We start from the raw sequence: 58,567 nt of genomic DNA, 5'->3' as shown, positions 1-58,567 counted from the left end.
ATGTATATACTAATCACATTCCTTGTTAATAAAACCGTTAGGCCAATTTATTTTATTATATGTTTGAAAAAAACAAATTTTTGGTTAAACTATGGTTGAAACTAATTACATATTTGGATGAATTTGGAATATTCAAAAGTTTGATGACCGATTTAGAAAGAGAGTCATGATTTAGGGATGAAATTAGAATGTTCAAAAGTTTAAGGACTAATTTAGAATGGGAGCCATAGTTTGAGGATGAAATTGAAAAATTCAAAAGTTTAGGGACTGATTTAAAATGAGGGTCATATCTTGAGAACATATGATGTAATTAACTCATCACAATTTGATTGTTTTAAATTTGTTTGAATCATGATTAAAATTTAAAAATTAGAGTTTAGATACTAATTCTATAAGGACATTATGTCGGTCGGCTTAAGAACGGGCTTATCCAATTAATAATTATTCATTCTGGGCATGGGCTATCATCAAAATCCATTTTCAGCTTCAACGCTAACCAAGCCCCAGTTCACAAGCGACCACACAGGAAATTAGAAAATAAATAAGGGTAAATTATGTGTTTAGTACTTATACTATCGGTTTTAGTCAGTTTTAGACCTAAACTTTTTATTTTTTACAAAATTATGCCTAACGTTTAGTATTTGTTTCATTTTAGTATCCCACCGTTAAAAACTTAGTGGGCGGGCTTGCCGATCGTCGCGACTACAGTCGTCAGCTGTCGCATCTGTTAATCGATGAAGCTCAAACTTTCCAGCCCGTACCTTTTCGACCCCTGAACGTGACTTCGACCTCTGTTTCATCGGAAAATGCATCAATCTTCTCGAATTGATGATAGAATCTTCGAATTCTTCATCCTTCGATCTTCGTCGTCAACAGTTCGATGGGCCTAAAATTGGACTATGTTGGTCGACTCGTCATTCTCTCATGTTATACCGTTCGGATTGGTCGTCCGTCCACCAGAGCTGTGCATCGTCATCTCGTCCGATAAGTTTTTAAAGGCATGTACTAAAATGAAACAAAGACTAAACATTAGGTATGTTTTGAAAAAAATTTGAAAGTTTAGATACTAAAACAGACTATAACTGATAGCTTAAGTACTAAATGCGTAGTTTACCCAAATAAATAAATAAAAGGCTTACTTGGAGCAGAAAAAATAAAATCTTAACAAACAGTGGGATCGTTCACTCTCGGTTTCCATTCTCTCTTTCCCACCTGACACTGCGTTTCTGTTTTTCCACTACTTACGCGCGCTGCTGATTAATTGAACTCCAAAAACCGAACAAAACAAAGGAGATTGAACATTCCGTTGACCGATCCCGGCGTGCTTGCTCCTCACCGGAAAGTTAATAGAATCTTAACCAATGGGAGACTCTCGTGGTGGATGCTGTCCCCCGATGGATCTGTTTCGTTCCGAGCCAATGCAATTGGTTCAGCTTATCATTCCAATGGAGTCCGCTCGCCTTACCGTCTCTTATCTCGGCGACCTCGGCCTCCTCCAATTCAAAGACGTCCGTACTCTGCTTATTATTATTATTATTATTATTGACTTGTGATCACTTGTGTTGATAATAATGCTGATATTCGATGCTTAATTTTTGTCGGAAACTTGTAATCTCACTTTGTTCTGCAATGTAATAGAACTTGAACTTCGGTGATTGAGTCTTGATCGTAGTTTATTAAAATCCTAGACTGGAATTAAGTGCCCGACGTTGTTAGTAGTAAGGATCGATATCTCGTTTTTGTTCATTTCTTCTTGATGAGAAGCTATTTTGTTAAAAAAATGTACTTGATATGATGGATCAAATTCAATTAATGGAGATTTGAGTTTGATGTTTTTTGTTTTGTTTTGTTTTGGTGTGTGTATGCGTGTGTGATTTCTTACAGTTGAATTCAGAGAAAAGTCCATTTCAACGAACCTATGCTGGTCAGGTATTTTCTTTTCTTTTTTATTTTGGATTGATCACCTGTATCATCGGCTAATCCAGATTGGATATCGTAGAGTTCCATTATAGAGACAACCCTACATAATTTAAGTTTACATTAACAATTTTATTGATGTTAAGGTTCATTGCCATAATTTAAGTTTACATTAACAATTTCAACGAAATTATGCTGGTCAGATTTTGCATTTGTTTCTGTCTGTTAACATCTCTTTCTCATGAAGATTGAAAAATGTGGAGAGATGGCACGTACTTTGGGTTTTTTCAAGGAGCAAATGCTAAAAGCAGGCCTATCCCCTTCAGCGAAATCTGTGCCAGAAACTGACATTGATGTGGATGACTTAGAGGTACATCATCTGTTGCTAAGATATGGTTTATATTATTCTTGAACTCAACTCAACTCAACTCAACTCAACTCTTTTCTTTCTTTCTTTTATTTATCACTTGCAAGGTGAAACTAGGAGAACTTGAGGCAGAGCTGATTGAAATAAATGCAAATGGTGAAAAATTGCAACGTAGTTATAATGAGCTGGTCGAGTATAACAGTGTTTTGAAGAAGGTATGGCTTCTTTCTTTTTTCCTGCCATAATGAAGCTTGACATGGTTGTCTTACTAGTTCCTATGCATATTTTTGCATCATGAGAAACAGTAATATAAAGTATTTCTGGTGCAGTTGCTAATTCTTCCAGTGAAAGATTACACTTTTTTAGAGCAATAAAATATTCAGAGTTGAAACACTGAGTTGCCAATTGGATAGGAGTCAATAGACATTGCTATTGCGTGTTTGATCAGATAAAGACTTAAGTCAGTATTTGTTCTTGTTTCTAAAATTATATTTTAGTGGACTTAAATTCAAATATAAAATTATCTTGTTTGTATATCATTTTATCTCTCTACAGTTAGGTTGGTATCTCTTTAATTTCCTTCCAGCTTGGAATGCTTTTAGTAATTGCATAAAATGATAATTTATTTTTCTGTTTAGGCTGGTGACTTTTTTCCTTCAGCCCAACAAAATGCTACAGCTCAGCGGAGGGAAATGGGATCAAGTCAAATTAGTGAAGAATCCATAGAAACTCCTTTGTTACAGGAGCAAGTATAGCAGGATCTTTCTTTTAACATACTGTACTGATTAGTTATGATGGATGCTTTTACTCAAAACTTCCTCACTGTTTATGTAGGAAACCTCAGCAGATTTGTCAAACCTAGTGAAGTTGGGGTTTATTACTGGCCTTGTTCCTAGGGGAAAGTCTATGGCATTTGAGAGGATTTTATTTCGTGCAACTAGGGGAAATGTGTTCCTCAAGCAGGTTCCTATAGAGGCACCTTTCATTGATCCTATTTCTGCAGAGAAGGTGATTCTTTTTGCCAGTTTTGTTCCTATTCTTTTGATATTTTAGAAGGGAGACAGGAAATTAATTAATTATTGTACACGATAAATTAATAGTGGTGTTTACTGCATAGTACTTGCATCACAGAATACGGGTAGATATACACGCACATGCACATGAAAGAATGTCTCTTGTGTTCCTTCAAGTTACTCAGACTTGCATTGTCTTTATTATGTGCCTATGGTCATGGATGTGAATGTACACAAAAATAGCAAACCCTTCATGGCACTGGAATGTTAAAATTGATCTAGTTTTAAGTTTCTGAGAAAAATAAGACTTTTGGTATAAGGTTTTTTGTGGTATTGATCATGCTTATGTTTGTTGTTAGCTGGTATTGTTTTGAAGCTTGGGCTTATGAAGAGTAGATCCTTGTCTAATCTTGAAACAAGTTTTGTTTGTCTTTGATTAGTGAATATCAATGTGCAGATGGAGAAAAATGTATTTATGGTTTTCTTCTCCGGAGAAAGAGCAAAGAAAAAAATTCTGAAGATCTGTGATGCTTTTGGAGCTAACCGTTATCCCTTTTCTGAGGACCATGGCAAACAGGCTCTGATGATTTCTGAGGTATGGATCATTACTTTTTCTTCTTTAAATTATCATTTCTGTATGCTTTTCTGAATGGTTTGGTAGACTGGTTCTTCATTGTTTCTTAACATAATATGTTTGTTTGTGTGACATTTCAGGCTTTCCAATTCTCTATTAGTTAGATTGTCTGAGTATGCATGCGTATCTCTCTTCTTCTTTCTCACAGATATCTCCCTCGATTTTACTTCTTGATGAGGAACACCCCCTGCTCTTGTTGCGATTATTTTAATGCCTCTCTTAGCAAAACTTGAATCTTTCTGCTTTTAAGAATTTTTTATCTGACTGATCTCTGCATTCACTATAAATTTTAGATTTCGGGAAAAATTTTGGACCTAAAATCTACCATAGATGCTGGATCGCTTCACCGGTACCATTTGTTGCAGACTATTGGTGTTCAGTTTGAGCAATGGAACCTTAAGGTCTGAAATTTAAATTATATTACTTGTTGATCATCTTTTGCATTGCATGTGATACGTGCTTATGTGTTCCTCTTGCGCATGAGATGCTAATGCATTGTTGCAGTCATAAGTTGGTGTTCTATATCATATGGATCAAGTTCAGTGAGTAAACTACATTTCTTTCGCTCCTGTAGGTCAAGAAGGAGAAATCAATCCATCATACTCTGAATATGCTTAGTCTTGATGTAACAAAGAAATGTCTTGTGGCTGAGGCATGGAGTCCTGTTTTTGCCACAAAACATGTATTAATTTTCTGTCCTTTGTGCTTTACATATCTCTTTGTCCTTGTTTGAAAGTTTTTAATTCATCGTGACCTTTCTTGAATTGTTTTTTGTTTTTGGTAGAACCTTAAAGAGAACATTTTATTTAGTAGATAATGATGTATGAGTTTGAGCCTTTTTTATTCAGATTCAGGAGGCATTGCAGCGGGCTTCAGTTGACTCCAACTCTCAAGTTGGAGCCATTTTACAGGTCATGCATACAAGAGAGTTACCACCTACCTACTTTTGCACAAATAAATTTACTGCTGCTTTTCAGGAAATTGTCGATGCATATGGGTAAGTTCACAAAAACATTTTGTAAAATATCCTAATTGATATATCTAATTTGTAACATACACGTGCATTTCAAGCATTTTCTGCATATTGATGGACTTATCTTCTTCTATAAACATATTCTGTCCAAATTAAATAAACGCGTTGACCTCATTTGGACCCAGGAATTAGGTGTACACATTCTATATGTTCCGTTCCACTGTAATTTAATGAAAAATTGAAGGGTTGATATCTACAATACAACCTATATGAGAGATAATTGTAATGACTAGATTGAAAAATTATTGTCTGCCAGGGTGCATAGAGTTAGAAAATGGAGAATTATGGGGCAAGATTCCTAATTCATACTTAAAGATCCTGAAAAGTTATTTTGGATTACTATTGAATTCAAAGAAGAGATTATTCAGTATTCATCTTTTTGTCATGTTGACGTATTCAAATTCTTATTTCCTATTGCATTTTTATTTGGTAAATTTGCCATTTTACCTTATTATTAGCTTGTTGGTTTGGTATCCTTTTTTGGTGTCCATCTTTTCTTTGTATGTTCTATATCTTTGTTCATGCATTAATTTTCCTGTGACAAGCAGAAATAAAATGATCTTTGTCCCATTTAACTGCAGAGTGGCAAAGTATCAGGAAGCAAATCCAGGTGTTTTCACAATTGTTACATTTCCTTTCCTTTTTGCTGTTATGTTTGGTGATTGGGGGCATGGAATATGCTTGTTACTTGCAACATTAATTTTGATTGTCCGGGAAAAGAAACTTTCTAGTCAGGTAAGCCTGTGATGATATTATCAACGTTCCAGTTTCTAGAACTTTACCGCTTGTATGCTGGTATGGAAAACTATTTGAGGACATATCTATTCTTCCATTGTTCTTTTTAACCTTTTTCTGTTTATTTTCTACTTTGTCGGTCTCATTGACGATTAATTAAACTGCTGAAAGAACAATATTCTCTTGTGTTTTAATTTTTCTAACACTATAAATACATGTGTGACAATGGATTATATTAAAAAGAGATTTTTGGTTTATTTCTGTGAACAGAAAAGTTCAATAAGGATCACATTAACCTTAATATATGCTGTGAATGATTCCATGTAATGGGGTTTGTGGAAATATGAGCTTGCCATGTTTGTGGTTTTGGTTCGATGGGTTTGCTTACAAAGTAGAGATACCTTTTTGTTTTCCGCGTTTGTAATCTTATCTGCTTTCCTTCTTGGTTTGTTGTTTCTATGGATGGAAACTAAGTAAATTATATTTCTTGGAAACTGCAGAAGCTTGGAGATATAACAGAAATGACATTCGGTGGCCGTTATGTTATTTTGATGATGTCACTCTTCTCAATTTATGCCGGGTTTATCTATAATGAGTGTTTCTCTGTAGCTCTTGATTTATTTGGTCCCTCAGCTTATGCTTGTCGTGACCTCTCTTGCCGGTATTCCAATCGCGAAGTTGTCAATGTTGTATACTCTTCCTACTTTAGAAGAATCCCTTCCTCATTGCTTTTTGGCTGCATTTTTGCAGTGATGCATATTCTATTGGTTTAATTAAGGTGCGTGACACTTACCCATTTGGGGTGGATTCTGCATGGCATGGTACCCGTAGTGAGCTGCCATTTCTAAACTCTCTAAAGATGAAAATGTCAATCCTTCTTGGGGTGGCTCAGATGAACCTCGGAATTATTTTGAGTTATTGCAATGCAACATTCTTTGGTAATAGCGTGAATATATGGTAAGTTTGATATGTCAGTCAAGTTCTTTGCTTTGCTTAGATATTCCAGGTCTTTAGCTGACCGCTGACTGAGGTTGCCTTCGCTCACGCATTTTTCAGGTTTCAATTCATTCCCCAGATGATATTTCTGAACAGCCTATTCGGCTATCTATCACTCCTTATCATTTTGAAATGGTACACTGGTTCACAAGCTGATTTGTACCACATCATGATATACATGTTCCTGAGCCCTACTGATGAATTGGGGGATAATCAGCTTTTTCCGGGCCAAAAAAGAGCCCAGGTTATTTCTCTTGCTTTTTATGTTCATTTTTAATTTTATACCATTCACTGGCGGAATGTTCATCCCACTTCATATTTTTACGCATTTCTTTCCAGCTTGTGCTATTATTACTTGCCCTGGTGTCCGTACCATGGATGCTATTACCAAAGCCATTTCTTCTAAAGAGACAACATGAAAACGTAATGTTATGCTCTTTCTCAAATTCTTACCAAAACATCCTCTTTCGATCACTTATTATCTGTGCTGTGCCTTTTCTTTAGAGGCATCGAGGCCAATCATACTCGCCAGTTGAAACAACGGATGTCACTCTCCATTCAGAAGCGAGTCATGTTTCCCATGGCCACGGTCATGGGGATTTTGAGTTTAGTGAAGTCTTTGTGCATCAACTCATACATACCATAGAGTTTGTGCTCGGTGCAGTTTCAAACACAGCCTCATACCTCCGACTATGGGCCCTCAGGTATATTGTTAGTAATTTAAATTTATGCTAACTTTAGCTGAAATAACACCAATTTCAAATCTAAATTTTAAAAGATGGTGAGCTCATTTGTGCATGCTCATCCCATCTGATTGTATAAATTAATTGAAAATACCATACAGATAAGCTTTCTTTTCTGCATATTGTTAGGTGAATGGTTCTTTGACACATATACCTGATTTCCATAGAGAAATTGCTTCGTGCTTTCCAGTATAAGTTCCCCAAGAATAGGCTACAATTATTTTCGCCTTTTTTACTGTTTTTGTTCTTTTATACGAATGTCGTTGGATTTTATGAAAGCCTAGCCTGCAAATTCATGATGTTTGTTCTTCCCTTTTTGCAGTCTTGCTCACTCACAGTTGTCAATTGTGTTCTATGAGAAGGTTCTTCTCCTTGCTTGGGGGTACGTCTTTCGCATTATGTTATGCTTATAATTCCTCAACGAGCAGAACTAACAAATCTTGGCAGTTTATATCTTATGATATTGCTCCTAAGACTTATTTATCTGAACTTAGGACGAGAATTAGATAAGAGTATAAGCCAAACATGTTTAAACCCAACCCCCCCCCCAACACACAAAAAAAATAATATTTCTCATATATTTCAAGGATAGCTTAGCTCTAAGGACGGACGCAAGATTTCATGTAGGAGGAGAGAACTTATAAAATTTCAAGTATGGGGAGAACTTATAAAATTTTAGGGGGTTGAAAACATATTTTTAATAGAAAATACAAAGAAAATATCTAAAACATATAGGAATTTGAAACTCTTAGGAGTGACCGTCCCTGCCCGCACCCCTCTAGGTCCATCCCTGCCTGGCTTGATGATCCTTTCATTTCATATTCTATTCCGTTCAATGAGTTCATCATAGATGGAAAGTCTAAACTTTGGGTGCATTTGGTATGCATGTGATGATGGCTACAGATACGACAACATGGTTATCCTGGTTGTTGGCATCATCATCTTTATTTTTGCAACCGTGGGTGTATTGCTAATCATGGAGACCTTGAGTGCTTTCCTACATGCTCTGAGACTTCATTGGGTAGAATTCCAGAACAAATTCTACGAGGGAGACGGTTACAAGTTCTATCCATTTTCCTTCGTGGCGATCGACGATGAAGACGATTGAAGCATTCGAAGAATCGAATAAAGAAACTATGACGATTGAGTCGAATTTTGATAGGTACGTAACAAGTTTTGTTGATTAGAACAATCATTAGGAAATCGGATTTAAATGCAGCAGGAAAGCCTTTCAACAGCCTCAACACTGCTTCCTGCTTTTTTTGCCTTCTCGTTGGTGACTTTTTATTTGCTAGCATTTTATTTAATAAAGTTTTAATATATTTTATGTTTCTATTTTAAATAAAAGGAGCCATTTGTTTAGTTGCTGTTGAGTAGGGACGGTAAACGGGTGTGGTGGGTATAGCTACTTTTTTTACATCCTCATACTCACTTAATATTTTTTATTCATTACCTATTCACTATCTACTATGAGTAAATTTTTTAAATCCACATCCAATTAAATATCCATTACCCAATTCGTACCCATTTGTACTTGTCCATTAAAAAGCATAATAAAATAAATCAAAGATTAACTGAGTTAAGGATTAACATAGATTTTAAAATAAACTAAGGTCTTAATACATAAAATCTTAAAATATAACGGCGTTTTTTAATTTTAAAAATATTTATATCCTAACATTTAGTTAAATTATAAGTTAAATACTATAAAATCTCAAGATTAACAGAGTAGTTTATGAAATTATATATAAATTTATAATGATCCAAAATTTATATGGTAGATTGTTAGAGGGAGCGAGTGAAGGGCGGGCGGATACAGGACGGTTAAAGTCTTAAATCCATCGCCTACTCACTACTCACGACATGTATGACTTTTAACATCCACATCCGCCTACTACCCACTAAATTTATATGCATCCCCGCTCTAATTATAATAAATATAGTGTAAAATTCACGAAATTGTACTTATTTACCATTCTTACTGCTGAGGCAAATTTGTATACCAAAAATCTTCATACTACACACAAAAAATTGACGAGGAAGGTTGATTATACGCGTATATCACAAAATCAACATTCACAAAATTTGAATATTAAATAGATTTGTGGAACGAATTAAGTTTGGTTTCTTTTGATAATTTCATTATATTTTATTTAAATAAAGTTTACATACAACTAACAAAATATTTTAAAAAAAGGGGTAAAGTACATAAATAGTCCCCCGACCATTGGGTAATTCTTTGTTGAGTCTCGTGACCATTGGGTAACATTTTGTTGAGTCCCCTACTATTTAGTATGTTCTAAACTTCTCATTTTTCGTTAAAAATTTGACAACAATATGAGTTGAATGTTAATCAGTTGAACGAGATATGATAATTTTTTGAGACTCTGAGATAATATTTTATCATATCTCAGTTAGCATATTAATATCCGGCTTAGAATGTCATCAAAACGAAAAAGGACGGGTTTTAAGCATACTAATTAGTCAAGTGACCATTTTATATTTTTTAATAGTATGAGACTCAACAAAGCAACACTCTATAGTCATAATATCATTTTATAACTTTTAATAGTTAAATGATTCAACACAATATTACCCTATAATCAAAGTACTATTTGTGTACTTTACGCTAAAAAAAGGGAGCGAAGTAGGTAGATCTTTAACGAGGGCGGATATATAAAGAGCAAACAAGGAAAACTAAAGGCTTAATTATACAAAAGATGTCCAATCTATGCTTATTTTTCAGTTTAGTGTCTAATGTTTATTTCGTTTCAGTTTGGTGCCTAACGTTTCATTCTGTTACTCAAAATGTTTCAAGCCGTCAACGGGCATCAATTTCCTCCGTTAAGTGACACTTGTCATATATGATAATTTTAAAAATTTTATATAAAATTTAAAAAATAAAATTATATATTTTTAAAAAAGAAACCACATAAATTTTAAAATTACCCCAATACTTTGAAAACCTTCATTTCAACCCCTAAACCCACGCCAACCGTCACCCTTTGTCATCGACGAAGCTCCACCCAACCTCACCTCCCCTCGGCGACCAAAACTCCTATGAAATCGTGACTAATCAACGGTCGATCAACGACGAATCGACATTTTATACCCCTAGAGCCCTAGGATGAAAATCACAATCCTAAGCGATTTCGACGGCCAATCGACGACAACTACGGCGAATTATAACTAGGATGATGATAAGGACTACTCGGCGACGGTGGTCATGGCCGGAAAGGGCGGCCACATGTTAGTGTTAGGATTTGGGGATTTTAGGGATTTTGAGGCTTTTTGTAATTTAAAAAAAAATAAGCAGAAATTCCCTCTTTCTTTAGGTTTGTTCAGAAAATTATACCTTCTACTTCTGGTTTTTATCTCACGTAATTGACAACCCATAATATTTGACTTACAGTTTGGGATGGACCGAGGGAGGTATTGAGGGTGCTAGAAATTTTAAATTTCTTTACATTTTAAGTTTTTTATTTATATTTTCTATTGATTATCTAATTTCACACCCCTAAAATTTTTAATATAATTTCTTAAGTTCACACTCCTAATAAAAATTCTTGCATCCGTTCCTACTTACAGTGTCGCTTTGGAAGTACAAGCTTATCTGACCACTTCCAAGTATTCAACCATCCTTCTGCCTTCTGCTTTCCCTTGACAAGGGACAATGTATCTGCCACTTACTTGCCACTGTTCAACTTCATTTTCGAATCACAATACCTGTCGGCTATTATCGTTATATATTGAGTGATGATTCAAATGTCTACTTCCTTGACCGAAACATGCATGTGTAAATAAGTTACAGGTTAAACTCCATTGAGTACTAGCGGATCACTCATTTGTAGCTTTTTTATTTAACACTTGAGATCATTGTTGTCTGCATGGGTCCGGTTATATAGTAGTAGCTCGGAACCACGGGGAGAACTCGTTGGCTTCGGCGGACCTCTACGGTGTTGTTATAGTATGGAAGAGATCAACAAGTTAAAGCCAATATATAACATTATACAGCGATACAAGGCAAAAGCTCTAAAACGCACACATCAGGTACTAGTAGATGCATTGGACTCATCTTTGTTTATTTTGTTCAAATCTGTCGGTGTCTGCTATAGATGGGTAAAACACCCATTTGGTTGACTTGAATTTTTCAGTTTTATTACATGTTGAGGAAATTTAGGGATATTTTGATACAACTACGGGTAAGCCAGATGGGGGATGAAAGGCATATGGATTTAGTTTATACTCTGCTTCTTTGTGAAACTTAGCCATTGCACCACAAATTGTAGAATTACGTTGTGATGAATTTGTTTTCCTTTTGTTCGTCTGTGATCGATCTTGTCTTATAATTTGCCAAGTGTTTAGCGTAGAGCAAATGATAAATCCCAGGAATCTAAAGCTAAAAACAGCTTTTGGTTTATATACAATACGACCTTAATTTACAAACCAGACACGGTACAACCAAATCACATAGTTGAGTTCCACTGACTGACCCCAAACCCTATAAACACAAACTAAGGGTTTGGAACCAGTTAAGTCAGTTAGTATCAACTCAACCATCATTTAACAATGAAAACCACTCGTCTCTTGACTAAATAACGCTGGGTTTATGTACCTTTTTCACCTCTGTCGTTTCCGTTTTGTATCCATCTGAAACATGATGTCGATGTTAGGGTTAAATGTCAGTTACACACAAGCTGAAGAATCTAGTAAACACAGTTCGATTTAAAACTTAATCCGTATCATTAAACTATCACTGGGATATCATTAAGGTATGAACTCTAGATTCGTATGTAAATTTTAATCAACAATGTTCAACAACATGATGCATACTCTTTATACTCTTTTCTCTTACAAAAATGATTTCTCGAACTCCTAATGTTTGGTATGTATACTTCAAGAAAATGATTAGATGAAGCAACATAGAGTAAAATACTACCAAAAAGAAACATAAGGAGAGGGAATTGGGAATACCTTTGTATCTGAGTGTTTGGAAGTGGCATGGGAAATCCGCAGCTTCTTTTGACCTTCAGGTAAACAAGTTTCACAAAAGAAGTGATCAAGTCTTTTCGCTTCCTCTGCTGTCATTTCTATACAAGCAGGGTGAAACCTGAATCAAAAGTATATGCTGAAGTTGAACACCATACTACATAAATTCACTGCATATTATCCACAGAAGCTAATAAAATAAGTGTCTTCAAATCAAAGTATAATCTCAGAGACGAGTTCGAAACTAAGGCGTCATGGAGAGAACACTTGGTAGTTGGTTTATATTTTGAACACCAACGACTACAAAAGTAATTAAGTGTTTATCGTCAAATGGTTAAGAGAACTTAGAACATATACTGCTTTGTAATCACCTTTAGCTTAATCGAAAAAAAGGAAAACTAAGTCAGCTAAAATAACCCCAAGCATCCTCACCAGTCACTGCAGCCTTCGCACTGAACCATTAGATCGTCGGGATTGTAAGGCATCTCACATTTGCAATAGCTGCCACATCGAGTAGAACTTTAACAACCCTAATCTATAATATGCTAAACAAAACCCTACAAATTTGAACTTAAGCAAGTAGTTGTATGCATAGAATGAATGGCAATGAACAAATATCAATTGGGGGTGATGAAAAGTGAAAATCACTAGCCACACAGAAATTAAAGCATACATAAAAGGTACAAATTACTGAGGAACTCACACGGCAACGCGATCGGGATTGAAAGCAGCTGTGCAGGAATTGTACTCAAAACGACAGAAGTAGTCTTCGTTTCCAACAGCATCAAGCTTGGTATAGCTTTTGAAGCTATGAACCGTACACTTTCCTTCGATGGTATCGACGCTTTGCACGTCGTAATGATCGGACAAGAAAACCTCCTTAGAACCGTGGAACTGTCTCCTCCCTCCGACCGATTCCTCCGGCCGATAATACCACCTCACGTGCACCTTCACGTTTCCCCCACGTACGTCCGCCTCGATCCGCTCGATTCTCGCCACGTATCGAGGTTTCGATCGCTCCGCTGGTCGCATCAACACGCTATCCCCCGCTATCGATCACCACCACCACTTTTATAAACACCAAAGCAAAAGAGGAGGAAAATAGAAAAGAAGTCGAAGTTTATTGCTAGGCTTACCTTTAATTGTTGTATTGATTTGCCGGAGTGTATAAGACTCGATAGTTCTCCTCGGCGCTTTGCCTCTGGCCATGGCAGAGCAATTTTCTTTGGGAAAACAGATATAGCGAATTCGACGAAAAAGAAAAATTTTGAAATAATAATTATTAAAAAAACTTTATTTAATTATTAATATATTTGAATTTAGATTCAGTGTTTTACGGGGGTAGGCTGATGGGTTTAAAGTGGGGGAGAAGCTTGGAGTGAAGAAGAAAGTTGGAGGGGTTTTAGGGCAGGTGGAAAAGGAAGGATAAGTGAGTAGGCGTGTTAGATTTTCATTAGCGTTTAAATTCGAGTATATGTATTTTTTAAGTACCTGATTCTTTTAGTTTTATATTTGTCGACCCGTGTTTCAATCTATTAAGTCTGGATACTTGATAATTAGGTACTCATAAAATTTGGGTATCCGTATTTATGATGGATATTCGATTATATATATATATACACACACATAAGAAATGTAAAAGAGAAATAAAAAAAAGTAAAAAAAAAGTTTTTAAAAAAATAAAGAAACTGATACTAGATAAAATAATCTAAATTAGGACTAAAATAATTGAAATCTAAATCTAAGGATTCAATTTAAAATTAAAGTTCTAGGACCAAAATGAATTGTATGCATAATATAGTGCCAAACTTAAAGGAAAAATAAAACTAACATAATTCATCAAATATCAAAAGACCAAATAAGTAATTTTCCCAATATATGTGCTCCACTTGCTATGTCAGATTAAAGCCACATTTACGTTTAAAACAAAAAAAAGGGAACAAAACTCATTTGTTATATATATATATATATATATATATATATATATATTTGAAAATGTTTAAAATTACAATAATAATTTACAATTATCATCATAAACTACACGTTTTAAATATTTCCTATAACATTAAAACTAATCATTTTATATCATACAAGGATCATACGGGAAAAAGTTAAAAAATCAACCAAAATATTCAAACAAAAAATAGATACAAATATTTTCGGATGACGTATATTCGATTATATATATATATATTTAAAAATATTTAAAATTACAATAATGATTTACAACTATCATCATAAACTCCATAATATGAACATTTTCTTATAACATTGAAACTAATCATTTTAGATCATATAAGAACCATACATAGAAAAAGTTAAAAACTCAACCAAAAGACTCGAACAAAAAATAGATACAGATAAATCTGACTACATCAACAAATGAACCACAAAAAATGATTAAACTATTAAAAGATCACCGAGAACTGTAAATCAAAGCCGAGCATCGTGAGAAACTATCCACGAACGTAAAATCGTGTATCCAAATTCAATCTAATGGTTCATTTAATGGAAAATCAACATGATTACAAATAAAAATTATCATATTTAGTCGTGGTGTCGTCAAACCTAATCCTAAGAAAACATAAAACTAAAAAAGCCAAACGATCGAGAAAAAAGATAAAAAATGTATCTCAAAGGTAAAAAATATTCTTATTAAAAAACTAAAGAAAAATAAAAAGATAAGAGAACTGACAACACAAAAATTGATTTTGTCACCAACTAAAAGTTAATCTAATATATAGAAAATGATATAAACTCTAAAGAAAAGAAAGGAATAAAGAGGGAGAGCGACTAAGATTCCTCCTTCAGTACTTATTAATTTCATATTATTTATTTAAAAAACCACATAGAAATTGCATACAATTTAAAAGTTTATAATACAAACAATTTAAAAGTAGTAATTTAAAGTTAATTTTAAAGATAAATATTTGAATATATATATATATATATATATTAAAGTTTATTTCTAAAATAAAACATTAAAAATATTAATATCGATCATTATTTTTCCTTCGAATCTCATAAATTAATAATTTTTAAAAAAAATTAAAACTTAAAATGTAAAAAATACAAACTTAAAAAGAATTTAAAATTTAGTTTTAAAATAAAAATATTAAGAACCTAAAATAAAAATATAATTTAAACTAATATATATATATATATATAAAATTTAAACTAATATATATAATTAAATAAATTAAAGAGAAAATAACCTCATTGACCAAAAATGCCTTATACTATACGATTTTAACCAACTTTTTTTGGATTTGCCAAAATGACCAACTAAATCACAATGCGATCGATAATTCACAACGCGATCTCCGGTATCGCAAATCAGTTTCCAGATTCGCAGCGCGAACTTCGACTATCACAATGCTAACTTGGACTATCGCAATGCGAATATGTAAATCGCAATGCGATAGTCGACTATCGCAATGCGAACTTGGACTATCGCAATGCGAATATGTAAATCGCAATGCGATAGTCGAAGTTCGTGTTGCGATAGTCCAAGTTCGCATTGCGATAGTCGAAGTTCGCGTTGCGATTTTCCAAATTCGTTGCGATAGTAGAAGTTCGCGTTGCGATTTATTTCAAATTCGTTGCGATAGTCCAAAATCGCAACGACTGGTGGTATTGCATTTGTTTCTTAAGAATTTTCTCTAAAAATATAGTATTCGCGCGGACGTGTCGAAGACACGTATTACCACGACCACGGCCACGACCCGAGATGAGACGAGACGAGACGGACGTCGAAGGCGGCGGCGCACGAGAGTCCCCCTTGTTCTCTATCACTCAATAAGGAAGTGGGAAAGCCGAGCCTTAAATATCATTCCCAATAGTATTTCCAATACTATGTGGGATTTGAGCATTACCAACACTTGTTCCCAATACTATGTGGGATTGAGCCTTAAATAGTGATATTATTTTTGAATGTTTTGCTTAAAATTGCAATAATTGCGATTGATTTTAGATTGACTTTTAATTATGACATATTTAATCGTATAATACTAATGCAATTGGTTGCTGATTCAGTTGTTTTAAGGTGCATGATTGTTAATTGTTTCCTCAATAATCACATTGTATTGGAAACAAGTGTTGGTAATGCTCAATCCCACATAGTATTGGAAACACTATTGGGAATGATATTTAAGACTTGGCTTTTCCACTTCCTTATTGAGTGATAGAGAACAAGGGGGACTCTCGCGCGCCGCCGCTGTCGCCGTCCGTCTCGTCTCGGGTCGGGTCGGGTCGGGTCGGGTCCGGTCGCGGTCGTGATAATACGTGTCTTCGACACGTACGCGCGAATACTATTTTTTTAGAGAAAATTCTTAAGAAACAAATGCAATACCACCAGTCGTTGCGATTTTGGACTATCACAACGAATTTGGAATAAATCGCAACGCAAACTTCGACTATCGCAACGAATTTGGAAAATCGCAACGCGAACTTCGACTATCACAATGCGAATATGTAAATCGCAATGCGAACTTCGACTATCGCATTGCGATTTACATATTCGCATTGCGATAGTCCAAGTTCGCATTGCGATAGTCGACTATCGCATTGCGATAGTCCAAGTTCGCATTGCGATAGTCGAAGTTCGCGTTGCGATAGTCCAAGTTCGCATTGCGATTTACATATTCGCATTGTGATAGTCCAAGTTCGCATTGCGATAGTCGAAGTTCGCGTTGCGAATCTGGAAACTGATTTGCGATACCGGAGATCGCGTTGTGAATTATCGATCGCATTGCGATTTAGTTGGTCATTTTGGCAAATCCAAAAAAAGTTGGTTAAATTCATATATTATAAGGTATTTTTGGTCAATGAGGTTATTTTCTCCAAATTAAAACCCGAACCCAAACCCTAGTCTCTCTAAATCCCATCCCTATCACCGTACCCAAAACCAAAAGCGCCTCATCTCTTCCCCTTCCTTCTTCACTTTCACCACATCCCAATGGTTTTTTCATCTGTCACTCTTCGTTTTTCAAAGCAATCCCGTTTGAGATTTGTAACAATCTCGATTTTGTTGTTGCATATTTTGGTTTGTTTTTTCAGGCCCCAAAGAAAGACAAAGCCCCTCCTCCATCATCCAAGCCTGCAAAGTCTGGTGGCGGCAAGCAGAAGAAGAAGGTCAATTCCTTTTCGCTACCATCAAACAAACGTGTTTGATTTTATGCGCTTTCAGAGTTAGATATGATGTAGGTTTCTTTTTCGTTTTCCCTTTTTGGGTATTAACAGAAGTGGAGCAAGGGAAAACAAAAGGAGAAGGTGAACAATATGGTGCTGTTCGACCAAGCTACTTATGACAAGCTTCTCGCCGAAGCTCCTAAATACAAGCTCATCACTCCCTCCATTCTCTTTGATCGTTTGAGGGTACTTCTGATTTTTTTAACCTCTTATGTTTATAATTTTTATACGTAAATCGTTCTGTTGTATGACCTTTTCCATTACTCTTGCATTTGTGAATTGTGATACTATTGGATTTTTCATCTGAATGTGGAGATCTAATTTGTTTGTTTGGTTACATGATTTGTTGCTGTTCAATGATTATACCAGGGCTTATTAGTGTTGAATCGTGGCTATTTGGGTTTTAATTATTGATGATAAATGAGCTTTGATGATGTGTTCTTTTCTTATATATGGATGCTTCTAAATGCATGTATGAATTGTATTACACGAACCTGCATTTGGCCATGTAAGTCAAATATTGTTTTGTTTGTGCCTCGCTTGGATTTGAATAAAGAAATTCGCAGGTATTTATCCAGGTCAGGTTTTATTAATATAGCTAGTAATGTAGCTTATAAAAGTTGAACTGCATCTTAATGGAATCAAAAGGGCATTGAAATGTCAAAGTACCTTTGGGGTGAGCTCTTGTTGTTTGATTAATATGACTGTAAAGCATTTGTTCTTTCGAATCGTCTGTTTCTTTAATTAAGGTTTTCAACATACACTTGTGCTATTGTGCCGTAGAGTAAGATGTTGGTTCTTGCTCGGGTTCTTTTTTATGTGTGCTTCTTGATGCATGTGTGAATTCATGTTACATGAATCTGCATTCAGCCATTTAAGTCCCGACATTGTTTTATTCCTGTCTTGCAGATTAATGGATCACTTGCGAGGAAGGCTATAAGGGAATTGATGGCAAGAGGGTCGATCAGGTTGGTTTCCGCCCATTCGAGCCAGCAGATTTACACTAGGGCAACAAACACCTAGATCTTTTTGCTTAATTAGTTATACACGGTATTGCCTTTCAAGACTTGCCATAACTCTAAAGTGTTTTTTGCTATGGTCTCTTCTTATTGCTTCGCTTTAGAGGATGGTTTTCGAGATTTTGTTAGCATGCTTTTGCTGCTCAGTTTTCCCAAATGAGACTGGGTTTAAATCCTACATGTTTGCATTGCGTATGGGAATTAGGAAAATTTATGCCAATAAATGGCTTGTTGCGTTGGTTTTAGCGTTAAGGACTTAAATGTTATTGAATAATCTAGAGTAAGTACAAGACAATATCTGTTCAAAGATAAGTCTCAGTCATTTGACATTGAATTCTCACATCCTTGACGTTCATGATGCTCGAACCCGGGACCTTAAAGAATAACAACAATTTTTTAATTACCAAGTTTGTTTAGTTCGTGCATAAACACACCATTGTTCAGTATTGAACATCAACATAATTTTCAACCAAAAGGTCTTATCCCCCTATAACCAATTTCTCCCATTACCGACCCTCATTAGGCTCTGTTAAGCATATTCCCATACCATGCAATTCCCTTTCCAAAGACGCCACATATTGTTACACTTTAAGCTATTACTTTCCAATTTTTATTAGGGTAAATTGCTCATTTAGTAATTAAATTATCACTTTTGATTCGTTTTAGTATTTAATTTTTTTTTCAAAACTATATCTAACATTTAATTTTTGTTTTATTTTAATATTTTCTTGTTAAAAGCTTAATGTGTTTAATACCTAAGTAATCAGTTTTGATCCATCTTAGTATCTAAACTTTAAAAAAAAAAAAACTTAACGTTAAGTTTTTAATTGGTATTAAATGGAACAAAAACTAAGTGTTAGACATGGTTATTAAAAAATAAAAGTTTGGTACTAAAACATATTAAAATTTATAATTCAGCTACTAAATGCGTAGTTTACCTTTTTATTAGTATCTCATATTTTATTTATACTATTACTCTAATTCGTTTTTATAACTAGTATTATTATATTTAAAATTGAATTTGAATTAGAAAATTAGTTTTTCATAAAGTCGACGATACCATTAGTATTATCATATTTATAGCTATATTGGACTAGAAAATGACAGAGAAAGAAAAGGCGTAAGGGTAAACTACATATTTAATCACCTAACTTTTAATATATTTTTATTTTGGCCACTTAACTCACTAAACTTTTAAATTTCGTTTGTTTAGGTCACTTGGCCATTAATTTTCTTTACAACCCTAAATTTTGTGATAATTTATGTAAACAATTCTAAATATTTTATCTCCAACTCAAATTTCTAGTCTTCATATGATTCATCCGCCCGATTATTTTCTTTTAAATTTGAATGGTGAGAGATTGAGGTTTAAATTTGAATGGTGAGAGATTGAGAAGGAAAAGAAAAGTAAATATCTCAATTCCATATTGATTAAATGGTGAAGAATATAAATCAAATTAAGATAAGGTTGAAGTTTTGATTTTGAATTTTATTTAGGCTTAAATATACAAAAGGTGTGCAATCTATGCTTGTTTTTTTTAGTTTAGTGTTTAATGTTTATTTCGTTTCAGTTTGGTGTCTAACGTTTCATTTCGTTACTCAAAATAGGTCAAGTCATAACGGATCGTTCTTGACCGTTAACTCATGGTCGTTCTTGGCCTTGCCGTCGTCGGGATTTGTGTGGGGTTGGTCACAACGACTGGTTAGGGCAGTACTCTGACTCCGTTGGTCGTGGGGACTTCGACAACCCCTTTTCCATCCGTTTTTCGACAGAGAGGGAGGGAGGGTTTGGTTCGGTTAAAGGCTACCGGTGAAATCAAATAAGATGACATCGAAATCGAAACCCAGAGACAATTCGATAAAAACATGTTTGTGAAAATGCGAAAACCAAATTATTCATACATTCTTTGAAGTTTTCTTCTCCCTCACTTGATACCTCTCCCGATACATGTCTGATAGCCATGTCCCTGGGCTCACAAACTACACAAGATCAAACCCAATAAATAAGAAAACAAAAGAGATGAAAACCCAACAAAAGATTAAAAGGGTAGATTTGAACTCACGAGAATGCTTCTTTGGATTAACTTAGCCCTTTTCTTAGATCTTTGAGGAAGCTTACATCCCTTCATTGCCATGAATTTTTTTTTTCTTTTTCTTTGTTAGATAATGTGGTAAACAATCTGGGCAACACAATCCTTTTATCTTCCTTAACTTGTTGATCCATCAAAGCCTTTGTGTTATTATTGTGATTATCATCCAACATCAAGGAACCTGATCCCCTTGTTGCATAGTACCTATCTTCCTTCTCCAGTGATGTCAATGCCGCTCTTGGTTTATTCGTTCCTAAATCCGAATTTCTGTCACAAAAACCCAAATCACAAATCTATTCATTACACTTGTAAACTCATTTACTAGTTCTGGGTAATCAATAAACAAAACATTATAAACAAAAAGTGAAGAAATTGTCTTTCTTTTTCTTTGTCTTACATTTTGAGATGATTGACAACAGGCGAAGAGAATATTTTCTTGTTGGGCAAAGGTAAAGATTGTGGCGTCGTGGAAGTGCCGCCGCCTCCGCTGCTGCTGGTAGTGTTGCCAAAGTGGTGCTGTTTTTTTAGTTTGTTGGGACATCTTAGCTTCTTTCTGTTTCCCCATTGAAACAGGAAATCTTTCTCCATTTTCCCTTCCTGCATTTCCATTTACTTTCCTCTCAAAGATCTGCCAGCGAATGTAGAACTTAACAATGGCTACGGAACTTACCGACAACAGTCACAAGGGCTGGCGACTCTCACGGTCACCTAGCTGTGACTTGAAGCAGTCGAAAAACGGATGGAAAAGGGGCTGTCGAAGTCCCCTACGACCAACGGAGTCATAGTACGACCCTAACCGGCCCTTGTGACCACCCCCATACAAATCCCGACGACGTCAAGGCCAATAACGGCCATGGGTTAACAGCCAAATCCCATATTTCCCCCAAATCATTTTTTAACATTAAAAAAATATGTCAGGTTATATTTTTAATGAGTTAACGGTAAAATTTAACGGCCGTCACGATTTGATTTATTTTGGGTAATGAAATAAAACGTTAGATATTAAACTTAAACGAATTAAATGTTAGACATTATACTAAAAAAACATACAAAGGTTGGATACATTTTATATATTTAATCTTTTTTATTTATTTTGAGAAAAAAAACTAAAAGAAAGGAATATTTTAATAGCAGTTATATTACAAACAACGGTCGACAATAGTTGAACGAGAATAAAAGATGTCGATCACGGAAAAAGGTTTAAAAATCTAGGTTAATTCTAAAAATAAAATCCCCAAAACATAGCATTTTGATGCTGGCATTAAAGATTTAATGTGTGAGTGAATTAATTGAGCAAAATTTAAAACTGGATAAACTATTTGATTGATCAATTTCATTTAAGTTTTGTACATTTTCTTTAATTGAATTAAAAAAATATATATAATATTTTGTCATATCCATTTTTAATTAATTAAGATGGTCCTTCAAGATTAGATGTCATTAGACCTTTAACAGATTACAGACGTGACACAATGAATATATAAACTTGAAATGGTAAACTACACAAATGATATTTGAGTAAGTTTTTGTTTTGCTCATTAAAGTTTCAAAAGTAACAAATTGATTACTAAAACATCAAATAAATCCTTAGACAATAATTTTATATCTAATCTACTAAAAAAACTTTCTAGTTTAGTTTTCCTCATGGGAACACGACCACTTCCCTGGATTTCGGAAGTGGGCTTCACCGCCTTGCCAGCGAATGAAGGGGAAAGAAAGGAAGGAGTTTGATTTTTCGGGCGATGGGTGTTTGTTGTTTGTATTTGAGAGTGATTGAAATGGAAAAAAAAAATTAAAATTTATATAGAGAGTTCCGAGTAATAAATTGGTCACTAAAACATCAAGTAAATCCTTAAACACGAAGTTGATGAAATTAACCAAGCTTTCCATTATGTAATTGCCTTGATAGTTTTTAAAATATTATATATGTTACTGTAAACGAGATTAAAGAAATCAGATCACAAACAAAAATATATAATTACGTTAAAAAAATTAAATTGAAAATTATTGAAAATTTCCATTATATCAGTGAAAAATACAAAAAGATTTCATGCAATGCCAGTGGTTTTGAACCTGAACGTCCGAAAAACTGTGAGTGTTCCAAGCAAATACGGTGGCTTATCCTATATGATCACAAGTGGCATTATGTCGCACGAATCAAGCGACTTCAGTAGTAAAATAATTGTTATTATTTCTCGAATTAGAGCTTCATGAATATCAAGAGTGTGAACATACAATATTAAATAGTTACGAGCTATCTTTGAATGGATTTTGGATACTACTTTTTACCTATTTCAAATTAATAAAAGAAAAACTAAGTGGCATCATGTCGTTCAAGGAGCAACAATACATTGGAAAATCGAGGGTTTGACTATGGAGTCGAGAGTTTGAGGGTTGTTATTGTCAGATTGGGAGGGGGCTAAGTTGAGACAACTGCGTTTGGGTTTGGGAGTTGACGAGGTGAGAGAGGGAAGGAATACGGTGGTGGTGGGTATTTTAAAAAAATGGGAATTAGAAAGTTTTTAGGGATAAATTAGTTATGAAATCATTGTTTAAGGACTTATTTGATGTTTAAGGACTTATTTGATGTTTTAAATGTATTTTTAGGAGTAACACTAAAATTAACCTCTTTGCTATAATTGCCACATCATCAATTTAACGGGATGACGGTAGAGTGATCATTTTGTGACAAATTGATAACGTTAATTACCAATATGTTACTTTTGAAATTTCAATTGGGAAAATTAAAAACTTACTCAAACATTAGTTGCTATTTGTGTAATTTACTCTTTTGTATATTCACTTTGCCATATCAACGAACTATTAAAGGTCTAACGACAATTAACATTCATTGACATATCTTAATTAAATAAAAACAAAAGTGACCAAATTTTATGTTTCTTAAAATCAGTGAGAAAAAGTGTATAAAACATAAATGAAAGTGAGTAATCCTATAATTTATCCTTTAAAATTTTATGGATAAAAATGATTTTTTATGATTAAATGGCCAAAACAAAGTTATGTTGAAAGTTGGGTGGCTAAACAAAGTAGTTTATCCGAGGGCATATTCTTTAGAGTGCGTTTAGTTTAAGGAATGTAAGATTATCAGCAGAAATATGATTACCAGAATGTAACATTACCTAACACATTACTGGAAATGTTGCATTGTTGTGTTTGGTTCGTTTAGCAAGAATGTAAGATTACATTGTTTGGTTAAAGGAATAAAATATTATTAAAATGTATATTTTACCAAATTGTCCTTATTATATATTTGGTTTTTTAACAAGTTGAATTCTACTATAATTCTACTATAATAATATATATATATATATATATATTTTAAATTTTTAAATTCATAAAATTTATATAATTTTTTAAAAAATTGAAAAGATAAATGGGTTTGATGAAAAGGTAAAATTTTTATTTTAACCCCTGAACTTCATATAAAATTCTAATTATAGATTTTTTTTGTAAATCTAAAATAGTTTAAGGATAAATTTGCAATTTAACCTTCATAGAATTTTTTATTCAACGACATAAGAATGATATTTTTGAAAAAAAAATAAGGGCGTTTTAGTCCAAAACTCCGGGAATGTAACAATACCTAAGGGAATGAGGAATTACATTCCCGGTAATAAGCCCCCAAAATACCACTGTTGGGAATAACTTATTACCGGGGGTTGAGAATCTTTGCAATCCAAACGTGGGAATCACATTCCATTTCCCCCCGGTAATCTCACATAACCTGATCCAAACACCCCTTTAGGGTGCGTTTAGTTCACGGAATGTAAGAATATCACTGGAAATGTAAGATTACCAAGGAATAAGATTACTGGGAATGTTGTATTTTGTGTTTGGTTGGTTTAGCAGGAATGTAAAATTATCGTGTTTGGTTAAAGGAATAAAAAATTATTAGAATGTATATTTGACTAAATTGTTCTTATTATATATTTGTTTTTTTAACAAGTTGGAAAAATTTATATATTTTCTTTAAAAAAATTAAATTCATAATATATATATATATATATATTTTACAAAATTGAAAATATAAAAAGGTTTAATGAAAGGGTAAAATTTTATTTTAACCCCTAAACTTCTTATAAAATTTTAATTATAGATTTTTTTTTGTAAATCTAAAATAGTTTAAGGATAAATTTGTAATTTAACCTTCGTTGAATTTTTATTATTCAATGACAGAAGAATGATACTTCTGGAAAAAAAAATTAAGGGCATTTTAGTATAAAACGTCGGTAATCCAACAATACCTAAGGAAAGGGAGGTAATGACATTCCCGGTAATATATCCCAAAAAATCTAATATTTGTAATAAAACATTATCGAGAATGAGACTCCCAACCAACCAAACATGGGAATGTGGATTCCATTCCCATGGGAATCCTACATTCATTGAACCAATCAGCCCCTTAGAGGGTGTTTGGTTCAAGTAATCTGAGATTACTGGGGGAATGAAATCTCATTCTCCCGTTTGGTTGGCCAACATTCCAAGCCCCCAGTAATCTTTTATTACTAACGGTGGAATTTTTGGGGTATATTATCAGGAATGTCATTACCTCCCTTCCCTTAAGCATTGTTGGATTATCGGTGTTTTGGATTAAAATGCCCTTAAAATTTATTTTTTTCAAAAATATCATTCTTATGTCATTGAATAATAAAAGTTCTACGAAGGTTTAATTACAAATTTATCCTTAAACTATTTAATATTTACAAAAAAGTCTATAATTAGAATTTTATATGAAGTTCAGGGGTTAAAATAAAATTTTACCATTTCATTAAACCTATTTATCTTTCAATTTTGTAAAAAAATTATATTAATTATATTAATTTAAAATTTTTAAAGAAAATATATAAATTAATTATAATAATATTATAGTAGAATTCAACTTGTTAAAAAACAATATATAATAATGACAATTAGGTAAAATATATATTCTAATAATTTTTTATTTCTTTAACCAAGCACGGTAATCTTACATTCATTCTAAACCAACCAAACACAAAATACAATATTCCCAGTAATTCTATTCCCTAATAATCTTTTATTCCTATTGGTAATCTTATATTCCGTGAACCAAACGTACCCTTAGGGTAAATTACATCATTCATCTATGAACTTTACTCTCTCTCTCTGCGTATTCTTTAGGGTAAATTACATCATTCTTCTCTGAACTTTACTCTCTCTTATTTTATTTAGTGTACTTTCAATTTTTTCAATTTAATCATTGAACTTTAGAATCACTCTTGTTTGGTCACTAGAAATTATTATTATTATTTTGTTATGACATGATATTTTTATTATTATTTAATATAAAAAAATTTAAATATAAAATTAAATCCTTATGGGGTTCGTCCACTATTCATCATTGTTGGAGGCCATCGTCGATGGTCCTAGATGGTGGTCGTTCAGTCTCAGATTTCATCAGTCGTTTCGTCTCGACCCATTGAGTTTGAATCCGATCAAAGTAAGGAAACCGAAACACCGACGACCGTAGATGGTGGTCGTTCGATCCCAGATTTCATCGGTCGATTCGCCTCGACCCACTAAGTTCGAATGCAACCTCTATTTTGTTAGAACATGCTCCGAAGTCAATGAATAGGAGATCGAAAGTGAGGAAACTGAAAAGTTTCAGTCGAGATTCATGTGTTTGTGGACATTTTATGGTGAAACAACCACTATATCCGAAATCATCATGTCAAAGCGAGTCTCTCGATACGATTTTGGATCAAACAGTTGTCGATTTCGAAGGCTAACGATAGTCAACAGTAACGAAAAGGGACGATAATTATTTTAAATCTTTATATGCCATAGGAGGAGTTTATGATGTCTTCTATGACGAGACAATATTGTCCAGGGACGGAGCCAGAACATAATCTTAAAATAGTTCGGATCTTTTTAATGGCTTTAAATTTATATATAATTTTGTTTTTATTATTGATTTATTTTTTAAAAAAAATATAAATGATAACATTAAATATGTATGTTAATTATATAATTTCTATAAAATAACAAGTATATTATTAGTAATTAAATTAAATTAAACAATAAAATAAATGTACGATTTTAGAAGGTTTCAAAGACATAACTATCACATAATCATAATAAAACATGTCGTTCCTTCAAATCTAGAAATGCATCCACAAGTGATATTGTACTAAATATACTAAAACTAAATATAAGATCAAACAACTTCAATTAATATAATATTGCTCAAGTGCTTACCTTTAAAAATTTACACTCAATTGAATTTAGATCACTTCAGTAAATCTCTGACAATATAAATAAAAGGAGCTTACTTTTGTTGTGGAGCTTATAGTTCTATCGTAATATTTTATAACTTATTATATTCTGTTTTGAGAAAGACAAAATCTTTTGTAGTTTTTTAGGATAAACTACAAGTTTATTATTTTTGTTCTGTTTAGGTATTCAATTTTTTCCAAAACCATATGTAACGTTTAATTTAAGTTTCATTTTGGTACCTAATCGTTAAAAACTTAATAGTAATATTAACGTGTCATTAATTATTTTAATGATGGGTACCAAAATAGCATGTCAAGATGATGTTGAAAGTAAAATTAAAGCCTTGATATTCAACCAAAAAGTGACATTGTAAGCTCTCAAGTGACCTACACTAGAATATTTAAGGAGCCATTAAGTTTAAAGGAACAACAAAGTTGAAGCACTAAGAAAATAAACATGGAATTTTGAATGATTACAGCGTAAGCTTCACTGGATACCTATGAATGCAACCTTCCCATGGATTACCAGCTGAGGGTTTAACATTCTTTAGGGCCAACCACACTGCGCTGTTACATTTGAAACCACTTCCGAAAGCGATCTGCCAAAGGCGGTCCCCCTTACGCATCCGACCCTTCGCCTCCGTATAGGCCAGCTCGTACCAGATCGAACTCGACGATGTGTTACCGAACCGGTGCAGTGTCATACGAGAGGCCTCAACATGTATAGGGAGAAGCTGCAAATTCTTCTCTAGCTCATCGATCACAGCCCGACCACCGGCGTGAATGCAGAAATGGTCGAATGCGAGCTTGAAATCCGGGATATAAGGCTTGATTTTGGCATTGAACAACCTCTTGGCAACTAATGTCACAAAGAACAGAAGTTGCTCACTTATAGGAAGCACAAGGGGACCCAATGTGGTGATGTTAGTCTTGAGTGCATGACCAGCAATTGACATCAACTCTTTAGACAAAGAAACCCCAGTTTTCCCATCATCATCTTGCTCCTGTCGAACACAATTAAACGCCTTATCATCTGCTCCGATATGTGTCCTCACCGCATGAACGAGCTTATACTTGCTCCGACTTTGGTCCGCGGATTTATTCGACAACAGAATCGCGGCACCCCCGACTCGAAACAAGCAATTCGGTATCAGCATCGATTTCTTGTTACCAAAATACCAGTTCTGTGTAATGTTCTCAGTGCTAACAACAATGGCATAACTGTTCCTAAGAACTTGCAACATATCCTTAGCAAGATCAATGGCTATAACACCAGCACTACACCCCATACCCCCTAGATTAAAGCTCTTAACATTACTCCTCATCTTATACTTATTGATAATCATTGCAGACAAGGAAGGAGTTGGGTTGAACAAACTGCAATTAACGACAAGGATTCCGACATCTCTTGGCTTAACATTAGTGTTGGCAAAAAGGGTATCTAAAGCACCGAAAATCACCTGTTCTGCTTCTTGTCTTGCAGCGGCCGTTGTCGGTCTCGGCGGAAGGCAATGCATCGCTTCAGGGGCACATGTTTCTTCTCCGAGACCCGATCTTTCCAATATCTTGCCTAGAAACTCCAAACTGGAACCATCGAACGCACCCATCAGCTTGCAATGTTCCATGAACCGGTGGTGCTCGACTTTGAGATGTGGAGGAGGGAGATAACAAGAGTAGTCCACCAAATAAACGGATCGTGTTCGGGACATGATGTAAATGGTTGACCCGACCACGATGAGAGCAAAGAACACGGTGACAGTGACGGGTTTTTGTTCAAGATGAAGCCACAATCGGTGGACGTCGTCGAGGCTCAACGTCGATGCTTGGACGATGATAAAAGCCATTAAAGGGATCAAACAAAGTGTGAAAAGAGGAGTTATTAAGTAATGGTAACCGAGTTTGACATACTTCAAGTTGACACTTGGTAAGAAATCTCTTGACATAATTTAAAAGCTTAGGTTTCTTTCAGAACAAGAAAAGAAAACTTGGATTTTTCTTGAATCAAGTAAAGGGTTGATGAAATGAGTTGGGTTTTGCTTGTGAACAAGAGTGGTATATATAGAAGAATAATTTATGAATATCTACTAACATGGATCGATTTCGGTACTAATTTTTTTTAATTAAAGATTAATAGATTAGATATCAAACTTGAATTTAACTATCGAATTATGTTTTAGAAATGAACGAGAGGTGGGAGTTGGAAAAATTCTTATTAAGCCTCTTAAATTTTTAAATTTTTTTAAATTAGACTCCACTTTTTATGAAAAAAATATAAATTAAACTCTTTAAAAATTTTAAAAAATTTTCATTTTAATTTCTATATTTTTTAAAGTTTTATGTTGATTCCCCAAACTCTATCACAAAGTCCCCTCACTGATCATGGATGAAAATTGGGAGTTGGGCGTTGGTAGTTGGGAATTTCGGGATACATTCAAAGTCATTCTACTCTCTTCTTCTTCTCCTTAGCCAATCATCTTTGACTATATCCATTTATGGAGTTTGATTAATGGAAGAGAGAAACTGATAAACGACAGAAAGACATGGATTTTCCATTTGTCTTTGGGGCAAAAGAGTACAATTTCAATCTTATCTTATAAATATATCAACTTGTTCATTTTTTTCTGGTTGGTGAAGTACTTAAATAGAAATGTAATTTAATAAGATCTTTCAATTTTATATTATACATTAATTGCCCCATGTTTTTCGTTAAGTAAGACGTCATATATATATCTATATATATATCACCGTTGCCTCATTTGTACCGAGTTATTTCTTAAAGTATTTTTTAAGACGTTTTGTCTCTTGAAGTTTAAATTGTTACTTCGTTTGCCCGAAATCGTTAACTCCGTTAAAAACACAAAGGGTAAATTATATACTTAGTCACTCAACTATCCCTATAGTTCCATTTTGTTACCCAATTTATATTTTTTTCTTTCAAAATCATCACTAAACATATTTGGCTTCTTTACAAGTTCCAACTTTCTTGTATCTTCTTCTTCAAAGCAAATAGATGCATTTATGTCCGTTCCAAAGCTTTCTTCGATCATGCTTTCACCTCCTAAACTGCAACCCAAGATATTATCTAAAGAATCGAAAACTAGAGATGGATTCATCAACATGATCCCAACCGAAAAAGGTTAACGAGACACCACTGTTTCAGGTAAACTCGTATGTTTCAATGGCTACCTTACAACTTTATGTTATTTTAGAGGTGGTAGCCGATAGAGTATAGATGATAAAAACGTCGAAGAACAACTAGATAACTGGAACATCATTCTCCTTAACTCCATCAACATAGTGTCGATTCTCGCTACAATAACCATGGCTGGTGTTGTTGCTGCAACTGGTGACGGTGGGAACGTTATTATTATCTTTCACAGTTTCACTATAATTAAATTTGATAGTAAAACTTTTGGTTGCGTTGTTGTGGTACCTTTGCTGGTTTTAGAAAACCATGAACACGAAACATAGAACCTAAAGCATGGTAAGCCAATTCATTCCTTTTTCTTACTATTTCACCTCGTATAATAGCTTGAAACATTATGACAAATTTTAAATTCTACGAGCTAATCTTGCTTGCAAATAAGTCACTAGTAAGTAACTGTTTCATTTAACAAACTATTAAAACGTTTCTACATGATGATGGTAATATTAAATTTTTTTGGGTAACCACGAAAGGCTGCTTGAATACGAGTTGATGTTTGTTCAAAAATATCTCTACGAAGAGCTATTATTAACAAGTCGGACTAAAAAACATGTTACTTAGAAAATAAAAGGAATAACTTACACCGATGTAAGTTTTTCCCTTTTGTTGAATTCCCCTTGACATATGATGCTCTCAAACTTGAGATTTCTAAATATAACAATCATCTATTTAATTACTGAGTTAGTTTAATTTGTATTATATGTAAATTATATTTAAATTTATTTCAAACATATATGAATATATTTTGATTATTAGTTTAATTAAATATTATAATATTTGTTATCTAAACATATGCTCATAATTTATTTAATTGCTTAAAAATTTAGAATATTTGATTAAAAAAATTATATATTGATAATTCTTAAAATTGAAGAAAAAATTATACTTCGAGTTTTTTATAATAAAAATCTTTTTTCTAAATGATAATATACTAAATAACATGGTAAAGTACACAAATTGTAACACTCCAACCCGTATCCGACCCGAATACGAGTCTGAGATGTCACATTGACTTTTTAAAACAATTTCCTTACAAAATAACTGAACATTTGAACTTATAATAAGAAAATACAATAAAATACAATTAAATTATGTTTCATTATAAAAATCTAAGAAAAAAAATATGTATTTGTGAACAGTACTATACGTATGAACAGTGAAATATTTCAAATATTAATTGTGTATCGATGCATTGCTACAGTAACTTCGATAAAATACATATAAATTCATAAAAATCCAAGTTTTCGTTTGTATAAAATTACCATGTACATATACACATTTAAAAACATTACAAAACTATATCATATGATTTTAACAAAACCGATTAAAACATATCGTATTCAAACCTTTATTTACATGCCAACCACTATCCTTATTACAAAATACATACTATTTAATTTTTTTCTGATATGATCTTTGGAAAGGAGAACTGACCTGTATTGCTTAGCTTTGATCATTTTTCATCTTCTCGGAACCTACGTGTGAAACAATCACACGCTAAGTCGTTGACTTAGTGAGGCATATAAAACATATAATAAAAATAATGCATTTCATATCCATATGAACATGTATTCTAATCATTCAATCATGTCACATATGATTCTATGTAAATAATAATAGCATGATAACATGTAATAATGCAAGCTCTTTTATACCTTTTCGTAAGCCCATGTACATTACTGAGAACTCAAGGTATTCGAGTTTATTGAGGTTGTGCACTATGCTGTCACCACAGCTCGTATGAGGTCCCACTAGGGGCTATGAAATTTTTCCCGAAGGACCTATGTATTGTATTTGTCTCGAAGGACCACTCTTTAAGAACCATATATATATTCCAATGAATCAAATATGTCTCAAAAGACCCTGTAAATGTTCCAAAGGATACATATACATCCCGAAGGACCACGTAGAACCCTCGACTCTTGGCATGCCAACTATACCTATAGCTATCGTATTATATACCATGGGCATTATTCTTGCGTTTCATATATTCATATACTCATGTCATTTCTCTTGATATCACATGTACCTTTTCTTCTGTCACATACCACATGTATGTGTAAACATCTATGTCGTTTCATACAACATGTAATACATATTGCATATTCATGAAAGCATGTAGATCATGTAACATTTTCATATAGTCACATAACTTATCTCATTTCACATTGGTCATGTCTCATAGCATATATCACTTATGCATATAATCATGTAACATATACAATAACCTATATCCATTTCATGTATTCATGCACATATAAGAATCACAAATCAAATAACATTTTAGGAGTCGCTTCTTACCATAGTAACTCCATCACTGGCTCATCGCAAGCCAATGTTCGCTCAATAACATAAGTACAATTAAAATTGCACTCACCTTAGCCTTGCTTTGATTCGATCATAATTCTTTGATTGTTCTGGAACTTGTTTAGGCTCAATATCTACATAAACATAATTTCCGAGACAATTATCAAAAGCTTAAACCTTATAACTTGATATTATTAACTTAGGCTAATTTAATGAACCAAAAATTCACTTTTCCTTTAGGAGTGTATCGGTACACAAAATAGCTTCGACATATCCATGCATCGATGCACCCCTTGATGCATCGATGCACCTTCAAAATTTATCTTAGTGCATCAGTACATACTCATAGTGCATCAATGCACCTGCCCATAATAGACTATTTCATCCAAAAATCATCAACACTTCACCCAAATTTTCATGTATAAAATCCTTATTATGCTACTAAATTCATCTATAACAATTTTAACTAATTCCTATCATTCCAACACCTTCTAATCTTCCATATTTCATCCAAATTCTTAAGGCTAAGAATCATACCAATTTTTCCATGTTATCCAAACTTTGATTTAACACTTATAACTTCTTATTCACACCTATGACAAGTCAAATTTAGTTTCAAATCCAACTTATCAACTCTATTTCAAAAACTCACTTAGAAACCCATTTTCTTTAAATCTTTCATAACTTCTTCATCTTTTGATTATAAGATAACTTAAGCTTTCCTTAAGCTTAGTTATCATCTAATGATCAAAACCCATGCTTAAAATCAACAAACAACCAAGAAATCAGAAAACTCACCTTTGCTTTGATGTCTCAAGTTGGAGAAGAATAAGAATGAAAAGCGAAGAGTGAAGAGATTTGTGGAGAAATCTCTCAACCTTATCCTCATATATATATAATTACTTTATTCATTTCTAAGTCAAATGACCATTTTGCCTTTTAATTCATTTAATAATTACTAACAACTTTTAGGATTTATTTCCACATAAATCATTAAACTATTAAACTATTCTACTTTTATTACCAAATTCTGAAATCTTACAATTTAGCCACTAACCTGGTATTGATGATGTTACACAAATGGTCTCCTGATTATAGGGTGTTGCTTTGTTGAGTCATCTGACTATCAAAAGTTACAAAATGATCTCCCAATTATAGAATGTTACTTTGTTGAGTCCCCCTAATTATTAAAAGTTACAAAATGATCACCCGACTATTCATTATGTTCCCAATACGTCATTTTACATTAAAAAAATAACAATAGTCTGAGTTGGATGTTAATCTTGTGTCTGAGATATGATAAAATATGATTTCAGAATCTTAAACGACTATTATATAACAGATTTGCATCCAGCTCAAATTGTTGTTAATTTTTTAACGGAAAATGATGAGTTTAGAACATAATGAATAGTCGGGTGACCATTTTGTAACTTTTAATAGCTGAGGGACTCAACAAAACATCATCCTATAGTCGATGAACCATTTTGTAACTATTAATAGTCGGGAACTCAACAAAATATTGTCTTATTGTCGGGACCATTTATATATATTAATTGATTTTCCTCATTGCAGCAATAGTCCCAAATACTAATATATGTAATGGCATGCTGACTCTGCAGCTCAGTTACAATAACATTTCAACCATTCAGACATAATTACAAGACTCGGTAATTTATTCAAGTAAAACGACACCATTACGTTACTAAATAGAGAATTTACCAGCTTATGCTATTACAGCGTAAGCTGCACTGGATACTTGTGAATGCAGTCTTCCCATGGATTACTAGCTGAGGGCTTAACATTGTTGAGGGCCAACCACACTGCACTGTTGCATTTGAAATCGCTTCCGAAAGCGATCTGCCAAACGCGATCCCCTTTATGCATCCGCCCCTTCGCCTCCGTATAAGCCAGCTCGTACCAGATCGAACTCGATGATGTGTTACGGAACCGGTGGAGCGTCATACGAGAGGCCTCAACATGTACATGGAGAAGCTGCAAATTCTTCTTGAGCTCATCGATCACGGCCCGGCCTCCGGCGTGAATGCAGAAATGGTCGAATGCGAGCTTGAAATCTGGGATATAAGGCTTGATTTCGGCATTGAACCTCTTGGCAACTAATGTGACAAAGAACAAAAGTTTCTCACTTATAGGAAGCACAAGGGGACCCAATGTGGTGATGTTAGTCTTGAGTGCATGACCAGCAATTGCCATCAACTCTTTAGACAAAGAAACCCCGGTTTAGTTGATGCAACCAGAGCTGGTTGCTATAGGATCTGGACAAAAATGTATTTATTTTAAAGTCTTTTTAAATTCATATTTTGTTCTATTTTTCAGCATGAGGTAAAATATAATGGATCAAGTTAAGTCAAGCACGAATTGACCTAGAAAGGATAGGTGAGGGCCGTCATCCCTTTAAAAAATTTAAATTCTTATATATTTTAGATATTATTCTATATTTTTTTATTAAAAATATATTTACGCCTCTTAAAATTTTATATATTTGTTCCGCTTATCATAAAATTCTATCCATGCCTCAAGTCAGGGTTTAGTGGGGACAATCCACGAGTGAGAAGAGCAAGGGTCATGAATGAAGATGTACAAAATTACTATAGTTAGCGCGAATATATATAGTGTAGTGTTGGGCGTTGGGTAGTTGGACTTGAACGTGTTCCCCCCCCCACTTGTTTTAATCTGGCAAACCTTCTTTGACTGCTGTTTTCTCATGCATTTTAATGGAATGGAAGCTGGGAAAATGCTGAAAATCATTTAAGTAATATGTTTCTAGCTAGGGAAGAACGCATGATTTTACGTTAGAGAGTGAATTTATAAAATTTGACGAAAATACATTTTCAATAAAAAATACAAATAAAATATTTAAAATATATAAAAATTTAAGATTTGTATGGAGACGGTCGCCATCCTTGGCTCTAACTATAATTTGCATTTATGGGGTTTCATTATGGACAAGAAACTATAGAAAAATTATAGGGAATGATCAAGAGCAATGATTTTTCATTTTATTGTGCTTTATTCCAAGCCAGGGACCAAAGTCTCAACATGTGTTATATTATTATTAAGGGTAAAGTACACAAATGGTCCCCTGACTATAGGGTGTTATTTTGTTGAGTCACTCAACTATTAAAAGTTACAAAATGGTCCCTCAGCTATAGGGTATTGCTTTATTGAGTCCCTCGACTATTAAATGTTACAAAATGGTCACCTGACTATTCATATGTTCCAAATTAGTCCTTTTTTTGTTAAAAATTGATTACAATTTAAGCTGGACGTTAACTTGTTGACTGAGATAAGATATTCATTTGAGATTTTGAGATCGGATTTTACCATATCATAGTCAACAGATTAACGTCCAGCTCAAATTGTCGTCAATTGTTTAACATAAAAGGACAAGTTTGAAATATATAAATAGTCGGGTGACTATTTTATAACTTTTAATAGTTTGGGGACTCAACAAAGTATTATCTTATAATCGAATGACCAATTCATAACTATTAATAGTTGTAGGACTCAATAAAACATCTCCATATTAGTAAGGGGATTATTTTTGTACTTTACCCTTTTGTTAAATGTTTGTTTAAACTACTCTATACGAGATTATTCTAATTTAATTAAAACTTTAGATTTAAGTCCGTGAAACTACAATAATACTAAATACTTCATGAATAAACTCTTTTATCCTTATAATAATGTATTATTAATGTATTAAATAAAATATTTTTTCTATCCATTTATGGAGTTTCATTCGGCAATGAAATTGTAATATCCTAATTTTTTCTAAAATTATAAAGGGAATAAATTATCTCTAGATTAATCCGACGCCCTCATCATGAAGAAACAATGTCATTTTTTAAATCCTTTATTTTCAAACAAAGAATTGGAGCTCCATATGCGGAGCGAACATCATAACTAGACAAAATTAGATCATTATTTGTTTTTGCTTCCTAATTGTTTACATAACATACGAGCAAAGAAAGACAACTATAATACCCTAATTTTGTCATAAAATTAAAGAGGGAACAAAATATAATGTCCAAGTAAATATTTTTACCTATTTTAATTTGGGAGCTTTAAAAGCCAATCAGAAAGCATAAAATATCCCCAGTTGCGTGGAAAAAATGAAAGAAAGTTGGGTCTCTCTCCTTGGTCTTCATTTTATTCCCTCTTTAGTTTTAAGACAAAATTAAGGTATTACAGAAACTAAAAAAAACATAGCAAATGAGTTTGAGAATAAAAACATGGTTTATATTTTGTTATAACAAACATGAATCAAAATCTGTTTTTCTGGTTTTAAGGTTTTAAAATGACTAATTCAGACTAATCTGTGTCGCACATCTGGTTTTGGTGGGTGAGTCTTCCAGTAAAGATTTTTTGCATAGAAAATGACTCGAACTTGAGATATTGTTTAAGCAATATCAAGTTGATTACCATTTAAACCAACCCATGTTGATAATCAGTATATAAATTTAAGTGTGTGTTTACATCAATTGATATAAAATTATTTAAATTTAATTAAGATTTTTTTTATTAATTTAAGGGTAATTACAAAATAATATTTATTCAAAATACTCTCAATTCATCTGATAATAAACGTTCAAACACTCTTAACATACAATGTACTCTAACCTGATTTCTATGGGGATAACAATCGTCCCTTTAGTCATTAATATAGTTTGATTCGTGAGATTTAATTAAGATTTTAAATTCAAATATTAAAAAACGCATCAATATTATATACTTTACGGTAAAACTTTCTTGCATTTACGATCATGTTGTGTTAGTGTATTAAATATAATATTTAACATGTTGAAAAAGATTTGATTTAACGTGTTTGAAAAAGATTTTATTATATTTTCTAATTAGAACTATATTTATATTTGTAATTATCTAACTTCAAAATATATATATATATATATATATATATATTGATAAAACTAAATAATTAATGTGAAATTGTATATTATTTTTATTCTTTATAGTATTATTGATAATTGAACTATTATTTATTAATCCAGTTTGAATACTGTAATAATATATTATAAAAAAAAACCCTAAATTTAATTTTCCACTTTCATAATATTAAAATTTGAACCCTTCAATCTTATTTAAAGGATCTAATACATCACCCCCTTTAGATCAAGTATAACTATTATCATTTTATGGTAGGTTGATAACCATGACTGTTATCGATCCATAGGTCAAAGTTGACGGTATGATGCTATATGATTTATCCATAGATTAATTTACATCAAATTTTATAAATATTTAATATAAGAATGATATTTTAATTTTAATTTTATTTATGTTTTTTATCTTTAATTGGTAGGCTACAACATCAACCTTAGTGTTGATTGTCGCCGTTAATTTTTTTATTTTCTTATATCACATATTTTTTTAAAACACATTTTTTAGTTCTTCTTCGATCTTTGGTTGTTTCTTTCATTTATTTTTCTCGTGGTTGGATTTGATGTCACCGCGACTGATCAATATGACGCTAATTTGTTATCCTAATGATCTTTCTTGTTATGAACCCTCAAATTAGATTTGAATACACAATATGCATTCGTAAATAGTTTTCTCGCGATGCTTGGCTCTGATTAACATTTACCGATGTTCTTTCAGTAGTTAAATCCCCTATTGTGGTTCGTTTACCGTAGCAATTATATCTGTTTGTATCTACCTATTGTTTGAGTTTTTTTGTATGGGGTTTTCATCTTTTTATTGTATGGTTCTTATATGATTTTAAGTGATTAGTTTCTTGTGTTAATAGTTATGAAAAAATATCCTAATTATGTGTTTAGTTTACAAAGGTAATTGTAAAGCCTCATTGTAATTTTAGATATTTTTTATTTTTTTTATAAAATTATATGTTTTTATTATTTTTTTTAAATCTATTCGTAACATTAAAATTTAAATTCTTCCATTTTATTTAAAAGATCAACACATCATCTTATTAGATTAATAATAACTACTATTATCAATTTAGGGTGGATTACTTACTATGACTATTATATATCCAGCATAGGTCAAAGTTGACGACAAGTATAATATGCCATTACTACTCGCCAGCATAGACATTAAATCTTAGGGGTCCATTTCTTGACTGGATTGTTATTCAGCTATGGACAGATTTAATGTGATTTTGGATTCCTCCATAGTGAAATCGGTGTTAGAGTTTGAGAGGGTCAATTTAAAAATTTAAAAATTCAGAGGTTTAAATTAAAATTTTTAAAATTTTTAACGAATTTAGTTTATATTTTTATTCTAAAAAAATTAGAGTCTGACTACAATTTTTGAAAGTTTGAGAGATTTAATGAGATTTTTTTAAAATTATAGGAGGGGTTTTAAATAAGAACATTAAAAAATAAAATTTAATTTGAATTTCTAAAAAATTTTGGGAAGGCAAAATTGTTTTTTTTAATTTAAAAGTCAAAATTATTTTTTTTTAATTTTAAGGGGGCCATGACTCATTCTTGTCCAACTTGTGTTCCACCCATACCTCTAACCTAAATACAATACTTTTGTATTTCTTTAATGTTATAGACATATTCCGTGCATGTACAAGTTCATCAAAGTTGAATATATCTTGTTATAATCACAATAATTTTATTTGTATACTTGGATCATAATCAATTACTATAATGTATAATAAAAAATATATATCAACATTTAAATTATAGTAATTTTAAATAAAACTTATAAATGTGAAATAATTTATATATTCCAAGAAAAGATCATAGATGACGTATTAAAAAAGTTATAAATCATGACCAAACGCAAAACGTGTCCAAAGACATTTTTCGCAGAAGGATGCCAAGTGTTCCATTTGTGCTAATCATCAGGAGGATGGTAGGAGTATAAATATTTTTTCAACTTAATGTTTGTTAGTGTAATCAAGAATGACTACAATTAATGAGATTTAATTGAATATTAGTTAATTAGTGATTTTTATTTAAAATCTAATTATATTCGTAAATGATAAAATATTAAAAATTATGAATCAAAACAATTAAATGTTAAAAATAATTTAACAGTGATTGATTTAAATAATAAATAATTTGATATCGTTTAAATAAGATTTCGAATTCGGGTCTTTTCATATAAAAAAAATTCTTTAATTGACTCACCAAAATCAGATAGATTACAGATAAATTAAAGATAAGTTTTAAAATCGGAAGGAAAAAATATATTAAAAATTATTGAATAGGATTAACCTAAGAGAAAAAGAATTGCGGTCAAACCAAAATCCCCAAACGATTTTCAATATCCGGCAGCTATCGTAATATAAACTCACAAAATTTTCTCAAAATAGAAGAAAAAGAAAAATGGTCGTTTAATCTGAAAGCCGCGAAACGGAGAGTGATTTGGAGGGAGATGGATCCAGAGCAAACATTTATGAGGGTTCAAGGGAGATTTTCTCAGATATTAACGCCAAGAGTGAGGATAGCTTTGGAGTATATCTATCTCTTCATTGCCATTACTTCCTTCTGTATTCTCGTTACTATGCATGCCAATTATGTTCAGCAGGTATTTCAAACACTTTACACGCGGTTTATGTTATCTGTTTTTTTCGTTCTGGGTATTGCTTTATTGGATTTGGAAGAGTTTCGTCGATTTAATTTCAGCTAAATTTTTCTGGGTATATCTAGCTTGGCACTGTTTTAGATTCAATTGATGTTCACTGTTCATAATTCCAACTTGTTGCGGTTTATTATTATTATTATTATTGTCAAAGTTGAACTCGATCAACTCACTGAATTTTGTAATCAAAGTTTGAGAAAATGGTTCACTTACTGCCGACCGTTTGATCAACTGATTGTAGTTGTACAATTGATGATCGCAATGAATCAAAACGCCCTTTGGAATATGTTTTTTCTAATTCTAGAAATAGCTTGAGCTGATTCATTGTTTCTGAAAATAGCGTCAGCGGGATTGCTAATAGCATTAGGAAACTGATATTTTTATAGGAAATGAACTTGTATGCCAGTGATAGGGGTTGGTTCAATTCGGTATGAGTAGGTTGTAGGCTTTCTCACCATTTTGCTCAGCTGTATAAGTAGGAGAGGGATGGCTTTAGAAGTTTTATCTTGACATATAAGGAAAACATGAACGAATTGTAATACTTTTTTGCATATGAAGCCTGGATGTTCAAGTGAGCTCTCTGGAATTGATTTAAATGAAGTGCAACTTATTCAGATTAAGGTAAGATATCAGCTTTTATTTTTTAGAATTTATAAACGATACATAAATTTTCAAGAGACAAGATCTATTCAATATAATGTATTGCACCTTAGACCTCAAATTTGTCCTTTGTTGTAGATAACCAGTGCTGGATTGTGGTCAAGAAATGAGTTTGAACCTGTTGATGTAAATTACCCTGATTTGAAAACCGTAACTGAAACTGTAGAAGTTGCAAGTGGTGATGGTGAAGGGTTGATGTTATTGGATGCCAAGTTTTGGTTGAACTGGTTTGATTCTGGTGCTAGGAAGGGAAAATCAGCATTGAAGTTTTGGAATACTGATGGTGAACTTATTGAGCAGCATGCAGAAAGCTCTACCGATGGTGAAATCTCTAAGTCAAATATTGACGATGTTGTTGCTAAAAGCGAGAAGGAGACATGTAATGGTTTCTTTTTATCAGCAAAACAGAAATTTAAAGCAGCTGTTTTTCACTTTGGCAAAAAGTGGTCCAGACGTTTATCTTTCATTTGGAGACATGCAGTTCAGATCTTTGGAAGTTTTCATAAGTTGTTGGTGAGTGAACAAGGAAGCAAGCATGTCCTTTCTTCATGGCTTAATCTTCTCTTTGCTGAGTCTTGAACTTCTTACATGCAGAATATAACAGGTTTACATCTAAATCTTGATGTTCCTAAATGGTTGCATATACTACACTTCGACAAGCTTAACTCGTATGCAGGTAGATAACATCATATCATCCTCCCATCTTGTTCTCTTGGTCAAATTATGAGTATTTTAACTTTAGAAATAATCATAAATTCTTAGGTTTCATAAATATTTGTGATATTGATTTCAGTGCAGTGGCTTGAGAAAAGAAGTAAAGCATTTGAACCAACTTATCTATACTCTTTGGAAAAGGTATTTTTTATCTGTCTGAATTTCTCTTGTTTTGTAGGATCTTTGATGCATTCAATGATATATTGTGTATGGATAAAAAATATCCATTTTTTCAAGTTTAGTATCCTACCTTTAAAGTAGTGCTACTGCTGCAGGGTTACTTCTTGCTGCCTGAAGCGGCTAAGTCTCAACATAACATACGCACGGTTAATATTAGCATATCAGCTCGACATCCCTGTTTTGGGAACAGGTAATATGTGCTGAAATTTACTGTTTGCAACTCCCATTTTCTTCTTTTTGTGGATTGAGATATTTTAATCCTCGTGTGGGTGCTGCAAATAAACAGAATAAAAAAGCCATATATTAATGCCATTTTATTTGCAGGTGGCAGCAACTTCTCATCAATAGATTTGTTGGGTATGACACTATTATGATGAATAGTTTATTGCATCATCCTGGTCAAGGTAATACTTGTACATGTACATGACTGCAGCATCACAATTTTCTTCTATAGCTTTTTGAGTTTTACACTGTAACTACACGTCTATAAAACAATATTAGATGCAGTTTGTTAGATGTTTCAGCGTATTTCATTTTAAGGTTGTTTATGTTTTCATGCTTAGCTTTCACTTTATTAGTCGCTTAACATCTTTGAGTGGTAATTTTCTTTATATACCTGATAATATTTAGCAGTCATGCCTGTAACATTATGTACTTAACCCTAGTCCTGATAGTCGTCAGTATGAGATTATATGCTGACTTGCTGCACATCCTTTTAATCCTGATGGTGGTTTTTCTTTGTACTGAATGTTTCCGGTCTCCTTGTGGCTGATTTTTGGCTATCTTGTATATGTCATGTTACATGCTAAATTTAGATTAGCATTATGACGATGGGCTTTATGCATTAATTGGGGTGTTTCATGTTTGCTGCTCTTTCTGCATGGTGATTTTGGGGTTATTTTGTCCATATTTGTTCTTTACGCATGTTTTGAAACTGTATTGCAGGTTATCTTTATAATTTTCAGACAAAGGAGTTCTATAATCTTAGTTATGCACAAGAATTGCCTGATGGTTCTGCAAGACTTGGAGGTTTGTAGTTTTAATTTCTTTTCACATATTAAGGCATTTTATTACACTAGCCATCTAATGCTACAACAAAAATATGTTATTCGGACTCGGGTGTGAATGTCTGATACGTGTACGAGTCCGACACGGATATGTTTGATTTTTTTCTAAGTTTTCTCATATATTTGGAGGATCCTTGGAGGGACATATTTCCATACCCATGTCGGGTACAAGTCTATGTAACATTTTGCTATTAGGACATCCCCTGGCTTCGACTAAAATGCCGCTGACCATGTCCAAGGATGTGGTTTTAACCCTTGACCCTTTTGCAATAGAACATGATAATATATAATTGTCATGTTTCTTGTCACAAGTGGATGGAATTTTCTTTGGAGGAAGTTAATTTTTTTATTTGGTTCAATGCAGACTATCTCGTCACCAAGTGTGGTGTGCTCATGATGTCTTTGTTCGTATTTTTCACAACAACCATGTCGGTATCATTTACATTGAGGGAAACTCAGACTCGCATGCTGAAGTTCACAGGTTCATAATGCAAGCTATGCAAGTTTGTGCAGCCATAGGATTGCATTCTTTCCAATTTGTTGAACAAATTCATGATTATAAAATTGATACCAATTTGTCACCCTTAAGAGTTTTAAATCCTGTAGGATTGGTATTCATTTTTGTTTAGGCTCTCTACGTTGAGTTTTTGCCTATATTTGACCCAAGGAGTCATTCGATCAGATTACATTGATGGATGAATCTGTGGCTTGGGTTAGGTGGAGGCACTTTGACATTGTTAAAATGCATCATTTTTCCTTCAGTCTTCAAATATGAATTAGATCTCCTTTTCTCAAATTATTGCAGTGCAGCTTCAACACCATGCTCGACATAGGCTTCCGACATTTCAGTTGATATTTGTGCACGTAATTGAATCTCTTGTATTTGTACCGGTAGGCATAAATCTTATTTCAACTTATCTCATAATAATTACTCCCCTGAGCCTGTTTATTGATTTAAAATATCTCTTGGCTTTTCATTTGAACTTCCAAGCATTTGCCACTGGCGTTAAAAGGATGGTGCTGTTGTCTTGCAGATTATGATCGGCATCCTATTTTTTCTGTTTGAGTTCTACGATGATCAACTATTGGCTTTCATGGTTCTAATTCTTGTCTGGTTATGTGAGCTTTTTATACTGATCAGGTCCCTCTCTCTCTCTCTCTCTCTCTCAACGTTACTTGGATTGAGATGTATGTCAGATACATGTTTGTGTTTGACATGGCTATTTTCCTATCAAAAAAAAAATAATACCCCTGTTGATATTGTGTTGGACACGAGTGCATAGCACTCGACTACTGTACGATATAATCATAACACTTAAATTAGATATTCAATCTGACTTCTTTTGCTTTTTAATTGGGTGTGGTCTAATATGCACGATATATGAATACGCATCCAAGGAATTTACTTGTAATTTCAACCTATTTAATATGATTATTTCTGTTTGCAGTGTTCGGACACCAATATCAATGAAGTTCTTTCCTCGCTTCTTTTCACTTTACTTTCTGGTGTTTCACATTTATTTTTTCTCCTATGCATACGGTATGATCCGATACTGTCATCATACGATTTGCTTTGCTGGAATTTGTTTATCTTATCTGAAATCTGTAGTTTAATTTCTCCAGGTTTTTCATACTTGGCTCTCTCTACAGCCGCAGCATTCATGCAGCACCTTATTCTGTACTTCTGGAATCGTTTCGAGGTAACAATCATTGAACGAGCTAGCAATCTTCATTTCTACGTTATGATTTGCATATAAAATTTTATTACTCCTTTTATGTGCATTTATAATTCAAAATTCTAATTAAATGTAAAAATTTACATAATTTATAACACAAGAAGAGAATACGAGCAAAGAAAAATCTAATGGCCTGAATCCATGTTACTTGTTGGGTATGAATGTCTCCAACCGGTATGTTTCAGAAAAGAGTATATTCAAAATTTTCAAGATTTCGACGTGTTTGGTGGGTCCTTGGTCATGTCTGGATGTATGTCGGAATAACATAGTTCCGATTTATATTTCATTAAAATAAAAATTACATTTCTAGCGCTTATAGGCATGTTACTCTTTTAGGTACCAGCAGTTCAAAGGTTTATGCAAAACCGGCGATCTCAGCTTCAGCAGCATCCAGACTTCCATATCACCTCCTCAACCATACTTGCATCTACTCTACACATTAGACGATTGAACACCCGAAATCCGGGCCTAGCTAATACAGATCCTTCCTCTGGGCTAGGGTTGAGAACAGGATCCAACCAAGAAGTGCAGGCAAATGGGACCGGAGAAGCTGCTGGCCCTCAAGGACACTCTGGAAATGACAACACGAGCCAGTCTGGCAACCCTGTTCAGATTCCTGGACAACCTGAGCTACCACCACAAGTCGAAGCTGGTTCTAATCCCGGGACTATGAGTTCATTCAATTCACTGTTATTATGGATCTTGGGAGGTGCTTCATCTGAGGGTCTTAGTTCTTTTTTTCCATGTTTCGGGATGTGAGAGAACAAGGGCCGGTTTACACCGACTCCACTAGGCATGAAGATCGTGCAACATAGAACATCCGATAGTCCTGCGCATATTTGGCAGCTCTCTCAGAAGCAAGGGAGACGATAGATTTTAGTATTAGATATTTGTATAGCTAATGTTGAGTCATCTATACAAGAGATGAGCATACTATGCATGCATACATACAAACATATGGTACGAATACCAAATGTTTTTAAAGTCTGTATAGTTAAAAACTCCTCTAAATTTTTAATGCAATTTAACTCTTTAAAGTACTATAATAAAGTTTATTAATATTAAATTGATTTTTTGCTCCTCGTTCGAATGTTGACATTTACGAATCCTCTGGGAAAGAAACTACAAACATTAGAACAATTGACTTAAAAGTGTACTATTTTGTTTGAATTACAGCCAAAACATTCCAATGCGTAATAAGGGATCAAGTTTCATCATCTAAATTAAGATGCCTATCAAGAACAACCTTCCAATATACTACACGCTTCTGACCGCTGTTCATTGGAAAGATTAGTTGGAAACTTAACGACGAATGTGATTCGGAGATCACCTCGGTTGCCTCCTTCGGCATTAGGCATCCCTTGGCCTTGAATCACCTTTTCGTATCCCGGATATACAATGTCATTAACATGTATGCTCATTGTATCCCCTCCAAGCAAAGGGACTGCAAGTTGGCAACCTGTTAAGGCCTTCACCAATGGGATCTCGACTACTATCTCCAAGTCGTCGCCAGTTCGTTTGAACAAGTGATGCCTCTTCTCTTGTACTGAGAAGATGATATCAGCCGGAAGGTAGCCCGGGTTTTCGTCGCCTTTGCCTTCGAAGGTAACCTTTGTTCCTTTTGTCCATCCTGGCTTTATGTTTACTGTCAGAGTGTCCTCTTGTTTCACAATTACTCTGTGGTGAGAAATATGAATGTTACATATACTTAGAACAATGATGGTGTATATATGAAATGAACTCGAGTTCCGTACCCTTGGTAGGAGATGACATCTTTGACGATGTTGATCTTCTTTACCGCTCCGAAGCAAAGCTCTTCCAAGGTGCATTCAAGTGTTTTCTCTATCGGCGGAGGTTTTCTCCGAGCGATGGATTGAGAGAATACAAGTGGAGTGGTACTCCTCCGACTTGTACTTTTCGAAAGTTTAGGTTTCTCTGTCTCTGATGTGCTTTTTCGACTCCTACTCCTCGAAAGAGAGAAAACTCGACTGACGCTAGAGCTTCTCTTCGTTTGTTTCTTTTCATCTTGTTGTAGTTGCGACGTGTCGTCTTCGGTTCGGCTCTTTCGACTAAAGGTTCTCAAAAGTGAGGATTTGCTCGACGATCGGCACGGGCTCTTGGACAAGTAGGTCGGTCCAGGCGTAGGTGTGTGGCTCCTTCTACTCGAACTCCTCAGAAGACACGAAAATTCGTTATCATCCGCACGTAGCCTATCTTGTTTCTCTCCCTTTTTCAATTTATCTTCCCTCACCTTCCTACTGGGTGTCTGAAATTACAATAAAACAAAATCCAACATCAACATACATACATACATATGCATGGTTTGCACGGGAACTACATGCACAAACCTTGTCCACATCACCACGATCCTTTTGGTTTTTCTTCGGAGAATGTTTATGATCAGAGCACCATTTCTTGACGAGAGATCTGTACGCCTTCCATGACACGTTAATAATACCGTAAAGATCCGTCGCCGAACGATGACGCCGGTCGTGGTCACCATCACGATCACGATCGTGACAATGATGAGAACTCGAGTGATCTCCCATGAGAGAGAGATGTTATACGATAGCGGGAATTAATACGCAAGTATTACAACAAAGAGACCCGATTTGTGGCAAGGGATAGAAAAGGAATGAGCGAGAGAATGGTTTGTGAAAGGCCAATGAGTCGCTACACAGCAATTTGATAGGAGCTTTTTTTAGCAATAAGAAAAGGTCGGTTGTTTGTTGTTAACACTGTTTTGTTACTACTATATTTAGTACTTTTAAACCTGTTTTTTAACTATAATATAACTACCTATTCTTGTCAACTCGATTGGTTGTCTATAAACATATCTTTTTAAAATAATATAATTGAATTTATGTTTTTTATACTTTTATAAATTTTTGAATAAAAAATATGGATAATACTCTAAGACTAATGATAAAACCTAAGTGATTGTTTGTTTACTTCAGAATGATTCATATGCTCTGTATGAATTAGCTCTGAATGTGACATGTTGTTTGATAATAGCTCTGAATCATTCAGAATGTACTTCCGTGCTGAATCAGTCAGCACTGAATCATTCAGAGGTGAGAAACAAACAGTCTGAATACTGAACGGTTCAGCATTCAGCGCTGAATGGTTCAATTCATAGCCAAACAAACAGCCCCTAATCCATATGAAAATAATTTTGTTCAAAACTAAAATTTAAAAATTATGGAAATGAAAATTGAATAAATTAAAGTATAATAGCTAAATTAATTATTTATGTATAAGTAGAAGGACTAATGATATAATTTAACCTATGCCCTTTATAAGTAGAAGGAAAATGGGTTAATAATGATCAAACTAAGAACCTAATGTCAACCATCTTTGATTTGTAAGTAAAACTAATAATTATAAATAGCATAGGTAAATAATCAAAAGTGTTGATGATTATTTGATAGGTTTTGATATAATAATGTTATAAAAATTTGGATTTAAGATTTGGTTTGCTTTTCCTATAAATGTAGAGATAATCGTTATAAAACTTCTTTGAGTTAATTGCATCATATGTTCCTAAACTTAGAGAGAAATAACAGGGTTTACTGTAGGGATGTATTCTCGGTCCCCCCACGATTTTTGTTCTATCTTTTTTCTTGGCCCGGATTGTAATGGGATTTTAGAATTCAGATCATTGTTTTATAATTCAAAAAGGTAGCTACACTCGTCTCATTTTGTTATATACTCTCGTCCTTGATCCCTTTGCATATAGATGTTTTATGTGTAACAACTCACGATGGCTACCGTTGTTACTAAAATTCATAATAATAATGAATTCACAAATATGATTTTACCTATTTTTTTAAGGGTAATGGTATTTGACTATAGGATATTGCTTTATTGAGTCTCTTGGGTATTATAAGTTACAAAATAGTCTTTCGACTTTAAGATGTTGTCTTGTTGAGCCCCTCGACTATTAAAAGTTACAAAATAGTCTCCCGACTATTTATTATGTACTAAACTCGTTATTTTTTCGTTAAAAAATTAACAGTCGTCTGAGCTGGAATATTTTTTTATTATGAGATCATATTTTATCATATCTCAGTCAGCAGGTTAACGTTCAACTCAGATTGTCATCTTTTTTAACAAAAAAGAACGAGTTTGGAATATAATAAATAGTCTGGTAACCATTTTGTAACTTTTAATAGTCAAGAGACTCAACAAAAACGCCTTATAATATGAAAATTATTTTGTAACTTTTAATAATTGGAGGATTCAACAAAGCACTATCCTATAGTCATAGTACCATTTGTATACTTTACCTTTTTTAAAATAGTATTATGTAATCAACCTACTTTTTTATTTTTTCATAATTATAATGTTTTTGTTGAAAAATAATTAAAAAAAACCTTAGCAATTTGTCCCATTAGACCTTTTTGACATACGGGGAATGAATTATGAATCGTGCGAGATTCATGAAAACAAAGATATAAAAAGGTAATCGTGAGGGGCGTGCGAGACAGCAAGTGAACCTGTGGTGCGCGCTCGACAAAGTTGTTCGAGACGTTCATTTCCTTACGAAAGAAAAGGTAAATTATGAATTTCATTACTTAATTTTACTCTCTTATTTTACTCATTAAATTTTTTTTATTAAAATTAATATATTGAGTTTTTTTATCACTGAATTTTATTCTTTCTTATTTTGATCATTCCGTCGTTAAATAGTTAACGGTGTTAAAAACGATATGACGTTTTAAAAAAAATAAAATTTTCACCAAAACGACATTGTTTTGCATCTATATAACATTTTATTTTAACGCCGTTAACTATTTTAACAGCTGAGTGACCAAAAAAAACCCAATGTATTAAGTTCAGTGATGAAATTGAAAGGATTTAAAGTACAATGAGTGAAAATAAGAGAGAGTAAAGTTTGGTTTTCAAATTTGTAATTTACCCTAAAAGAAAATCAACTAATGAGTCCTTTTCTTCCCGAATCTCTCTATATATTCGTGCTCAAATCCTCACTTTTCTTCTCAAACATTCTTCATCAACCAACTCAAATCAGCTCAAAATCAAAACAAAGTCCCAGCAATGGAAATCTTCACAAAAATGCTGACAATCCTAGACATTGAAAGGAGATTATCCATTTCAAATGGTTGCATGCAAGCATTACCTCACTTCAAAGGCTGCCATGGAATAGTGTTGCAGGTTAAAGACGACAGTGGAGTGTTCTGGAACTTTCGCTTCATGCTCGGATCCGGGTCGTCCCGGAAACTGGTTATGGATTCGGATTGGATCAAATTTGTACGAAGTAAAGATCTACGTGAAGGTGATATGGTGGTTCTTCACAAGGAGGAAGACATGATTACAGGGATAGGGTACAAAATCAAAGTGAAGAAGTTTAGCAGTTTGAATTTTGTAAGATGAAGAATGAATGAATGAAATTCAAAGTATTTCAATGAGTTCATTGTACGTATAATTTAATTTGAATTTCTAAAAATTTTAGGGGACTAAATTAATTTTTCAAAAATTAAAGGTTAAAATTAGAATTTTTTAAATTTTAGAAGGGCCATATCCTCCTCTAATCCAACTTGTGTTCTGTCCTGATCATACGATGTAATATATGATTTATTACCATTTCAAACTATAAAAAAATTATAATGCAACTCTTTCCTTAAAAAAATATAATGCAACTCTCTTATCATATCACGTTGATACTTTTTATGCATGTATTACGTTCCTATTATGATTTAATAATTTTAAAATATAATTATCACATCTATAATTACAATCACAATTTAATAAAAGACATCAATAAATAGTTTTTTTTAAACATAAAAAAGACCAAAGATTTAGCCTCTCTCTTTTTCTTCATTCGTCAGTCAAAGTGAGTAGCGCGCGTGACGCGGCGGACGTAAGGCGTAGCTTTAGAAACCCGGCGACGAATCATTCAGTCGCGCGGTAAAACGCCATGCAAAATGTACGTCCACCTCATTGGTTCTCTAAATTTCTTTTCTCGTATCAAATTTTTTTTATTCCATTGGATTCTCATTTATTAATTGATTAATTTAGATCGGATACTGTTAGGGCCGACCCTGGAGGGGCTCCCGCCCAAGGCCCATAATATTATGTCGACTCAGCATATATATTTTTGGCCCAGAAAATTTCAATCAATGTCTAATTTTCTCACTGAAAATTATATACATCAACCCATTTAATCAACATATAGACTGCATATATCTTTTATTTCATTTAAAATAATTATATGATTTTGTTCAAGAATATAATTTGATAAATTTATTTGTAATATGGGAATCACCCATGTGATCAAATGGAAAAGCATTTGAAAGCAAATCTCCATGAAAAAGAAAAGGTATAATATCAAATAAGTCTCTAACGTTCGATTAAATAATCATTTTAATCCTTTTTTGAATCATTTTAATTCAACTTTTTTTAAGATAAAAAACCTATGAGATTTGACTAAATAGTCACTTGATTTTTTTTAATATTTCGGTACCTACTGTTTCATTTTAGAAAGAATATATGTATTTTAGAGAGTCGATAATTTGTTGACTAACGGTTTTCATCCATGGTGGATTTTTTTACTCCAAAATAAACTATTGGATTAAGAAATGCTTAAACACGATGTTTAATTTAAGAAATGATTTTCCACGAGACAATATTTTTACACTAAAATCAATGATTCTGCATTAGGAAATGCTAGGAGGCAATATTGTTATAAGTATTTGTATACTTAAATATATTTTTGACATTGTATTAAATTATTGTTTGTTTAATTTAATAAAAAAATCTAATATAAATTTTATATTACATATTTTATTTTTTAATTAGGGGCTTATTTTTTTATTTCGACTCGATACAAAAAATAGTCAAGACTGACCATGCGGGTTCACATATGGCCATGCGAGTTCATTTTCTGAAATGAAAGTGTTTTTCTAAGTTAAAGATTGTTTTTTTCTCATAAGTTAGAGATTATTTTTTCTCATAATAAATTACGATAGGCTTTTCTAAGCTGAAATTGTTAAAAAATTACTTGAGGTTAACAATGTCACAAGAAACATTGAATGAGCTACCTATGTTATGTAATGAAAAAAAATATGTTGAAAAATATTGATGTTGACGCTATGATTTTATATCAAAAAATGCTTGAAGACAATGTTTTCTATAAATTTTTGTGCTTTAATATTTTTTTGACATTATTGAGATGGTAATTAATTACTAGTTGTTTATTTTAATAAAAAAATTAATATCAATTTTATACTATATATTTTTTATAATTTTTTAAAATTAGGGGCCCATTTCTTTTATTTCGCCCCGGGCCAAAAAATACCCAGAGCCGACCTTGGATACTGCATAGACAAGGGCAACTCTCTCAACCTAGTTTGTTTTATTCACAAACGTTAGGATTCAAACAGTTGACCTTACTGAAGGGTTTCCCGCATCAATTTTTTAGACATATTTTTATATATCTTTATTTAACTTATTAGTTATTACTAAAACCGACTCCTCTCATAAGGGAGTTCGTGTTAGTTGATCATTGATTTGCCGTCCCAAAGATGAAGTGGTTTGGACCTCGAGGACATTTGTAATGGGAACCAAGCATGCCTTATCCATTTAATTAGGAGACTTACGCTTAACGAGGGTTGGATTTGGATCACCTGGATCAATATTTATGTTCTGAAGGGTAGTTGTTTCTAGCTTGCAAGGAGCTCTGTGGTTGGGTGTGGAGATGCTTGTTGCAGCTCAGAATTAAGGCTGCGATGGTGAGGGGTTCTGCGGCATATATTTGGCAAATTATTCGGCCGCGGAGGGTAAGAGTAACATCCCGATGAATTTGGTCGTCTCTTGGATGGCGTACTTGATAGGCTCCACACTAAAAATCGATTAATCATGTTCAGATTGAATAATGATAGTATGTGTGTTTTGTGCTTGTAATTATATATTTTTAAAATATAAAAATAAATGGATTGAATTATCTTATTATATTTAGAGAGAGAGAATTTGGCGATAGACTCGTAACTAAATTTGGTCATATTCCATATCTAGAAGAATTCAAGATAGTTGTTAGGTATGTTTTCTTCCTCTCCTCAGTGTTAGTTAAAACCTATGAAACTTCATGGATTTTATCAAAAATTTAGAGTGTATACACACAGATTTTGTCTTGCAAAGATACAATTTAATTTTACAGTTTTTATTTTCAATTTTTTATATAATTTATCAAATAAATTGATCAATTTTTTTTAAATTTATTAAACTATATTCCTTCAAAAAAATCGATCAAATTGTTTTTTATATTGAATAAAATAATTATTTGTATATTGAACAAGTTAAAATTGTGTAATACGGCATTAGTGATTTATAAAAAAGGGGGTAAATTACGAGTTTAGTACATAAACTTTCAATTTTTTCAAAATCATATAACGTTTAGTTTTTTTTTTCATTTTAGTATCTTTCCATTAAAAACTTAACAGACGAACTAACGGGGCATAGCCATGGTGGACGGACAACCAATCCGAACGGTGGACCACGAGAGAATGACAAGTCGATCGACATAGTCCAATTTCATGCCCATCAGACGGTTGACGATAGAGAATGAAAGATGAAGAAGTCGAAGAGTACATTGCTGATTTTGGGAGATTGAGGCATTTTTCAATGAAACGGAGGTTAAAATCACGTTCAGAAGGTCTAAAAGGTACAGGCTAGAAAGTTTGGCCTTCATCGGTCAATGGATGCGACGACCGACGACTGTAGACGCGATGGCTGGCGAGCCCGCCTGTTAAGTTTTGAGACAAAAACTATATGTTAGGTATGGTTTTGAAAAATTGAAAGTTTAGATACTAAAACAGATCAAAAATGATAGTTTAAGTACTAAATGTGTAATTTACCCAAAAATAGAACTTTTCCCATGACCTAAATGAGAAGGATGTAATAGCAAATAAGACCCTTAGTGGAGAAGATACACGCCTTTCCCTGAAATATGAAACTTGGAAGAATTCCCAGTAGAAATTACTTGCAGACTGCGGTCAAACATTTCTACAACTTTCTCACGCTTTCCAGGAAAAATCCATGAACCCTAAACTATATTATATACAACACATACACACATATATATACACACACGCATGTTGAGGGTGCAATACAAGTTGGCAACTTAAGGAACATATGGAGCTGATATTTTCAAAGTTACTAACACAAACAGATATCGAGAGAAGATTATCGGTTCCGGCACATATTCTGTATTTGCTTCCGTTCATCGACGGTCGTCGATATGCTGACTTGAGAGTTATGGACGTGGGTGGCGACATGTGGACTTTCCGATGCATATGGCGAGATGGGATGTACGCGAAGCCTGTTTTCTCTAAAGGGTGGCTTGAATTCGTGTATGCCAAGCACCTTAAAATCTACGATGAAGTAGCTTTGTATGTTGAGAAAGATGTTGGTGGAGCTGTTGTTACTTATAGAATTGAAGTGAGAAGGAATGTTTTGCGGTTGATGGGCCAGGATATTTGGATTGAGGTTCAACATTTACATCTTTATGGTTTGGCTTAGATTTTAGGCAAATTTTATCATTGATTTATGATTTTATAAGTTTGTGTTTATTATTATTAGGCTTAATTATAAAATAAGTTTCCAAACTATAACGTTTTTCACGAATAGGTGTCTACATTATTTTTTGAATGATCCCGGTGCCTAAAGTTAAAAACGTTACAACTTTAAGTGCAGGGGCGTGGCTGAGGGTGTGCAAAGTGCGCGACGGCGCAAGGCCCCAAAAAATAGGGGCCCCGAAATCGAATATATCTATCAGTTGTTGCCATTAAGAAGCATAAAAATAGGGGCCCCGAAATCGAGTATATCTATCAGTTGTTAACAAGCAAAATTATTTTTGGGAAAACAATGCAAGTGGGTTTGCTCAGTGTAATACAGCTGTAAATTTTTTATTATTTCAAAAAAATAAGTTCGAGATCTAAGGGCTCCTTTATAAGAATTTGCACAGGACCTCCAACAACCTACCCACGGCCCTGTTTAAGTGCACAGGCCGTAAACAATGTTAATTTTCTACGTTAAGTGATACCTGTCACATTATGGTAATTTTAAAAAATTTATTTAAAATTAAAAAGTTAAATTATATATTTTTAAAAACACACATAAAAGTTTCGAAATAGCCACAAAACTTTAAAAACCTTCCTTTCAATCTCTAAACCCACGTCGGCAGCCGCCCTTTGTCGTCGACGAAGCTCCACCCGACCTCTCCTACTCACAACAATCAATACCCCTATGAAATCGCGACTGAACAATGGCCAATCGAAATTTTCTACCCCACGAATCCTATGATGAAAATCGCGGTCCCACGCGATTCGGACGACCAATCGACGTTTTGTACGCTACGAATCCTAGGATGAAAATTATGATTCCACATGATTATGATGGTCAATCAGCGGCAACTATATTGGTGTATGACTAGAAGGATGGCATGGACTAAATCGGCAACGGTGGTCATGGCTAGAAAGGGCGTCGACGATGGGTTTTGATTAGGATTTAGGATTTTTATGAATTTGGGTTTTTTTTTAATTTAAGAGAAATTATGATTTTTTTATAAATAGAATAATATTTTTAATTTAAAAAAAATAAAATTACCAAAATATGACCTATTTGACTTAATAGAGAAAACTAACGGCAATTACGGTCCGGATACCTAAAATGGTAACATTTGTAACATTAAACACCAATATCACTCAAAAAATATTGTAGGCACCTATTCATGAAAAGCTGTATAGTTTGGGCATTTATTTTATAATTAAGCCTTATTATTACGACTCAAATTTTGTTGGGATCGACTCATAAAGTGATTCATTTAGCAAAATAAATAAATTGGTAAAAGAATAAGGGTCTCGAATTGATTATCGAACTCCTTAGCATAGAGTGGGCAAACAAATTTCAAAAGCTGGATGACAATTTTAGCTCTATGAATTATGAAAGCAGCAGAGGAATTCAAAGACACATTTGATGAGCACCATTAGAGCTGGAATTCATATCATTTGATGAGTTGCTTAAAAAAGTTTCGCCATTTCTGGAATTCCGGCCAACGGGTCAACTCAGTTGGCATTATATTCAGACCGCTGCATTAGTCTGTTACGTGAAACACGGTAACTTTGATTACGAACTCCCTTGATCTGAGCACCTCAAAGACACAGACATCTCCTTCCCCAAAATTATTCTCCATTGTGAATTCATACCATTCCTGGATGAACTTAGCTTTGCTTCCTCTATGAAGACATCGCACGGGCCATTGTCTTCCGTCGGGAAGCTGAAGTTTAATGAAACCGGAAACACCACTTAGGTGCTCAGCGAAGCACGATGGTAGCCTGGTAGGTACTGCACGAGAAAACATCAAAATGTAGACATGCAATACCGTGAAAGCAAATACAATACATTTCAAAAGCTCACCATAATACATCCCCTGTATGATACGATGGCCGCAAGACGACCCTGCAGAAAGGGTTAGTCGGTTTGAATGCTGTCACTGCATTCATTGCCCTCTCTCTTTCGGGATGAAGCGCTTTCTTAAAATCCATAGCGCATTTCCACATCATCTTCATGCCCATGGACAGATCCTGTTCATCTACATTTCATTGAACAGCCGATGAGAAATTCCAAAACCATTCCATGCTGAAAAAACAAACAAACGACGGACTTAAGAACCTAAAGTACGCAAATTCACTTCATTAGCAGAATCATTCTTAGTTCAAATCCGTTAATCGAAGAACCATACCTCGAATAGCTTGATTATTCACACTCTTTGCCGCATTATGGTTGACTTCACCGCTCCAGCCAACGGAGTTTTCAAGTTTAGGCACACGGAACAAATGCTGCACCGGGGGAATCATTCATCATCCTCGAGTTCTCCAAACGGATATGGTTTACTATGATTGTATTGAGCACCAACAAGAGCATTCGTCTGATAGTTTATCTCGGAGTTGTACAAATTAAAGATACAAACACTGAAGGCTGAATTCCCCTCATACCAAAGATCGAAAAGTAGCCGATACGGATGTAGTATTGTTCGACGAATTCAGACCAACCCTCGTGAAACCAGACCTTGTTGTCACATTTCTTTATCCCTACACGCCAAACATGAGCATCAGGAACAGTGAGAGCAGCTGCAACAGAAAGTTCATCGTTTATACTCTTAACAAAGTTATCAGGGATCCTCTGCAGACAATCCCAAATTCAAAGTTAGGGTTCATTTCGATGAAATAATAAAATTGGGATTTGCTGAGAGATCTTCGGGCCAAGTCTGTCGTGTATAAAAACAACTCCAGTGAGTCAGAAGATCATTCAGCGAGATTCAAATTGTTTTACAGAATATTTCGCCAATGAACTTCACAAATCTCCTATCTTGGAGAATTTATGAGAAAAAAATTGGGTTTTGAGTGATTTACCAATTTCCTGTCTTGGAGAATAGAGGGGAGAATAAGCTTATGGAAGAAAGGGAGTGGCATAGTTGGAGAGATGGGTCAGATCATATAATGACGATTGAGCATTGAATTTTCAAATTGTATATATGTATTATTATCTACATATATTTATATATGTTTCTCGCAGTGATTGAAATGATGAGACTTGGGTGGAGTCTTTAGAGATAAAACGAAGAAGGAATACTCTACACGAGAGAGGAAGGAAAGAGCTTTCACATCTGGGTCTCCACTTCTTCCACTGTTTTGTTTTAAATCTCTTAAAAAACAACTTCATCTAAACGTTGAACCGAGTTTGATCACTCTGAACTGACTCGCTCACTGAGTTCTTCATCTCGCCTGCTTGATCTCAGATACCCTTCCACCCGCCACCTTTTCTGTTTTTGGGTAAATTACACATCTCATTTAGTTATTAGTACAATTACAAAGAGGTCACTAATTATAACAATTAATCTAGGCAAATGAGGCTCTCGTATTTTTTTAAAAAAATAATGTAGTCCTAGTATTTATTTTACCTACAGTGATCGATATGTGGCTGATGATATAATAAATAGACTAAATTGTTTTTTATCAAATTCAAGTGTCAAATTATTATTTTTAATTCAAGGGCTTAGTTATTTTTTTTTTCAAAAAATATATTTAAAATTTAAACTATACAAATATAGAAAAAAAATATAAAAATTAAAAATATATATTAACGAGAGTGGTTAAAAATGTTATTGTTAAATGATTTATTTAATTTAGAGACAAATTCTAATGTGAATTCTATTTTATTTAACAATATAATTATATTATTATGTTCGTACATGTTAATTTTAACATGAGTTTTATTTTTTTATTTTATAGAGACAAATTTTCTATTCTTTAAAAAATTAAAAAATAAATATTAAGGATAACAAAAAAATCCCAAACACGTGGAGTCCATATCCACATCGACCTTATAGAGTTGTATTTAACAAAAATTAACAATGTACGATAATTTTTCTATTACTACTTTTAAATCTAGTTTAAGTGAATTTTATTTTCCTCTATCATGTAATATTCACTAAAATGTCATTCTTAATTGTATAACTATTTTTTATACATTTTAAGCTATATATCTTATGATAATTTATACATAAATTTTAATTTTATAACTTTTAAACTTTATATTTTAATAAGATTTAATAATATTTATTTAATTCAATTTTATAAAAATTTAGTGAAATCAAATTAGAAAGGCATTCAAAGTTTAAGATTATTAGAGGTAAATATATAAACTAAATAAAACTTGTATAGGATGGACGATTTCATGTTTATATAAATAAAACACGTGTTTTGAGGTAAAAAGTAATAATATAATTTTAATTTTTTAGTAATTTAATTTTTATATTTGGTATTCTTTATATTTAAATTTTTAAATATTTTTGCTTTTTTTAAATTAGAAATATTTTTATTTTTTCCTAAAAAATCAAATAAGGCTTTGAACTTTTAGGAAAAAACCAATTTGACCTTCGAACTCGACAAAAAAAATCATTTTAGCCTATCAGTCATATTACCAGCCATCATTGATTGCCACATCAGTATCTTAAAGTATTACGTCGGCACTGTGATGATCAACGACAGAAACCGTTAGTCAAAGAATTATATTGTAAGTTTGAGGGTCACACTAGGTGCAAAAA

General features: G+C 33.3%; 8 protein-coding genes and 1 pseudogene across 9 annotated transcripts; 3 read left to right on the top strand and 6 right to left on the bottom strand.

Moving 5' to 3' along the window:
- Positions 1-1,182: 1,182 nt before the first annotated feature.
- LOC120160418 (V-type proton ATPase subunit a3-like) lies at positions 1,183-8,650 on the top strand. The gene is made up of 18 exons (XM_039170835.1): positions 1,183-1,508; positions 1,885-1,929; positions 2,165-2,287; positions 2,392-2,499; positions 2,923-3,033; positions 3,119-3,292; positions 3,755-3,892; positions 4,225-4,332; positions 4,506-4,613; positions 4,780-4,928; positions 5,546-5,699; positions 6,200-6,360; positions 6,450-6,656; positions 6,756-6,939; positions 7,035-7,118; positions 7,200-7,399; positions 7,761-7,820; positions 8,342-8,650. The coding sequence occupies exons 1-18, from the start codon at positions 1,362-1,364 to the stop codon at positions 8,544-8,546; spliced, it is 2,466 nt and encodes an 821-aa protein (XP_039026766.1). The 5' UTR covers positions 1,183-1,361; the 3' UTR covers positions 8,547-8,650.
- A 3,182-nt stretch (positions 8,651-11,832) lies between these two features.
- LOC120160219 (chromatin remodeling protein SHL-like) lies at positions 11,833-13,813 on the bottom strand. Of its 2 annotated transcripts, XM_039170632.1 has the most exons (5): positions 13,564-13,813; positions 13,131-13,476; positions 12,860-12,928; positions 12,413-12,548; positions 11,833-12,088 (listed from the first exon to the last, which is right to left on the bottom strand). In XM_039170632.1, the coding sequence occupies exons 1-5, from the start codon at positions 13,634-13,636 to the stop codon at positions 12,059-12,061; spliced, it is 654 nt and encodes a 217-aa protein (XP_039026563.1). In that variant the 5' UTR covers positions 13,637-13,813; the 3' UTR covers positions 11,833-12,058. The 2 variants fall into 2 exon arrangements, with proteins under 2 accessions (XP_039026563.1, XP_039026564.1); XM_039170633.1 differs by lacking the exon at positions 12,860-12,928 and having other exon boundaries at positions 13,564-13,807.
- Positions 13,814-17,322: 3,509 nt separating this feature from the next.
- On the top strand, positions 17,323-18,691 carry LOC120160456 (40S ribosomal protein S25-4-like). The gene is made up of 4 exons (XM_039170871.1): positions 17,323-17,387; positions 17,486-17,560; positions 17,669-17,803; positions 18,527-18,691. The coding sequence occupies exons 1-4, from the start codon at positions 17,385-17,387 to the stop codon at positions 18,638-18,640; spliced, it is 327 nt and encodes a 108-aa protein (XP_039026802.1). The 5' UTR covers positions 17,323-17,384; the 3' UTR covers positions 18,641-18,691.
- Positions 18,692-20,036: 1,345 nt separating this feature from the next.
- On the top strand, positions 20,037-45,453 carry LOC120160453 (membralin-like protein At1g60995). Its single transcript, XM_039170867.1, has 16 exons — positions 20,037-20,043; positions 39,727-39,734; positions 39,874-40,034; positions 40,647-40,709; positions 40,827-41,261; positions 41,343-41,424; positions 41,542-41,603; positions 41,738-41,832; positions 41,967-42,046; positions 42,588-42,671; positions 43,074-43,190; positions 43,515-43,600; positions 43,744-43,850; positions 44,158-44,249; positions 44,333-44,409; positions 44,782-45,453. Exons 3-16 carry the CDS (start codon positions 39,882-39,884, stop codon positions 45,202-45,204), a joined length of 1,956 nt encoding a protein of 651 aa, XP_039026798.1. The 5' UTR covers positions 20,037-20,043; positions 39,727-39,734; positions 39,874-39,881; the 3' UTR covers positions 45,205-45,453.
- On the bottom strand, positions 20,533-21,335 carry LOC120160575. Its single transcript, XM_039170961.1, has 3 exons — positions 21,124-21,335; positions 20,849-20,993; positions 20,533-20,616 (listed from the first exon to the last, which is right to left on the bottom strand). The coding sequence occupies exons 1-3, from the start codon at positions 21,333-21,335 to the stop codon at positions 20,533-20,535; spliced, it is 441 nt and encodes a 146-aa protein (XP_039026892.1).
- On the bottom strand, positions 27,439-28,932 carry LOC120160454 (3-ketoacyl-CoA synthase 9-like). The gene has a single exon (XM_039170869.1). The coding sequence runs from the start codon at positions 28,921-28,923 to the stop codon at positions 27,454-27,456; it is 1,470 nt and encodes a 489-aa protein (XP_039026800.1). The 5' UTR covers positions 28,924-28,932; the 3' UTR covers positions 27,439-27,453.
- On the bottom strand, positions 34,213-34,726 carry LOC120160455 (3-ketoacyl-CoA synthase 9-like). The gene has a single exon (XM_039170870.1). The coding sequence runs from the start codon at positions 34,701-34,703 to the stop codon at positions 34,224-34,226; it is 480 nt and encodes a 159-aa protein (XP_039026801.1). The 5' UTR covers positions 34,704-34,726; the 3' UTR covers positions 34,213-34,223.
- A 151-nt stretch (positions 45,454-45,604) lies between the features above and the next one.
- On the bottom strand, positions 45,605-46,994 carry LOC120160574 (dnaJ protein homolog). The gene is made up of 3 exons (XM_039170960.1): positions 46,794-46,994; positions 46,200-46,711; positions 45,605-46,122 (listed from the first exon to the last, which is right to left on the bottom strand). Exons 1-3 carry the CDS (start codon positions 46,992-46,994, stop codon positions 45,681-45,683), a joined length of 1,155 nt encoding a protein of 384 aa, XP_039026891.1. The 3' UTR covers positions 45,605-45,680.
- A 9,141-nt stretch (positions 46,995-56,135) lies between these two features.
- On the bottom strand, positions 56,136-57,001 carry LOC120160493 (annotated as a pseudogene).
- Between the last annotated feature and the right edge of the window lie 1,566 nt (positions 57,002-58,567).

The sequence above is a fragment of the Hibiscus syriacus genome, unplaced genomic scaffold (assembly GCF_006381635.1).
Source record: "Hibiscus syriacus cultivar Baekdansim isolate YM2019G1 unplaced genomic scaffold, ASM638163v2 tig00111392_pilon, whole genome shotgun sequence".
NCBI lineage: Eukaryota > Viridiplantae > Streptophyta > Magnoliopsida > Malvales > Malvaceae > Hibiscus > Hibiscus syriacus.
This window is presented reverse-complemented; position numbering and strand designations above follow the sequence as displayed.

Excerpts from the sequence above, each read along its gene's own strand:
- LOC120160454 (XM_039170869.1), bottom strand. The coding sequence starts at position 28,923 with ATGTCAAGAGATTTCTTACCAAGTGTCAACTTGAAGTATGTCAAACTC.
- LOC120160219 (XM_039170632.1), bottom strand. The coding sequence starts at position 13,636 with ATGGCCAGAGGCAAAGCGCCGAGGAGAACTATCGAGTCTTATACACTC. Across the intron at positions 13,477-13,563 it reads AATCAATACAACAATTAAAG|CGGGGGATAGCGTGTTGATG; the intron begins GTAAGCCTAGCA and ends GGTGATCGATAG. Across the intron at positions 12,549-12,859 it reads TGCGAAGGCTGCAGTGACTG|GTTTCACCCTGCTTGTATAG; the intron begins GTGAGGATGCTT and ends CTTTTGATTCAG.
- LOC120160456 (XM_039170871.1), top strand. Across the intron at positions 17,561-17,668 it reads GCGGCAAGCAGAAGAAGAAG|AAGTGGAGCAAGGGAAAACA; the intron begins GTCAATTCCTTT and ends GGGTATTAACAG. Across the intron at positions 17,804-18,526 it reads TTCTCTTTGATCGTTTGAGG|ATTAATGGATCACTTGCGAG; the intron begins GTACTTCTGATT and ends CCTGTCTTGCAG.
- LOC120160455 (XM_039170870.1), bottom strand. The coding sequence starts at position 34,703 with ATGGCAATTGCTGGTCATGCACTCAAGACTAACATCACCACATTGGGT.
- LOC120160418 (XM_039170835.1), top strand. The coding sequence starts at position 1,362 with ATGGGAGACTCTCGTGGTGGATGCTGTCCCCCGATGGATCTGTTTCGT. Across the intron at positions 4,929-5,545 it reads GAAATTGTCGATGCATATGG|AGTGGCAAAGTATCAGGAAG; the intron begins GTAAGTTCACAA and ends ATTTAACTGCAG. Across the intron at positions 7,119-7,199 it reads TAAAGAGACAACATGAAAAC|AGGCATCGAGGCCAATCATA; the intron begins GTAATGTTATGC and ends CCTTTTCTTTAG.
- LOC120160575 (XM_039170961.1), bottom strand. The coding sequence starts at position 21,335 with ATGGAAATGCAGGAAGGGAAAATGGAGAAAGATTTCCTGTTTCAATGG. Across the intron at positions 20,994-21,123 it reads GTTGTCAATCATCTCAAAAT|AAATTCGGATTTAGGAACGA; the intron begins GTAAGACAAAGA and ends TTTTTGTGACAG. Across the intron at positions 20,617-20,848 it reads AGGCTTTGATGGATCAACAA|TTTGTGAGCCCAGGGACATG; the intron begins GTTAAGGAAGAT and ends GATCTTGTGTAG.
- LOC120160453 (XM_039170867.1), top strand. The coding sequence starts at position 39,882 with ATGGATCCAGAGCAAACATTTATGAGGGTTCAAGGGAGATTTTCTCAG. Across the intron at positions 41,425-41,541 it reads CAAGCTTAACTCGTATGCAG|TGCAGTGGCTTGAGAAAAGA; the intron begins GTAGATAACATC and ends TATTGATTTCAG. Across the intron at positions 41,833-41,966 it reads CATCCCTGTTTTGGGAACAG|GTGGCAGCAACTTCTCATCA; the intron begins GTAATATGTGCT and ends TTTTATTTGCAG.
- LOC120160574 (XM_039170960.1), bottom strand. The coding sequence starts at position 46,994 with ATGGGAGATCACTCGAGTTCTCATCATTGTCACGATCGTGATCGTGAT. Across the intron at positions 46,712-46,793 it reads ATCGTGGTGATGTGGACAAG|ACACCCAGTAGGAAGGTGAG; the intron begins GTTTGTGCATGT and ends TTGTAATTTCAG. Across the intron at positions 46,123-46,199 it reads GATGTCATCTCCTACCAAGG|AGTAATTGTGAAACAAGAGG; the intron begins GTACGGAACTCG and ends TTCTCACCACAG.